A 72,089-nucleotide genomic window follows, 5' to 3' on the forward strand; every position below is an offset into this window, starting at 1 on the left:
GCTTGTTGCTGTGTTTGTATAGCAATGACAACTTAAACAATATGGAAGACCTGCCTCCACGTGGCGTAGCACAATTGCAGTATTCTGTATTGTACCATTACTGCGCTTACAAATTTTTACGTGCAGCGAAAAACATGTCTACGATAAGAATATAGGTGAGTGAGTGAGTGAGTGAGTGAGTGAGTGAGTGAGTGAGTGAGTGAGTGAGTGAGTGAGTGAGTGAGTGAGTGAGTGAGTGAGTGAGTGAGTGAGTGAGTGAGTGAGTGAGTGAGTGAGTGAGTGAGTGAGTGAGTGAGTGAGTGAGTGAGTGAGTGAGTGAGTGAGTGAGTGAGTGAGTGAGTGAAAACTTTGTTGAGCTCTAGTAATTGTTTTTCTGCGACTGGGGCGGATTCTTCATGGTAGTCTTCCTCGTTGTGTCTTCCCCGGAGGTCTTCACCCACTGATTCGTCCGTCCTCTATTGCAATGGTCGGCTGCCCTCAGTCCAGGCCTCCGCTGGCCTCTGCTCTCCTGCTCTCCGTCGTACACGCCGCACTAGACGTAGATGGTCTTCGCAGTGGTCACTGGACAGCAGTTCCTGCCATTGCTCCACACTTGGGGGTGATTTCATTGGGACTGAGTCAGATTATGTACATGCCCATATAATGTGGTATAATGTGGCTTTCTCGTTGCACCATGGACATTTGTCCTGATATAATGTGGGGCACATTTTACTGTGAGGAGGGGAGGGCATTGTACCATGAGGAGGGGAGGGCGACGTTCGTCCGCGGCGTCTTCTGCAGCAGTCAGTGCGCGCTACAAGTGTGTGTGACGGGGATCACTGCTCTTGCAAGGCCTGATGGCGAGCGGCTACAGGTAAGGCTGGATGTGACCCTTCCTTGGGTTTTGTCGCCGCTGAAACTGGTGGCAAGCCTTCCGTATGACGAAAAGCCATAAAACGAAAGTGCAAGAAGAAAAATGGAGTGCGGCCCGAGACAGGCTGCGCGGTGACAATGGCTACTATATGGCTCCAGAGTAACGCGCGTAGTCTGTATAAAACAAATGGCTACATCAGTGAATCGCTGCATGAGCTGTAAATCGCAACCACGCGTCACCACGCGCTTTCTCTTCCGATCTTTCGATTAGCGAGGCAGGCGCGGCACACTTCTCTCCGTTTGGAATATGCCGCACGAGAGAGATTGTCTGTGCCAGCCAATATATCGCGAAATGAAAACACGCATAGAGTACCACTATAATGTTGCATGAGGGAGTATCGTAATTTTCAGTGAGTTTTTTAAAGCTCATGACTAAAATTCACCAACGATTACAACATTCCTTAATGCAAAATTTGAGCGCAGCTGTATGCATTTTCCGTTTCGTAATATATGGTCTGGCGTGCACAACCTCTCTCGTGCTGCACGTTGCGAAAAAAGAGAGGTGTGCCGCCACTGCCTCGCTAATTGTGACGCATGGGGGCGATTCACAGCAGCCGCCGCAGAGACATCCGCTTATGCAGCACTTTGTTTCCTTACAGATGACGCGCGCAACTCTGGTACCATCTCGGAGCCGTCGTCGCCGCAAAGCCCGTCGTGCGCGGCCATACGTTTCTATTCTAACGTTTTCGCCATACCCTCCTCCTTCGCTTTCCGCCTCATGGTCCCATTGCACTCTCATCATCGGCTTTCCTCCTCGCGCTCGCTTCGCTTCTTCTTCTTTTGCTGGGCTTGTTCGCTCGGCTACCCTTACGTCGAGTGACGACACCGACGCACGCCACAGAAACGGGCACCTAAGTCCTGCGCTCTGAAAAACACGTCCTTGCGAAATTTAAGGGGCCTTGAACCAGCGCTCGGGCTTGGTGAAGTAACATAGTCCGCGGGTAGCACACGCTGCCGTGGATATCTCAGCCAAGTTTCGCTGTTGTACGCGGTGCGTGGAGCTCGCAAGCGGATCGTGAAGGCACTTTCTCTCAAACGTTCTCTTTTCAGTGGAAGGCCCTGTCCTCACTCTCTTCTGGACGCTTCATTTCGTCATCGGACGCTTTATATCGTCATTCACTTAGACGGCTGCTATTGGCTGATAGCTGACATCAAGCTGCGGTGGTCTACATGGGGTAGATACCGCGACCACCACGGAGTGCAGCCATGAGTGCACTGGCTAAGCGCGCGGCGGCTCGCTGAGGCCAACCGCATTTGGCTTATGTTATGCATGTCGTAGGCAACAAAGGCGGAAATCGTAGCGTCTGCGTATACATCCCAAGTGAAATTTCAACTGCCTTTTGAACAGTACTTCACTGAATTGTACAGTACTGAAAATTTGAACAGTACTGTTGTCTCAAAATCCGCTTTTATAAACTTGGCCTAGGAAACCACCAGATGCATCAAAAGAAATTTAACACGACGAGGAGATATAATAATTTCCAAGCATTCCCCAATTCCCGAGCCTTATTTTCTGCTATCTAAAAGCCCAAATGCCTGGGTGACTACAGCCTATTCACACAATTTGGCGTCAGCCGACTCGATGGGACGACACGTATAGAGAGGCGGTCACAACACAGGCTCCCAGCCAGACACTTACGGAATGCCTTCGACACGCGCTGAAAATTTACGTTTATGTGCAAAGGGCGCTTTCAGTCGTTCAGAGGACGGAATTTTTGAGGTAAACGTTCCTGGCTTTCGAGCTACTACGCGTTATGTTTTGCCCAGTTTTCTACCGACGCAAATAACACGCTTCACTTTTATCGCGATAACGTTAACGGCACCGTGTCAAAGAAAATCCGGCGTCGGCGTATAAATGGTAGAAAGATTCTACAATTTATAGAATGGCCATGACCTCCGAGATTTCTGCACGCCGGCAAGCGCAAATCTGAAATCCCACAGCGTACGCACCTTAACTGCCTAACCACTGGGAACAAGAGATTGGTAAGAAAGCCTTAGCAGTGTATGGCGTTAAAATATGACTGATGCTATGCGCACTACAAAGTGTGCCCCTGCCGGAACTGGCTGGGTGTAACCTGCACAGGTGCCGCACTTCGATGCCGCCACATCCCGCGTAAGGCTTGTAATTTCAGCCGTACAGTAGTTTGCCAATCGAAGCGTACTCTCTCCGGGAATTCCGAATCTGGAGCCCTATGTATCCCTGCGGGTATTCCTTTTATATTGTTTTTAGTTAGATTGTTCCTTATCGCGTATAAAGTTAGCAATCAGCTACATTTACACTACAAGAACAATTAAATGTCTTAGCGTTGCAAATTACGCTTTTTATACAGAAACACGAGATTACACATTTCGCGTGACGGGCCTATGGTACTCGTCAATGACTGCTTTCGCACTAACTACATAAACATTTTAAGGCTTCTTCCTACAGTTATATGCGCTACAGCATGGCATAGAGCTAGCACAACAACGCAGGAAACAGAGCGTGCAACATTCGCTGTGCCTAGCCAACAAAGTAACAGGAGGAATATGTGGCCAACCAAAAAGAAAAAGACAAGGAAAACGGAAGTACAGCGCGTTTCCAAGGACAACGGCCTGGAGACCAATCGTCGTGCAGGAAAATGGATGCAAAACCGGTTGCGCAGAGGGAATGCGCAAGGGGCGAGGAGGAGACAAGGCGGTCGCGTAGGGACGGCATAGTTCAAAGCATGGCGATACTTTCAAATGATCAAGGTACTTTAGTGCACCCAGCCATTTCCGGCAGGGGTGCACTCGTAGTGCGCATATCGTCTTTTAAAGAATTCCGCCCACTTCCACTCTGTGAACAAGGACGGCCAGCGAAGCTGTGTATGCAGGCCCTTAATGGCGAACTGCTCCTCCATCGCGGGTCGGCCCGGCATTACGCTATCTTCGAGATCGGCCCACGTATAGGGAGTTTTCAACGCCCACCATCTTCGGGTTCGGCCCACGCATGGGAAGTGCTTAACGCCTGCTTCACTTCTGCCAGAGGTCAACCCGGCATAACACTATTTTGGGGGTCGGCCCACAAATGGGGAGTGCTTAACGCCGGCTTCACCTCCGGCGCAAGTCGGCATGGTTGCTTGGCATGCAGCGAAAAGTCGGCATGTGAAACATGTGTTTCACATGATCTGCAATCACGTGACTGTGACACGTGTGGGCAATGGTTATAAGAAGCCGTGTTTCTTTCAAAATAAACGTTGTTGAAAGTCAGCGCTTGTGGTGTCATCTTGTCTCGTCTCTTGTCTACATTTTGCGCTAATAACAGCAGGATGGAAAACCAATGAGCCCAAGCTGCTATTCTAGCGTCAGATGTAGCAGAGGGGCACGCAAATGAAACAGCTTCAAATTTTCCTCCATGACAAACTTCAAGAACAACTTCTGGCAATACGCGAGCAGCTAACGGACAATCTTGCTGCTGAAGGAAAGAAAACAAAGAAGAGGAAAGCGAACTCAATTGTCGAGAATCTGGATATGCCCATGGAGAACGCACCGTTACCCCCCGATGGAGACTAAACGCAACAACCAGGCACAAAAGCTCCGGAACTTCTCAAGAAAAGAAAAGCTGCACTACAATAAAACAACAAACCTCGACAATGTCACCGCAGGTTATCGCATTATTGGAAGCAAGTACGAGGCCCACCATGTCCGGATATAAATCGTACATGGCGAACACAGATATACGAGTAGCAGTGCTTGTCCCACGCAATCTGACAGCAATATATTGTACACTTTATGGTTGTGAGATTAACCACATATTTGTAGAAATACTGCCCACAGAACGGAAGGCACGCAGCGTTTTCGTCCTAAATGCATATAGCCTACCAAAAAAAAAAAACTTGGTGAAAATTTTGATTACTCTTCCGATCGGCACTCAAAGAGGCCCAAAACAACCCGTTACTTGTCCTAGGCGACTTCCACGCGATGCATCCGCCTTAACTCGCTTCAAAGAAAAGAAATGCCATCCGCTCGCTCATTCAAAAACATGCGCTCGCACTCCTCAACGACCCGCATTTTCCTAATAGAGTGGGGAATAGTGTATCAAGGGACTCGCGTCCAGACCTTACTGTGGTCAAGAACTACGACAAGGCCACATGGAGAAATACGGAAGAAGCGCTGCGTAGCGGCCACCACATCCTGAAGGTTGCCGTTTCGCGAATGCATTAGCGCAAACGCATCAATCAGACCCTAATGATGGATTGAACGGCATTTTGGAAAGCGAGAGTGCAACAAAAACAACAAAAGAAGCAAATGGGGATATAACATCGCTACAAGAATGGACGAGAGGGCTCAAAGAATTGATCAGACAACATTCGAAGCGGATGCCACTCACCACAGAAAGTCCAGTGGTTGACTCACTTCACGCGCAAATGTGGGACGCTCGTAGAAGCCTTCTCAAAAGATGACGCAAACAAAAACATAATAGAAAACTAAAATTGCCCATAGCTGCTCTTACACAGCAGGCGCAAGAATATGCGACTGTCCTGGTGCGCCAAAATTAGCCGCAAATGTGCGCCAGCCTAAGTGGTAAGCTCGCTTATCCGAAACGTCGGCAGTAGTGAAGCATTTACTGTAACCAACGAAAAGCAAGCAACAAGCTACGCTCACAATCAGGCGCACGCTTCGCAGCGAGCCAGGGTCGGACGAAGACATTCTGCGAGAGCTAGAGGCAAAATACTTCGGTGACGACACACGGAAAGACATCTGTACTAAACTATAGTGAACAAGATGAACAAGGAACAAGGTGAACAAGGAACCCGTACGCGGTTCCGAAACCTCAGATTATTCACCAGACTTGGTCAGTGACCGTAATTTCCTTCAGTGGGAAATCAAATGAAGACCTTGATTGCCGATTTAAAACTGCAGAAGTCGGGACAGTGCTTCACTCTCTAAATTGAAACGCAGCACCCCGACAAGACGGGCTCACAAATAAAACCCTGAGAAACCCGGATGAATATTTGACAGAAGCTCTAACGAATTTCTTCAATACCCATTAAAGTCGAATTCGAATTGGCGAAGTCGAATTTGTCGAAAACACAACGCAAAGGCAAGTGTTTGACGTAGTAGTTATGTGGAAACCCGACAAATTCGACTTCGCCCTGCCATCTGCTAGCCGCCTGGTTAGCTCAGATGGTAGAGCGGCTGGCCCCGGAAAGGCGGTGGTCCCGGGTTCGAGTCCCAGGCCAGGACAAATTTTTCTTCAACTATGAGGCTTTTCTTTCGAGAAACCCGTATGGGTTTCCTTTGTAGCAATTTCTACGAGTGGGTGGATGTCTGATTTTCCCTTTATTCATTACTTCTCTCCACCTTGCGGGCTTCCGCAGAACTACTACGACTTCCAAGGATGTTTTGCTCCGAACGCAGTCTGCCATTCAAGCTGCTGATACTAAGCTCGTGAAGCCGAGCGTGGATCATATGGCGTTAGGATTCCGGCCAGCATAGGAGCGGCAGGATCGTTGCTAATGCATTGCATTGGCTTGGATATGTTTGTCACGAGACCCAAGAAAGCATCCTGTCTTATAACGTCTTATGTTGGCGTTCCCGTACAGTTAACTCAGTCCTGAAGGAAAGCGCGCCGTAAAGTACTGCAGAGATGCTTGCGTATAACGTATTTAAGGCGAGATACGCTATTCGAAACTGTCTGTTTAGAATAAAGTTTCGGTGAACCCATCTAGTTAGTATACCCACAATCGCAAGAGTTGAGAATAAGACTTGTTCTCTAAGTTGTAGCCCACTGAGGCGTCTTCATATGCAAACGTTTGGTCTGTTTTGACACCACGTACTCGACACAAGAGGTTTCGACCCTCCCGCGATAAACCATGCACAGCTTAGCCGTGTCCGGGGAGCAGGGGATCCTGGCGGTTGAACTTATGCTGAGTGTCTGGACCTTCAAGGACCCTCAGCGGAGGCAACATGCGCCTTCGGCCTCGGCTTCACGTAGACGGTACCTCCGGATTTACCCATTCGGGAGAAATCGGTAGTTTCCTTTTCTTATCCTCCGCTACAGTCTTCGTCTTTCTCTTTCACATTTCATCTTTCCTGTCTCCTCATGTATTCTGCATGACTTCCGATTTTCTAAGCAGCGAGGGTTAACCCTGTCTGAGTAGCCTACATAGGTTATGTCTTAAACTGTTATAGTGGTAACCTAGAGCTGGCATTTGCAGGACCTATTCACAGGTTCTGCAGCGTGCCCTTGTAAGCCTCCACGGTGCGTGGCTTACGTTACGGCTGAAAAATACATCACTTATGACTGGTTCCTTCCCACCACTACCTTAACAATTCCTGAAGAGCGTACGAGTTTTTGCGGTCGTCAAAAAGAAGCTTTCCTCCGTTTCTTTCGTTTCTTCTAAAAAACCAGATAAACGAGTGCCAGCAATCTCACTCGTCTTCATTTATCGTCACTTACTGAAGTTTTTGGTAGAGGTTATAAAGCATCCAGGATGGCAAGTGGTGATCTCCTCTTGGAGCTTCGTAACCAGAAACAATATCAAAAACTGCCCAAAATAGTGTCATTTGGGGATGCCTAAGTATCAGTAACCCCTGGCCGTACTATGAATACCACCCGTGACGTTGTCTCAGATGATGATCTGTTGGAGCTCACTGAAGCCGCACTCCGAGAAGGCTTCAGTGAGCAGAAGGTCTTCAACGTTAAACGAATTAGAATGAGGTGTGACAAGGAATCCCAGAACAAGCACCTGATACTTTCGGCTCGCGTCTTCTGCCCGAGTCCATCAAGGCCAGGTGCATCAAGCTTCCTCTTAGGCCATACATGTCAAATACGTTCCATTGTTTCAAATGCCAGCGTTTCGGCGGCAGTTTACAGAGCTGTCGAGACCGCCAAACTTTTGCGAAATGCAGTGCTGATAAGCACACTTCTGAATCTTGTGAAAATGTTTTCCAATGTTTAAACTGTGATGGGGAGAATGCCACATACTCGAGTTGAGCCCATCCTGGAAAATAGAAACGGAAATTGTAACAATTCAAATAAAGGAAAGCATAGGCTTCAAGGAGGCACCTATACGGATATCCTACCTGCCCAAGAACAAGTTTGCCAATGTGACGCGTCAGGAGGCAGCGTCACAACGGCTTGCGGCGGCTGCTCGACCCACACGCAGTAAACCGCCAGTGACACCATCTGTCTCCCCGGCGGTTGTAGTTAGCGTTGCTCCGCCAAACCAGCAGTACGGGTCATCGACCTCCAGGCAGGTGGCTTCAAAGGTCTCGTCTGACGTGTCAAGGCATTCACTTCAAACGCAGCGCCCGGAAGAGGGCGTGTTCAGCGCCTCCCAAGAGGCGATGGACACAACGAGTAGCAAGATGGCGCCACCAGCACCTAAGGAGTGGCGAGACTTTTGCGATCGCTTGAAAAAGACAAACCTCGCGTCACGGCGCCTGGAAACGGCCCGTGAGCTAATCTTCGTCTCTTAAACAAACACCACGAAACGCATTTGCCATAATGGTGACTGAAGTACTACAGTGGAATGTTAGAGGACTTCATAACCTCGATGATATTAGAGGACTCTTACTCTAACAGAATACAAAGTTGCAGCGTTTACCGGAGGCACATACTAACTTTGCTTTGTACCCTTGTTTAGTTTTGTTATTATATTTTCTGGATGTAAATTGTAACTTCACCATTGTTGCTGATCCTAAGGCATAGTGCTTACTAACAAATGTATGTACCCTCTCCTGCTTGGACCAATCCGGTCTGCAGTATTCTGTAAACAAAATTAATAAAAAATAAAGCTGTACACAATATAGTCTAGCTCCGGTAAAACGCTATTTGCCAGAAAGGACGAGACGATGCTGGTGCGTCGTAAGGCGGTGCAGCAACAGTCAACGACACGTCTGTAGCGCGTGAGCATGTCACCCTTCAGATGGCCCTTGAGGCAGTGTCAGTTCGGACAATTCATTTCATTAAATTGGTAACCATGTGCTCTATTTACATAGCCCCGAATCATAACCTTGAACACATGCAGTTTTATAACCTCATTGATCAGCTTCCCAAGCCTTACATACTCGAGGGTGATTTTAGTGCTCGCAACATGCTGTGGGGAGACTAACGATGCAGCGCGAGTGGTCGATTCATAGAGAACTTCTAAGTAAAAACTGGTGCAAGACTGTTCAATAAAAGCAAACCAACTTATTCAATATGTTTCACAATTCTCATTCTTCTATCGTCCCATCGATTGGCTCGGCAGTTCCTATCCTTACTTAGAGTGGAGCTTTATTAAAAATCGCTGCAGAAGTGACCATTTTCCTGTAATATTAAAGTTCATTGAACAACATTAATATCCTCCACCTGCGGCTCGATGGAAGCTAGCTTCCGCCGACAGGAATCCTCTTAAGGAATCGGCAAACCTACCCCGACAGTTTGTCACCGATTTTAGCATTGACGACGTGGAAGCATATTTTACTGCTTTTATCAAGGAGGCACCAAATACGCTCATTCCACAATCAAGCGGTAGCTTACCCAAAATGCGCATTCCTTGGTGGAATGGTGCGTGTAAGGAGGCACGGAGAAAACAAAATAAAGCGTGCGGAAAACTTTGCCGATCCCCAACTGCGGCAAATTGCATAGGATTTAAAAACTTTATATTTCTGGGAAGGCGAACTTGGCGACAAGCTGAGAGGGTAAGCTAGGAGTGGTTCCACTCGAACATTAATTCCTACGCACAAAAGGAAAAGTATGGAACGGGCTAAGGAGGCTTAAGGTACAATAAATTATTCCAGTGCCCTTGGTTGATAACGAAGAAAACAAGTCGGAAGACGAGGCCGTCGTTGTTGAGGAATACTTCGAGCACGTCTCCAGCTCCACTCACTGTTCGGAGAACTTTCCGAAATATAAAGCAATAGAAGAACTTAAGCCACGGAATCGCAAAGGTAGCCCAAACGACCGTTATAATCATCCTTTTCACACTGGCGTACTTAAAGCTTCCTTATCAGCACATCAGAACTCTGCACCATGAACCCGATGGAATCATAGACCATACGCTTAAGCACCGGCACTCCAATATGCAAATCACGCTGCTGAAACGTTTCAATATTATCCGGACTGCTGGGTATCTACCATCTAAACTGAAAGAAGCTATTATGATCTTCATTGGTTGACTGCTGACCAGCTACCGTCTTGTGGCGCTTACAACCTGCCTTTCCAAGCTTTTTTTAGAAAATTGCTGTCACGTATATTTACTAGAGTCCAACAAAATGCGTTAGCCATTTCAATGGGGATTTAGGGAAGGCGAATCTACACCCGACCAAACATCCGTGATGCACTTGGGCAGACCAAGTAGTTATTGTCTATATTCCTCGATGTGGCAAAGGCGTACGACACAACGTGGCAGTGGAGCATATTACGAGACCTGTCGCACATCCCATTCCCCGCAATATGCACCCTGCAAACAATGTCGGCAGACGTCGAGCCAGGGGTACAGCTCTGCTCAAGCACATCTACAACAACCACATTGAGGCAAGCTTCGTGGATGCCACGGCTATGTCCAACAAGAGGCATTCGCCGTCTCCATCATCGACTGAAATTCTAGCCTCACTCGCTGCGCTACGGTACGCACTTCGAGGCCTGTGGTAGCCGAACAGGTTGGAATCTCGCTGGCTGTGCTTGATGGTCGTAGAGAGGCTATATATAGCGATTCCAAGGCAGTCATTAAGGCCTACCAAACCGGGATTGTCTCCCCTCAGGTCCTCAGTATTCTCCAAAGCGCCAAAAGTATCCCTCTGAATTCTTTCACTTGGTTTCCCGCCATTTGGGGTCGACTCAGGGCTCTTACTCTAACCCTAACGAGGGCGCACGCGAGCCCGCGCGAGGACTCACTCACCGCGCCGCCTCCGCTGTCCCCCTGTCCTGTGAGGAACCCTTGCTCACGTTCCATGAGGTTACCGCACACTATTATCTGTCAAGATGAGTATTCCTCCTTGAGCACTCCGCATTTTGCAGGGCGTGGGCAGTGACCCTTCGACTTTTACAAGTTAAAGAACCTTGCGGTTCTTCATGCAATATACCCTGATAGGTATACCAATGCGCACTGCCCTGCATGGGGACTAAGGCCAACATTGGATCATGTGTTATGGGAGTGTGAAGCGATCGGCTCCTCCTTCAGCGAGGATAGGTGGGCTGCACTCTTTGCCAGCCCCAAACTCAACGACCAAACCCTGGCCGTCCAGAGTGGAGGCGATCGGGCCGTCAAGCTTGGCTTGGCGATTACTACGTGGGACTAGCCGGGTGACGCGGTGTCTCCACTGCGTCTTCTCTGGAAATAGTAAAGTTATTTCACCCATTCACTCACTCACCTGTCGCACATGGGCATTCGAGGAAATATGCTTAACACTATTGAAAGCTGCTTGTCCAACGTGCTTTCCGAACCAGAATCGGTAGTGTATTGTCCCGTTCATTTGCGCAAGAATCTGGTGTTCCTCAACAAGGTGTGCTTACTGCACGCTCTTCATTGTTAATATGACCTCGCTCTTTGCATCGCTATCTCCAGCAATTATCTATTCTCTCAATGTAGATGACGTACAATTAGGCTTCAAATCTTGATACTTCGCACTTTATGAACCACAGCTACAGCAAGGCGTAAACAAAGTGTGTAAACCTGCAGAAGGAAATGGATTTCAACTTAACCCCAAGAAAAGTTTTTGTTTTCTTTTCATAAGAAAGCGAGGACTAGTTTCAGATCACAGTATAGAATGGTCTGGGCAGCGAATGCCTGTAAACAATGACCACTACATTTTAAGCATCGTGCTTGACGCAAAATTGACCTTCATTCCACATAATAAATATATCAATGCAAAATGCGCAATGACAATTAACATAATGAAAATTCATTCTCATACAACATTTTACTAAACGTCTACAGGAGCCTCGTTCGTTCACGTTTGGATTACGCTTCCATAGTATATCACTCTGCCTCGCACAGCGCGCTTAAGACGCTGGATCGCGTCACCATTTGGGTATTCGCCTTGCCACAGGCACCTTTGGAACAAGCCCTCTTCAGAGCCTATATGTTGAATCCAACAAATGGTCTCCTCACGTACAAAAAACTTAGATGTTTCACATATTTCCTCAAAGTACAGTCTAGCCCTCGACATGCTTGCTACACACGGGCTAACGATACGACAAGCGCTGCATTATTCTGTAATTGACCCTCAGTGTGAAAACGTTTTGCAAGTCCGTACAGAAAACGTAAGTGATGAAATGGGTGTCCATGCTACAACGGGTCTCTCCCCAGCTTTCCTACTTCATGGTCGTCAACCCAGTTCAAAGATAGATATTAGCAACTTCAGGTTGCATAAGCACATAGCGATTCAGGACAGTTTTCTTCCTCAAGCTCGCGAGAGAGTCTCGCAGAAACAGCGGCAAACTAAACGGCATGTAGACAAACGTAGAGGTGCTCAGGCAACTCGTATCAAGGTGGGAGACACCGTCAAAGTAAAACTTGCCAAGAAAGGATTTTTCAAGTACAGTAAACCTCGTACAGTGAAGGCCCAGGTAGGACCATCCACTTTTGTACTCAGTGATGGGAAGACGTGGAATGCGTCTAAGTTAACCACAGTAGTAGATAATTCAAAACATAGTACATTGTCCACAACTGATAAAGATTTTTTGTACTCATATTCAAACCTGGATAGTCATTCCGATGACTCGTCTGTCGTGACATCGTCCTTTCATAGGCATCAGTTAAGTAGTGCGTCTGACTGTATCACTTCCGAGTCTACACAATCAGCAATCGTTTCGGATTCCGTGGGGGAATCGGTAGCATCCCAGGACTTGGGACGTCGAGAGGAGCTTCCTGGGCAACCCTCTTCAGTTTTGAGTTACAACCACATTAAATTTTTCAACCAGGGGGAGGGAAATTGTAGTGGGACGACTAGGTCTTTAAAGTCGACCGATACGAGTCGCAACCCCCAAAGTTCTTCTGAGGTACGCACGCGTCCTCATCGTGACAAAAAATGGCCTCCGTGGCTTGATGATTATGTTTCTTGAATGTAGAGCGTATTGCCGTCTTCGAAATGCCACGGCTAGGGGCCTCGCTGTGACATTTAGGAGACAGTACAGATTTTTAGTTCACACAGGTATAAAATGTGTTCCTTGTTGCGGTGCAGTGAGTCTTGTGCCGTGTTCCTTGTCGGACTTTGAGTGACTGCCTGTGTTTTGGTGCCCAAGACTGGTGCGCGTGTATGTGAACTTGGGCGGGGAGGGACTGAATTTGTTGTGGACTTAAGTGCGTGCCTTGTGTGCGACAGGTGCGCGTGTGTGACCGTGGGGGGGAACGATCTGAAATTGGCTTTGCACCTAAGTGCGCGTCTTGTGTGCGAGTTTACCTGTATGCTTACTTTGTTTCCAGGGGGGATGATGTAGTATAGCGTCGCCCCCTGCCAGATCTCTGTGTTATCCTACATTTATGTTTCGTGATAGTTTGGCTAGATGGCGCACCCCCATTCTGTCATGTGACGAGCTGGGACCAATCAGGAGGTGTCATCTGGCGTGTGAAGTCCTTTTTAGTAATAAACAGCCGCGAGCCGGCTCAGTCCTTGTCCGGTTTTCATCAGGAGAAGTTGGCACCGTGTCTCCCTCTCTGCGTCGGCGCACGCCGCAGGCCAGGCCCCCGCTTGCCTGCCGCTGCCGACACAACAAAACGCAATCAAACGCTTTCTCCAAGTCAAGCTGGAGGATCGCTACTGCATTACACATGGCGTCACAACACTCCAACACACACTTCATCTTATGGATGTTAGTGAAAATGGTTCTACCGCGAATGCCACACGTCTGGTGTGGGCGGACTACTTCCTTAATAACTGACTGCACCCGCCGTGCCAGCACCTTCATCAATATTTTGTAGTCGCAGTTAGTAAGCGCTATGGGTCTGTAGGAGGAAAGTTGCTTGAGCTTTTCGGTCTCTTCTGTTTTCGGTATTAGTACTGTATGGGACTGGCGAAAGGATGGTGGAAGTATTTTCAGTTCGTATGCTTCATTGAAAACGGCGGTTAAGATAGGAGCTAGGTGGCATTTAAACGATTTGTAGCAAGCAGCACAAAGACCGTCTGGACCTGGCGACTTGCCAGTATTCAGGTCTTCGATGGCTTTCATCACTTAATGTTCTGTTAATGGTCGTTCTTAGGTTTCTTTAACCTCACTCGACAGCTATTTGATTCTCTGCAAAAATAATTTCTTGAAATCGTGCATGTTGACAGGCCTGAATGCAAAAAGGTTTTTGTAATGCTCAAAGAAAGCATGCCCTATATTATTGTTATCCGTTAATACCACCCCTTCATATTCGATAGCCTCAATCTGCTTACGTCTCGAGTGCTTTTTTTCTAGCCCCAGTGCTCTTTTCGTTGGCGTTTCCCCGCATGATAGCCTTTCTGCTCTAGCGCGCACTAGCGCACTTCGGAAGCGCTCTTCGTCGAACACCTCGAGCTTCTTCTTAACGGCGCGCATATCTTGTTGATATGCGCCAGGTTGGATGCATTCAAGCTTCCCCAATTTTTCCAGCAATGTTGTTCAATCCTTTTCTCTGGCTTTTTCTGCATATCGCAGTACGCTACTTCTTTCGATTGCCTTCAATTTAATGCTTTGCTTCAGCAATTCCCATTCCTCACCAAATTTCATAGAACTGCCTGTTCCAAAAGAATTCAGAGCAGCCACTGCCTTTTCGTTAAAAGATTCATCCCGTAACAGCTCTGCATTCAATTCCCATAGTTCCCAGACGAACTTGTTTCGTTCTTTCTTGCTGCCCACCGTGCATTTTACCAGGCAGTGGTCAGAATATGATATAGCCGTAACTGTATAGCACTGGCATTTTTCAACCCAATCATATGAAAGATAGATACGGTCTAAGCGTGCGTGACTTGTGCCCTGAAAGTGAGTGTACCTTACGTCTCCGTGAGCGCGAAAACACTCAGCGATATCTTCTAATACGAATTCATTCATGTGTAATCTGCGCTAGGATATCACTACTTTTCTCACAAACCACGCGATGCGTAGACCTATCCTCAGCGTTCAATACGCAGTTGAAGTCGCCTACACAGGCTATCATTTTTTGCACATGGAAATTATGCTTCAAACTCACAAAGAAATTTGCCCTCGTTTGCACACTATTAGGCGCATAAATGCAAAACACGCGCCATTGGACATTACGATAGCTGAAGTCACAAAAGACAAGTCGACCAGAAGTGCACGAGAAGTAACCATCTATGACAAGACCAGGGAGCTTCCTCACGAACAGCACACACGACGCTGAAGTCCCTAAGGCGTGGCTCACTACCGTATAGTAGTTATACGTGAACATTTGCACCATGCTCCCGGTCTTCTCCTCGCCGTCAACCTTGGTTCCTTGCACGGCTAAAACGTCGAGGTCGTGGTCCACTAGTAGTCCGTAAACCTGACTGTTTCTTTTCGGCGGCCAGAGCTCGAACGTTTAGCGTGCCGAGGCTAAGCGACGGGTTGGTAACCATTACTGATTTAAACGGGAGGGGTGAAGGCCCGGAGCATGGTGCTCACCTTAACGTCCAGCTGACCGCTAGACGCCTCCGTGGCCATCAGGTGGCCGTCGTCCGAGTTCGTCTTTGGTCGGCTTCGGGGTGAGCCTACGGTCAGCCTCCAGGTTCGGCTTAGGCTTGAGGGTGGAGCGTCTCCCTGGAAGCGTCTTAGCGGGCGGTGGCTCGGAGTCACCGCTGGCCTTTCCGTCGACTTTCTCCTCCTGCTGCAGGGACCTCTTCACCGGTGCCGAGACGCTTTCGACGCGGGCGCTAGCAGGGGTCGCGTTGTGGTTTTCCGCTGCCTCCGTAGTATCAGTAGCCGGCTGGCGGCTCTCATGTTCTTTCTGGGCCGCAATGACGCTGTCTAGTGTTGCTTCTGGCTCGTTTGGAGGAGGGACATTATTCGGTCCTCCTTTAGTCGGCGTCGTCATCCCGCTCGCTTCTGCCACCGCATTGCCGTTTCCAGCTCCCTTCGCCGCTTCCTCGGCCTCGGTCACGTCCATCATGTGGTCTGATGTCAACGGCTCGCTCTCCGCCTACCCCGCGGCTACTGCGTATGAACGCACACAGACCGCGTCATTGTGTCCGAAAAGCCTGCACCGGGAGCAACGGGGAACCGTACATTCTCGACGAACGTGACCAGAGCCCCGGCAGCACAGGCACTGCATGGGGCGACCTGGGGCTACGACCAGCGCAAGCTCACCGGCGACGCGGATCTGGTGGGGCAGGTCGTCGACTTTCAGTCCAGCCTTCAGCTGGAGCAGCACTGCTCGGGTCATCGAGCCCTTGTCGGAAACGCCGTCCACTCGCTAGCGCTTCCGGGTTACTTCCGTCACTTTGCCAAAGCAAGCGAGCGCAGTCTTTACGTCTTCATCATCCACACCATGAAGAAGCCAGTGAAGAAGAAGCTTCACCTGCTGTTCTTTAGGGTCGATGACCAGGCAGCGACGCCCATTGACCTGAAGATCCTTCAGTGCAGCAAGTTTTGGGCCGCCTCGGCTGTCTTCATCGTCACCGCCCATACGTGGTTGATTTGGTACACTCCATGGGCGACGATGCCAAAGAGCATACCAAGAGCTTGAAGCCTGTCCCGAAAATCCTCTACGCGAAACGGGCGAACACAAGTGTCGCCGTGCAAAAAAACTGTGTTTAACATGATGCGTCCTGTAGGTAGCCGAGGCAAAATAATCTGGAAATCCTTATCTTGCGCTGTCGAAAGCCTGTTGCCGCAGCTAACAGCCGCATATGCCGCTCCATTGGAGCCCATGATCCTACGATCTGTTTAACTCGGGAGCCGGAAGCAGAATGACAGGCGGGGATACTGGCACATGCGAGGTGCCAGCTAAAGCAGTATATACACGATCTGAAAAAAAAAGCAAAAGTGTTCACGCAATCTTACCCACAAGTGGGAAAAAATAGAGACAGCTACTGGGGTGGAGCATCGAGTGCGCCGCCGCGTGTGCCTACAAACAAGAAGGAAAAAAGGAACACTCCCCGTCGGGGAATCGAACCCCGGTCTCCCGCGTGACAGGCGGGGATACTGGCCACTATACTAACGAGGAGACATGCGAGGTGCCAGCTAAAGCAGTATATACACGATTTGAAAAAAAAAATTACGCAAAAGCGTTCGCGCAATCTTACCCACAAGTGGGAAAAAATAGATACAGCTACTGGGTGGAGTGTCGAGTGCGCCACCGCGTGCGCCTACAAACAAGAAGAAAAAAAGAAACACTTCCCGTCGGGGAATCGAACCCCGGTCTCACGCGTGACAGGCGGGGATACTGGCCACTATACTAACGAGGAGACACGCGAGGTGGCAGCTAAAGCAGTATATAGAGGAACTGAAAAAAAAAATATACGCAGTAGCGTTCGCGCAATCTTACCCACAAGTGGTAAAAAATAGATACAGCTACTGGGTGGAGTGTCAAGTGCGCCGCCACGTGCGCCTACAAACAAGAAGAAGAAACACTCCCCGTCGGGGAATCGAACCCCGGTCTCCCGCGTGACAGGCGGGGATACTGGCCACTATACTAACGAGGATTTTTTTTTCTTTATTTCCTGTTTTGAGAACTGTACATATAGGATATACAAAGCACGAATTCAATCTCTGAATTCAACATATGCAGTGATGTCAAAAAGAGGAACCGCTGCGCATTCAAATGTGGAGCTTAGTTAAAAATGCTTGATTATCACTAGCTGATCAAGGATAGGTAGCCAGTGTGGTGGCTCTGTTTGGGTTTTTAAGACTTCGCGCACATAAATAATATTGTCAATGAAATAGTCCCTGGCTGGTCTTGGATTCAGCTCCTCATTTCTTGCAGCCATCCTAGTCTTCCACCCGCTGTGCATACAGATGAGCATCACCATATCACATGGCACGCCCTCTATGTCAGTCACCGGCAAGAACTTAATACCAAAAGTGGTCAACGGCAAATCCTTCTTAATTGTTCGCTGGAGAATGTCCCACAGAAATACTGAATCCCAGCAGTCTAGGAATATGTGCTCTATTGTTTCTGGGTTTTGGCAAATGTTGCAGTTAACGCCCCAAGGAAGGAAGAATCCTTTCTCTTGGAGCCTCGGCTTGACAGGGAGCGTACCAGTGTGCAAACAAAAGAAAAATGATTTAGTGGTCGCCTTCACAGGCATCTTTTTCACCCGGTTCAATACGTCCTTCTCGCGTGCTAAGTTATACAGAGCTCGGTACACAGGCACTGGGCACATAATATCTAATAAGTCTTTATACAATCGTTTTCGTTTTGCAGTATGCAAGTAATCTGCGGAAGAATGTGCACTGAGGAGGCGATAAGCATTCACCACCTCTGACCAGAAGCCTTTGATCGCTTCCTTAGGTCCAGCATGTGACGTCACAATGTAATCGGGCAACGCATCACACAATCGCCATTGAATTACGGATCGCAAAAAACCATCTCTTTCGTCTCGTAAAAAGCAAAATCTTGAAACTACCTGCTTTAGGAATAAATAAAAGCCTCCTTTGCGCATGGGATGGAACAAATTTAAACGAGTTGTGCGCTCCCATGACGATCCCCATATATAAACAGCAAAAATTCGGTGCAATTTCTGCACGCATACTCTGGATATACATAAAACTTGCAGTAGGTAGAACAGCTTTGCTACCAGAAACAAATTACACACTGTTGCACGTCCGAACATAGACAGATTGTGACCACCCCACTTCACCGTCTGTGCTTTGACTCGTTCTATTTCACCTACCCAATGCGTTTTTGCATCGCGGTAGTGTTCCAATGGGACTCCTAGATATCGAGAGGGATTCTGGATGAATTTGATATTTTCCACATAAGCAGGCGTACTTTCCCATTCTCCGTGCCAAAAACCGATGCTTTTCTGCCAGCTTATGGCACTACCAGTAAGATTACAAAACATTTTCGCATCTTTGACTGCCTCAACAATGCTGTCTTGGTCGCCACAAAAAATTGCTATGTCATCAGCATATGACAGGATTTTAACTTCGTGCATATGCAGTCGGAATCCATTGATCTTCTCGTTGTGCAACACCTTTAAACAGAATGGCTCTAGAAATATGGCGAAAAGCAAGGGCGAGGCCGGGCATCCCTGACGTACACTCGACCGAACCGGTATACTAGCACTCAGCTTGTTAATTATGAGCCTTGCACTGCAGTCCGCGTATGCCATTCGCACCCCTTCTTGAATAACTTTTCCAATGTTGATGTGTTCGAGCAGAGCAAACAATATGCTGTGGGCAACCTTATCGAAGGCTTTCTCTAGGTCTAACTGTACCATGGCGACGTGTCCGAGGGTTACGTCACAGCACTCGAGAACGCTTCTCGCTGTGTGGATGTTGGTTAATATCGTTCTCCCCTTAACACCACATGTCTGATGTGGGCCAACCACAGAAGTAATAACTGACTGGAGCCTTTTGGCCAGGACCTTCATGTACACCTTATAATCAACGTTCATGAGACTAATTGGTCGATATGCTTCGACCGACTGCAACTTGGCAGGCTCATCAGTCTTTGGTATCAGGACGATATGGCTGGAACTGAAAGATGGAGGCAGGCGTTTAACTTCGGGCGCTTCAGTTATGATGTTGTAGAGTATTTCCGCCATTTGACGCTTGAAAAACTTGTAAAAGCTAGGCCCTAGGCCATCGGGCCCCGGAGCCTTTGTCTTACTAAGCTCATCGATTGCTCGTTCTAACTCTTCAATAATTATAGGTTTCTCGAGTTCCGTCTTCGTCCTGCAGTACTGGCACGAGTGGCAAAAGATGTGTCTTGAACTCCTCAGTTATTTCTACTTTACTGTTAAACAAGTTAGAATACCTTTCTTCGAATGCGCTTCGAATGATTTCTTGATCACGTGAAAGAACGCCGCGATAGCAAATTTCTTTGATTTGTTTCTTTGTCGCATATCTCTTTTCGTCTCCGAGTGCTCGTTTCGTCGGGGCTTCATCTAACCAGATGCGCTCGGCGCGTGATCTTATCAACGCTGCCTCGTATCTTTCAGTCTGAATGGCTTCCAGCTGCTCTTTTGTTTCTTTGATTTCAGTCGTAAAATGCCCAGGGACTGCGCTTTCAACATCTACAAGATACTTCAGCGTACTGTTTAGTTCTATTTCTCGCTGTTTAGCCTGGCGGCTTAAAACACACGCCCTTTGAATTGCCAAACTTTTCACCTTGCTTTTAAATTGATCCCACGCATAGAACCATTTTTTAGGTTCTCTCGCACGCGATTCTTTAATTTTTTCCGTTACTTCGTCCACGAATCTTTCGTCCTGTAGCAACTTGTCATTGAGCTTCCACAGCTGCCAATTAAAATGGTACTCCTTCACTTTTGATCCAATTGTGAACATCACTAAACTGTGGTCGCTAAAGCTGACATGTTTAACCGTGTATTGATTAAAAGTCGGTACCAGTTCCACGGACACATATGCCCTGTCGACCCTTGCGTGACTCCGCCCTTGAAAATGAGTGAACATTACTTGGTGTTCACGTAGTACATCACCCACATCAACAAGGTCATACTCTTGAACGGTGGATCGGAGCATTTCTGCACTCTTGTCGTTCATGAACACATATTTAGATGTGTCCTCGGGCAAATATACACAATTAAAATCACCTAATAAAAGAATTCTCCTATCACAATTTATGAAGGTGGCCATATATTCAAAAAACACTTTTCGCTCACTTGCTTTGTTCGGGGCGTAAATACAGATAATTCTCCAGTCTACTTCATTGCAAGATAGGTCACACATAACTAATCGGCCATTATCGAGCGCTACTACAGTTTCTTCAATAATACCGACAGTGTTACGCAGAAAAATAACAAATCCTCCAGACTTCCCATTAGCATGACTAACACAAACATTGTAATTTGATTTAAACATTTCAACCATTCTATCCGTCTGTTCCTCACCTTCAATTTTTGTCTCCTGAACTGCAAGAATATCAATGTCATGGTCAATTAATAGCCTTTTAAGCTGAGCTTGCCGCTTTCTCGTCGACAGGCCACGCACATTGAGTGTCCCTATTTTTGAGCCATGTTTAGAAAGCTGAGGGACAGACGGACTACTTGGCGCCTGATGCAAGTTTACTGGTAACGGACTTACAGCCCTGGACTGGACGACATCGTTAAATGGCTCCGCCACACTGTTCGAAGCCCTCGCGTCTTCCTTGTCGGCACACATCATGGAAACTGCAACGTACACGTCCACCCTCAGTTCATTCGTTCCTTACTACAAACCAGCGGGCCCCCTATGGGAGGGGCACTGCTGGCGGTGTCCTCTTGTCCGGTGGCGCGTTCGGTTTGGGTTTCAGCGAAAGCCGCCGAGAGGTGGTAGTCTTGGCAGGCGGTCCTTCAGCTGCACTCCGGTCTTCTCCTTTTCCAGCCTTTCCAACGCTTTCATCTCGTGGTCTTTTTGAGACCGCGGTTGAATGGCCGCTATTCACCGCCTCTGCGCCGCCCCCGACGATTCCAGGGCTCTCGTCCATGGTCTTCTCGGCGGTTCCGAGCACAGCTTCGCCTTCTTCGCTGCTTTCTGTCGCCTGCTTCTGTGCCATCTTGTCTTCTTTGCTGGCTTCCTCCGGCTGCTCTTTGTCATGGCTCGTAGCGGCTGGCGCCTCGTCAGAGTTAGGCTGGACCTCGCCCTGCCCAGCTGTGTCCTCTGCGTCAGCTTGATCCATTAGGTGTTCGTTTATCACGTCGCTCTTGCCAAACCCTGTCACATTAACGTAACTTCGCACGCACTGGGTATCTTCGTGGCCGAAGCGACGACAGATCCCGCAACGTGGAACGCGGCGCTCGCGCCGTATATGACCGGTGCCGTGACACCGGAGGCAAAGCGGTGCTCTGCCAGGCACCAACACGAGTGCGTGGTCCTCGCCGACACGTAGCTGATGCGGAAGATCTTCTGTGGTAAGGCCAGGTTTCAAGCATAAAGACACGAGTCTTGTGTGCGACCCTTTGTCACTGCATCCGGCTACACGCCACTTTTCCTTTGACATCTTGGTCACTGTTCCGAAGGGTACCAGCGCCGCTCGCACGTCCTCATCTGGTGTTGTGTGCAGCAGCCAGTAAAGCTTCATGCGTACGTCTTGGTTGCGTGGGCCAATCACCAAACATCGCTCACCCTTCACAGTTAACGCTTCCGTAGTCAGCAACTTCTGCTTTCCTTTTTCATCTTTGAAGGTACTAGCCCATACGTGATTCATTTGATAGGCTCCTAAAGCCAACACTTCCGGCATCAACTGCAGACGGGCTAGCGCGTCTCGAAAATGTTCTACGCGATAGGGCCTCGCCTTGACATCCCCGTGCAAAAAGACGGTATTAGAGACGGTCGTACCTTTCGGCAATTGCGGCAAAATAATCCGGTACTCCTGTGTAGCAGCATCCATAAACCTGATACCGCGGCCCTTTTGGGCCGCAAACACCGCCCTTGCGGGAGCTGACATTCCGCGTCCGCACGCTGTGGTGGCCGGAAGTGGAATCTATACTAACGAGGAGACATGCGAGGCGTCAGCTAAAGCAGTATATAGAGGAACTGAAAAAAAAAAATACGCAAGAGCGTTCGCGCAATCTTACCCACAAATGGAAAAATATAGATACAGCTACTGGGGTGGAGTGTCGAGTGCGCCGCCGCGTGCGCCTACAAACAAGAAAAAAATAAACACTCCCCGTCGGGGAATCGAACCCCGGTCTCCCGCGTGACAGGCGGGGATACTGGCCACTATACTAACGAGGACTTTTTTTTTCTTTATTTCCAGACAATCAACAAATACATCAATACGTACTGCTCCCAACATCTGACAATATTCACTTTCCCACCGCTGCGCTTGAAGCTTGCGGTTGAGATTACAAAACTTTCATTTTGGCAAGGGCATCCATCAATGACAACAGATCATCGTCATACGCTAACTTCTGAAAAACTTCCCGCAGTTTACTGATATTCTCAGCAAAATACGAGTTTACTGTTCTCACATTTATATCACAATTCCTTACAGCCATGCGGTTTCTCCAGATACTGTGAAGGCCGAGAAGAAAGAACATGTCATAAGGTGTACTGTCTTGCACTGTGGATAGCTAACGGATACCATGCGCTGTTAACGGCAATTCTTTTTTAATAGTTCTTTGCATAATATCCCAAAAGAAGACAGCACTCCAACAGTCCAGAAAAACGTGTTCTATAGTTTCTGGTTTCTTGCAAATCAAACAGTTAGTCCGCCATGGTAAATAGTCCCCTCTTTCTTCTAGCCATGTTTTTACAGGCAAGGTATTAGTATGTAGTTTAAAAAAGAATGTTTTCACTCCCCCTGGTACAATCATTCGTTTCACACGTTTTAGGACATCTTTCCCTTGGCCTTCGCGGTACATTAATCGATATAATGGTTCTGGGAACATAATATCTATTAAATCCGAGCTTATCCGCTTACGACTGACTGCAGCCAAATATTCTATGGAAAAGTGGTGGTTTAAAAATCTAAATGCTACGACCACCTCACGTAAAAATTTACTCGTTGCGTAACACCCACCCTCCCTCATCGAGACAACAAAGTTAGGTAAGACATTGCTCAATCGGATTTGAATAACTGTTCGTAAGAAAGGATTTGTCGTGTCTCGTAAGAACAAAAATCTAGAAATCAGTTGCTTTAAGTATAAATTTGGTAATGACAAGCCCCCCTGACCCAACTTGCGAAACAAGTTGTTCCTGCTTGCTCTTTCATATTCAGACTGCCACACAAAAACAGCAAATACTCTATGGAATTTCTTGAGGTTGAATCGGGAACAACTCAGGACTTGCATGAGATACCACAGCTTGCTCACCAAGAAGATTCTGCAGATAGCCGCACGTGCAAATATAGAGAGGTCACGTCCGGCCCACTTATCAGTCTGAGCTTTTAATTCCTGGACTTTGCCATTCCATAAGTCTTTAGTGTCTCGATGTGTACCTAATGGTACACCAAGGTAAATCCCAGGCGTGAGCTTCCACTGCATACCTTCAAAAACACGCGGCGTTGTTTGCCACCGGCCTTGCCACAAGCCGACACACTTATTCAGGTTTATATTGCTGTCCGTCATGTCACAAAACTCACGCATAATTGTCATGGCAGCTCGAACACTCTCCTTATCGTCACAGAAAACAACAACATCATCAGCGTAAGCTAATAAACCTACCTCACATCCTTCTAGGCTGAATCCTCGCACGTCCGGACTATCAATAATTCTTTTACAGAGAGCCTCTAGATATATTGTGAACAAAAGAGGTGACAGGGGACACCCCTGACGAACAGAGGAACGCACTTCAATCCTTTCAGTTAGCTTATGGTTGACAATGAGGTTAGTTGTACAATTACTGTATGCCATTTTAACTCCCTCTGTTATCCGTGATCCAACACCGACATAGCCAAGAATCGTAAACAGGAGATTGTGACATACTCTGTCAAACGCCTTTTCTAGATCAATTTGTAACATAGCGACTTTCCTAAAATCTGCATCACAAGTTTCAAGAATGCTGCGAGCCACATGGATATTAGTAAATATAGACCTCCCTCTTATCCCGCAGGTCTGATGCGGTCCTACTATAGCACCGATAACCCCTTGTAGTCTCCGCGCAAATATCTTCATTAAAACTTTATAATCTACGTTTGTCAGCGTAATTGGCCTGTAGCCTGTTACTTTGTTAAGTTTATTTGCGTCATCGCTTTTTGGTATCAAGACTGTATACGCCCTTTTAAAGGACGGTGGCAAACGACCTTTTTGATACGCCTCCATAAAAACACGCTCTAATAAGATGGCTATCTTCGAGCAAAAGGCTTTGTAAAAAACTGCTGTTAGGCCATCAGGTCCTGGCGATTTTCCAGGGTTAAGGTCTTCAATGGCCGTTTCGATCTCCTTCGCTGTGATATCTTCTGATAATCTATCTGTTTCTTCGGCGTCTAACCTAGGTAGAGTGGTTAGAAAATGGCTTTCATACCCAGCCTTGCTCGGTATTCTACACTTGAATAGCTCCCTGTAATATTCCGTAAACGCATAATTGATTTCTTCGGCATCTCTAGATATTTTCCCTTTGTATTCAATCTCAACTATTTCGTTTCTCTTCGCATACTTTTTCTCAGTTCCCAATGCACGCTTTGTTGGCATTTTATCAGCCAAGATCTTCCCATTCGTGCGCGAATAAGTGCGCCACGGTATTTTTCCGCGTCGATAGCCTCAATTTTACTCTTTGTTTCCCTTATTTCTTCCATAAAGGTGCCTGGCGCTGCAGTTTCGGCATCCACAAATTCCAGAAGCATTTTTTTAAGGTTATTTTCCTCTTGGCGCTCTTTAAAACGCATTTCTACTGCTCGCTCTATGGCATTCCTTTTTACGACTTCTTTAAATCGCTCCCATCGCTCACCCCATCCTTTTTCACAGTCATTATTTGCTTTGGCAATTTCTGTGCGTACACTTTCTAGAAATTGGTCGTCCTTTAAGAGTTTCGCGTTTAATTTCCATGTTTCCCATTTCATTCTAGGTTTTGCGGTGATCTTTTTCCCTATCGTGAAGGCTACTAAACAATGGTCGCTAAATGTTATGTTCAGCACCTTGTAGTCATCGCACATTGTGGCGATTTCTTGCGAAAGATAAGCTCTGTCTAACCTTGCATGGCTATTGCCTTGAAAATGAGTATAATGCCGATTATTGCCTCCTTTCGCGTAATGTGCAATGTCTTCCAACAGAGCTATTCCAATGGCCCCCCTCAGAAAAACAGCGCTCTTATCAGCCCAGTATCCATCACTCGAACGATCGTCCGAGCTCAAAACGCGATTGAAATCTCCTAACACTATCAAACATCTGTCTGTATTCAGATAGTGCGATATTTCTTGAAAGAAACTTAGCCGGTCATTCAATTTCGTTGGTGCATACACACATAATATTCGGTATTTTATGTTGCAATATACAAAATTGCACAGCACGAATCGACCACCCTGACAACTTATAACTGTTTCCTCAACTATACCCAAACCTTTCTTAATAAACATACAGCAACCGGCCGTTGTGCCAACAGCATGACTAATGCATACAGTATAGCGGTCACTAAACTGTGCAACCATACTATCAGTCTGACTCTCACTCTCTATTTTAGTCTCTTGAATCGCCAATATATCTAAATCTTCTTCCAACATTACGCGTCGGAGCTGACGCTGCCGCCGTCTCGCCCTAAAACCTCTAACGTTGAGGGTTCCCACGCGCAATGGAGCTAACGACATAGCCATTTCAAAGAGCAAGAGCAAAACAACAGTAAGGCCCCCAGCAAATAGCAACCCTCACAAACTGAGCGTCCCTGTCGGCACGACAGCTTCAACGGGCACCCGTGACACCAGTCGCGTTGGTCACTGCGTCGCGGTGGGGCGGACTTCCCTTTCTTGGCCCGGGTCGACCGGACCACCATCCACTGCGGCTCCAGGCGCTGAACACTGTCAGCCGGCGTCTCCTCTTCTGGAGCATCGCTTCGGTGCCTCTTGGAAGGCACGGCTGGCTCCTCAGTGACCATTTCATCCGGCGTCTCATATGGCGTCTCTGGCTCCGCGTCAATCTCCACGTTAAACGCGTCACACCCGTGGTCCGTTTCTGCGGGCGCAGGCGGTGTCTTCTCTTCTTCATTCCTTCTTCTTTCTCTCTGCTTTCTTCCTGCTGTGGCGTCCTGTGTCGACGCGGATGGCGTTGCCACCTTTTTTGCGACACTTGCCACCTGTTGAGCCGGCGTTTCCGAGGACGCTGTCGGTTTCTCCGTTACCTCCTCTTCCATCAATTCGAGACCTTCGTCGTCGGGTTGCGTGCTGCCAGTAACTCTTGCATACGTACGTACGCAATCATGTGCTTCATGGCCGAATTCCCGGCACTCAGAACACCTTGGCACTCTGCAGTCTCTTCTAATGTGTCCTTTGCGTCGACACCGCAAGCAAATCGGAGCTCTGCCGGGGACGACAACCAGCACAGAGCCACCAAATATCTTGAACAAATGGGGCAGAGCGTCCGGTGTTAAGTTCTCTCGGAGCGTCATCCGCACAATACGCGTGGTAGACTCAGCTTGTTCGAAGCCCCTCACCTTCCAATCTTCTTGTCTTACTTCTTTCACTTCGCCATAGCGGTCGAAAGCCTTCTTCAATGCTTCCCCGGTAACGTGGAATGGAACCCAGTGCACTTTGAGTGTGATGTCTTGTTGCACTGGGTCAATGACGGCGCAAAAGCGCCCCTTTTACCTCCAGGCCTCCCGCTCTAACCAGCACTTGCTTCACCTCTGGAGTTCGTAGCTTGATGAGCCACACATGCGTCATTTGGAAGGGCCCAATACCGGTCACGTCTTTCAATACACCGAGTTCCTGCAGCGGGTCACGGAAGTCTTCGAGGCGGTATGGTCTCCCGGCAACGTCACAATGTAAGAACAGACACTCCTTCATAGTTTCGCCTGATGGCAAAGTCGGTAGTACATACCGATAGCCCGGTGGGGCGACAGAAGACCTGTTACCACGGCCAGACGTGGCCGCTGTAACCGCTCTTGCAGAGCTCGACATCTTGCGTCCGAACGCGTCCGTGTCCAGAGGCAGAGTGCTATACTAACGAGGACACATGCGAGGCGTCAGCTAAAGCAGTATATAGACGACTTGAAAAAAAAAAAAAATACGCAAAAGCGTTCGCGCAATCTTACCCACAAGTGGGAAAAAATAGATACGAGCTACTGGGGTGCAGTGTCGAGTGCGCCGCCGCGTGCGCCTACAAACAAGAAGGAAAAAAGAAACACTCCCCGTCGGGGAATCGAACCCCGGTCTCCCGCGTGACAGGCGGGGATACTGGCCACTATACTAACGAGGTTTTTTTTTTTTTTTCTTTATTTCCAGCTTGGCTACAAGCCTCAAAAGTGTTTGTGATCATAGATCACACCCGTTTTATATGTGTCAAAGTATCAAGCATTGACACCACATCTTCATCGCAGTCATTCACCTTGTACACGTCACGCACCTTCACAACCATTTCCACAAAATATTCATACACAGTTCGGCCTTTCACATCGCAATGTCTATATGCCAACAGACTACGCCATACTGCGTGTAGTCCAAGTAAAAAGATAACATCCATCTGTTCAAAATTGCGTTCAGGGGGTAAAAAACGAATGCCATGTGGATTGAGGGGTAGGTCTATCTTTAACGTTCTCTGTAATATGTCCCAAAAGAATATGGCATTATTACAATCGATGAAAACATGTTCAATCGTTTCAGCTTTGTTGCACAGAAAGCATCTGCTTCCCCATGGCACATACATCCCTCTTTCCTCTAGCCACGTTTTAACAGGCAAGGTTCCCGTGTGAAGCTTGAAGAAGAATGTTTTAACGTTCGCCGGTATACACATATTTTTAACCCTTTTAAGTACGTCTTGCCCAGGCCCTTGTTGAAAAATTAACCGATATAATGGAACAGGGAACACACTTTCAATGAGATCCTTCATAAGACGCTTTCTTTTTACATTGGAGAGGTACTCAAGGGAAAATCTCGCCCTAAGGAAACGATAGGACGTTACAACTTCACGCAAGAACCTTGAAATTGTGTAGTGAGGGCCAATGGCTGAAGAAACAAAAAAATCAGGCATAGAAACTGTTAACATGGTTTGAAAAAAACAACAAAGAAACGGGTCTCTTTCGTCCCTTATCAATATGAAACGTGATACAACTTGCTGAAGAAACAAGTGGCACACCGACAGACCACCTTTCTTTACTCGACGAAACAAATTTGACCTTGATGTTCGCTCCCACGTAGAACACCAGATAAACGTGGCAAATATTCGGTGAAATTTTTGAATGTGCCTACGTGTACAATACAGTGCCTGCAGAAGATACATAATTTTCGCAACGAGAAAAACGTTACAAATAGTGGCACGTGCAAAAATCGACAACTCACGGCCACCCCATGCTTCGGCCATCGCACGCATTTCATCCGTTTTTTCGAGCCAAAGTGACTCGTTCTCACGATACCCATCCAAAGGTACCCCCAGGTAAGTGCTAGGTGTCGTGAGCCACCGAATATTTTCAAAAACACAGGGCGTGGCATTCCAATGGCCATGCCAGAGACCAATACTCTTTTGCTTATTGATTTCACTGCCGCTTTTCTCGCAAAACCTTTCAGTAATTCTTAATAATGAGCTAACACTCTCCCTATCTGCAGCAAATAGGGCAACGTCATCGGCAAAAGCTAGAACACGAACTTCACAGGACTGTATCTTAAACCCCCTGATTTCTGTACTATTAACTATTTTTCTACAAAGCGGTTCCAAAAATAAAGCAAAAAGTAAAGGACTTAACGGGCAACCCTGTCGAACGGAAGAAAGTACTTGTATGCGTTGTGATAGTTCACCATTAACAATTAAATTGGTACATGAGCTTTGATATGCCATTTTGATGCCTTTACACATGACGGAACCAAGCCCTACATAATTAATTAATAACAAGAGAACAGTATGTGGTACCATATCAAAAGCCTTAGCTAGATCTATTTGCAGCATCGCTACCTTGAGGAGAGCGCTATCGCAATATTCTAAAATGCTTCTAGCTGTATGAATATTTGTAAATATTTTCCTACCTCTGATGCCGCATGTCTGATGCGGCCCAACTAACTTCCGTATAACTCCCTGCAGCCTTGCTGCAAGAACTTTCATGAAAACCTTGTAGTCAACATTAGTCAACGTAATTGGCCTGTATCCCGTTACATTACGTAGTATATTTTTTTCTTTGCCTTTTGGGATAAGTACTGTGTGCGCACGATTGAACGATGGTGGTAAAGTCCCCCGCTCGAGTGCCTCTGAAAATACTTCATGCAATGCTGTTGCCATGTCCGTCTTGAACGCCTTGTAAAATGCCGCGGTAATCCCATCCGGACCAGGAGATTTGCCCGAGCTTAGTTCCTCAATAGCCCTCTCAATCTCTTCCATACTAATATTCATTTCTAATAAATTCGTTTCCTCTTTGCCTAGCGTCGGCATTTCTGCCAGAAAGTCATCCTCGTAGCCCGGTGCCTTTGGCTCACGACACGCAAACAAATCTCTATAGTAACTTTCAAATGCCGTCATGATAACTTTCTGTTCTCTGAATATCCTACCATTATATTCTATTTCCAATATTTCATTTCCTCGAGCGTACACCTTTTCATCTGACAAAGCTCGCTTTGTAGGTACTTCCCCCGCGAGGTATTTTTCGGCTCGTGCTCGTATAATTGCACCTCTGTATTTATCCTCCTCTAAGCTTTCTAGTTTGTTTTAATAACTTGCAGTTCTTGAGTCACCAAACCCGGATTAGCTGTTTCGATTCGCACCAAGTCTTCGAGCTCCTGCCGCAACATCTGTTCATGTTTTTGAGCCTGATACTTCATATGCCCACCTCTTTCTATTGCGTTCAATTTTACCCTTTGTTTAAATAACTCCCATTTTTCTGCGGCACTGCCTAGTGTGTCATTAAAAAATTGATGTATTTCTTTTTTTGTTTCATCTATTAACACGTCATCCTTGAGAAGCTTGGCATTCAATTTCCATCTTTCCCATTCAAGCTTCCTTTTTTGCTTTTGGCCGATCTCGATGGTCACTAAACAATGATCACTGAAAGAAACAGCATCAACATCGTAGTTCTGACACAAAGGCGCAATCTCCGAACACACATACACTCGATCTAGTCGTGCATGGCTGGTGCCTTGAAAGTGTGTGAAATGCTGACGACTTCCATCTCTTGCGAACTGTGCCACATCATTTAAAGAGAATTTGCTCACGCATTCTTTAAGATACGCAGCACTTTCTTCATTTACACTAGCAGTGGTTGAACGGTCTTCCTGATTAAGGACACAATTGTAGTCACCCAACACAATCAAACACCTCTCACAATCAAAATACATACTCAATTCGCGAAAGAACAAACATCTTTCATGCGGCTTTGTAGGTGCATAGACACAAATAAATCTAAATTTCGCTTCCCCGTAAGAAAGATCGCACAAAACAAAGCGTCCTTGCAAGCAACTTGTAACCGTTTCAACGACAATTCCAATTGAATTTTTAACAAACAACATACACCCGGCTGATGTTCCCACCGCATGGCTCACGCATACATTATACCTCAAAGAAAATTTTGCTACTAAGCCTTCGGTCGCCTCCTCTCTGCTAACCTTCGTCTCCTGGACCGCAAGCAAATCTAGGTCTCTTTCTTGCATTATGCGTTTGACTTGATATTGCTTGCGACTAGCCCCTAGACCCCGTACATTGAGCGTACCGACGCGTCTAATCATGGTGATTGTAAGCGCGAACCACCAGTACAACGCTAACCGTGGTTCTACCTTGCAGTGGGAATACCAGGGTATTACTTATCGCGTCCCTGACCCCGAACCGGCGACGATGACGCCGACCGGACTTCGGGGACATATTTTTTACCCTTGGCGCCAGCAACGGGGTGCCACTGACGCTCCAGGCGTTTAACCTTGCGTTCGGTGCTGTCCTCCGTCAACTTCGGAATGCCTGTTCTGGGACGCTTCCCGCGTCCCGCGGTCGCCCCTGTAGCGTCTGCTTGATATTCGGCCGTAGTGATCTCGGTGCTGTCGCTCATGTCTTCCTCTTCACTTGCTTGACTTAAGGGCAGTGACTCTTGCGTGCAGCCTATTTCGGCGCTTTCCTCAGTTGCCTTCGTCAAGTCCCGACTGTCAGGTGTCGTCCCTCCAGTTTTCTCGGCGTCAGTCTCCCGGGCCTTGTCTTCGCATTCCTTGGTGTTGCTGTTCGGGGCAGACTTTTCGGCCTCCTCCGCGTCCATTATGTTCTCTTGTACTTCTTCTGTTGGGAGAACCGTTTTAGTTACTCTGGCGTAGCTCCTTGCACAATCATTACTTTCGTGTCCGAACGCCCGGCACACACCACAACGTGGCGTCTGGCAGTCCCGTCGAATGTGTCCTTGCCTGCGGCACCTCAAACATAGCGGGGACCGGCCCGGGGCCACAAGAAGGACGGTGCCACTTCCCAACTTGAAAAGATGAGGCAGGTCATCAAGCTCAACACCTTCCTTAAGTCTCATTCGCACGACTCTCGTCGTGGATGTTGCATGTTCAAAACCGGCGACGGACCAGTTGTCGTTCGACACGTCAAGGACGTCACCAAAGCTGCTCAACGCTTGCCGAAAGCTCTCACTTTGACAGCAAAGTCGACCCAGTGCACTTTCACGGTGACGTCTTGTTGGACGGGGTCAATGACAGCGCAGAAGCCGCCCTTGACCTGAAGACCGCCCGTTTTCACCAGAGCATCCTTGTCCACCTTGCTGCGCAACTTGACTAGCCAGACGTGATTCATCTGGTAGGCTCCAATACCCGTGATGTTCTTGATGATACCAGCGTCCTCCAATGGCTCGCGAAAATCTTCCAGCCGATATAGTCTTCTTGCCAGGTCCCCGTGCAAAAAAACGCATTGCTGCATGCTCTCGCCTGAAGGCAATGTCGGCAGCAACATCCTATAATCCGAGGGTGCAGAAGAAAACCTGTCACCGCGGCCAACGGCGGCCGCCAAAGAACCTCGCACGGAGCGAGCCATCACGCGTCCTTCCTCCTCGAAAGCCGAACGCGGAGTCTGTATACTAACGAGGAGACATGCGAGGCGTCAGCTAAAGCAGTATATAGAGGAACTGAAAAAAAAAATACGCAAAAGCGTTCGCGCAATCTTACCCACAAGTGGGAAAAAATAGATACGAGCTACTGGGGTGCAGTGTCGAGTGCGCCGCCGCGTGCGCCTACAAACAAGAAGGAAAAAAGAAACACTCCCCGTCGGGGAATCGAACCCCGGTCTCCCGCGTGACAGGCGGGGATACTGGCCACTATACTAACGAGGAGACATGCGAGGCGTCAGCTAAAGCAGTATATAGAGGAACTGAAAAAAAAAAAATACGCAAAAGCGTTCGCGCAATCTTACCCACAAGTGGGAAAAAATAGATACGAGCTACTGGGGTGCAGTGTCGAGTGCGCCGCCGCGTGCGCCTACAAACAAGAAGGAAAAAAGAAACACTCCCCGTCGGGGAATCGAACCCCGGTCTCCCGCGTGACAGGCGGGGATACTGGCCACTATACTAACGAGGAGACATGCGAGGCGTCAGCTAAAGCAGTATATAGAGGAACTGAAAAAAAAAAAATACGCAAAAGCGTTCGCGCAATCTTACCCACAAGTGGGAAAAAATAGATACGAGCTACTGGGGTGCAGTGTCGAGTGCGCCGCCGCGTGCGCCTACAAACAAGAAGGAAAAAAGAAACACTCCCCGTCGGGGAATCGAACCCCGGTCTGCCGCGTGACAGGCGGGGATACTGGCCACTATACTAACGAGGAGACATGCGAGGCGTCAGCTAAAGCAGTATATAGAGGAATTGAAAAAAAAAATACGCAAAAGCGTTCGCGCAATCTTACCCACAAGTGGGAAAAAATAGATACGAGCTACTGGGGTGCAGTGTCGAGTGCGCCGCCGCGTGCGCCTACAAACAAGAAGGAAAAAAGAAACACTCCCCGTCGGGGAATCGAACCCCGGTCTCCCGCGTGACAGGCGGGGATACTGGCCACTATACTAAGGAGGAGACTTTTTTTTTTTCTTTATTTCCAATGTGACAAAACAAAACAGAGAAACCAACACAAAAATGTTAAAAGCGCCAACCAGTAGCTTGTTGACGCGACATTGCTAAAAACGTTTTAATGACACTAGGTCATTAAGTACAGGATACCATGTTGGCTGTTCGTCCTGGGATTGGTACACATCTCGGATATAGGCAATACTTTCAATGAAGTTTTCTCTTACCGATCTTACAATAGGATCTGCATGTCTGACAGCCATTCTTGTTTTCCACATGCTATGCATGCTTAATACCATGAACATGTCATAGGGCACACCCCCGTCATTGTTAACCGCAAGAAAGCTAATTCCATATGGTGTGAGGGGCAAATCTTTTTTCAGCGTTCTCTGGAGGACGTCCCAATGAAAAATTGAATCTAAACAGTCTAGGAATATATGTGTTACTGTTTCTGGCTTGCGGCATAAAATGCAGTCAACTGACCAGGGAAGAAAAAGGCCTTTTTCCTGCAGCCAGGGTTTGACTGGGAGCGTGCCACTATGGAGTTGAAAAAAGAAAGTTTTCACAGACGACCGAACCGGCATTTTTTTAACTCTCTTTAAGACATCCTTACCCGGACCGGCAGAAAAAATGGCTCGATATAAAGGTACTGGAAGCATCACATCACGGAGATCTTTGTACAATTGTTTCTTTGATACTATAATGAGATAATCAAACGAGAAACGTACTCGAAGAATCTTGAAAGCACTTACAACTTCGCGTAGATACCCGCACATGCCACTTCCAGTAACGCCACACGATGACACAATAAACTCAGGGAGAGCATTCTGCAGTCTCACTTGAAGCACTGCTCGCAAAAATGGGTCATGCTGGTCCCGCAAGAAAATAAACCTTGAGACAATCTGCCTCAGAAAAAGATGAGCTAAGCCAAGCCCTCCTGCTTTCAGGGAGTGAAATAAGTTGAGACGACTTGTGCGTTCCCATGTTGAATTCCATACAAACAATGCAAGAATTCTATGCAATTTCTGCGCACTAGTTCGTGACATAGCGAGCACCTGCAACACATACCAAATTCGCGCAACAAGGAACGTATTGCAAATAGTTGACCGGGTAAATATGGATAAATTTTTTCCGCCCCATTTTGTAGTTTTATGGCGCATTTTCTCAGCTTCTTCTCTCCAGTATTCTGAAGGCTCATCATACCAGTTTAGAGGTGCTCCTAGATATTTTGTAGGAGAGACTGTCCACTGTAAATTTCCAAAGACATTGGGCTTCTCATCCCAGCTGCCATGCCAAAAACCGGCGCACTTCTCCCAGTTAACAGCGCTTCCAGACACTTTGCAATACATTCGAGCTTGTTTAACAGTTTCACGAACACTTTCTTTATCCCCACAAAAGACGGCTACATCATCTGCATATGAGAGAATTTTGACTTCACTGGCCATTAAACGAAAACCGCGTATTTTCTCATTGTGTATAATTTTCAAGCAAAAAGGTTCCAAGTAAATTGCGAAGAGAAGTGACGAAGCCGGGCATCCTTGTTTTATGCTTCTACATAAGTTAATATTACCAGAGAGTTGTTTATTCACTAATAAGTTCGTGCTACACCCTTTGTAAGACAGTTTTAAGCCTTCTAATATAATGTTTCCAACATTCACGTGCTCTAGAATAGAAAAGAGCACACTGTGCACAACACGGTCGAAGGCCTTCTCCATGTCCAGTTGCATCATAGCAACTCTTCCTTCCCAGGCATCGCAACACTCCAGAATACTTCGTGCCACATGAATGTTATTGAGTATCGACCGGCCTCTTATGCCACAAGTTTGATGTGGGCCTACTATTGATGTCATCACTGATTGCAACCTCCTTGCCAACACCTTCATGAATATCTTATAATCTACATTGGATAAAGTTATGGGGCGATACGACCGTACTGAGAGCAGCTTTACAGGGTCATCGCATTTCGGGATCAGCACTGTATGGGTTTTTCGGAAAGAAGGCGGCATGTATTTTACTTTATAAGCCTCGGCTAGAACACGGTGTAAAATGGCTGCTAGTTCATGCTTAAATGCCTTGTAGAAAGCTGCGCCTATGCCATCAGGTCCGGGCGCCTTTCCAGGTTTGAGTACATCAATTGCGGTTTCGATCTCATTCAACGTAATCGGTTCCTCGAGGACTGTCTTGACGTCATCATCTAGCCTCGACATTAAAGGCAAGTATTCGCTATCAAAGCCAGCTTCTACCGCTCCTTTGCAGCTTAACAACTCTCTGAAGTGTTCGAAGAAGGCACGCTGTATTGTATTACTATCGCTACAACGCACGTTGCCGTATTCAATTTCTTTTATTTCATTTTGCGATGCGTATCTTTTCTCTTCGCTCAAAGCGCGTCTTGTGGGCGTTTCCCCGAGCCACAAATGCTCTGAGCGCGCACGTATCACTGACCCCCTATATCTCTTGACATCAATGATTTCAAGCTCATTTTTTATATTCCTTATCTCTGTTGACAACTCTTCTGGCTGTGTGCATTTTATCGACAACAATACGTTAAGCTTATTTCGTAATTCATTTTCTTTTCTTTTTTCATTGTAGCGTAACACAGAGGCTCTTTCAATGGCTGTTATTTTAAATTCCTGTTTAAACTCTTCCCACATCGCTATAAACCCCGCGGATTCACTATCAAGCATCTCTCGTATACGTTCTTTTATAAACGCGAGAAAGGTTGCGTCGTCAAGAAGTTTGACGTTGAATTTCCATAAGTACCAATTAAAAGGGCGGTTTTCTTTTCTCTTGCCGAGCGAGAACATTACAAGACTGTGGTCGCTGAAGGATACGTGCCTTACGTCATAGCATCTACACAACGGAACCAGTCTCGCTGATATATAAGCTCGATCTAATCTCGCGTGACTGCCCCGCTGGAAATGCGTAAACACAGTATGCTTTCCACTGCAAAACACCGCACCAACATCTTCTAATTCACGCTCTCGGGTTGCTGCGAGCAAGAAACCTGCACTTTGATCGCGTACTAGCAAGTTGTTATTCCGGTCGTCAGAAAAACAAACACAATTGAAGTCTCCCAGCAAGATAATATAGCGCTCAGATTTCAAATAGACATCAAGTTTTCCAAAAAAGTCACGGCGTTCTCTTTCATTATTTGGGGCGTATATGCAAATTACCCGCCACTCTGAATCCCAGAGCGAAAAGTCACAATCATTCGACCTTCATCACAAACAAATACAGATTGCGGAACAATTCCTAAAGATTTCCGCAGCAACAAAACACACCCACCGGAACTGCCGACAGCATGGGAAACGCACGCACTGTACCGCGCTCTAAATGTTTGAACCATTCGGTCGGTGCGCTCTTCACTTTCAATTTTTGTTTCCTGTAGAGCGACTATGTCTAAATCATTTTCTTGCAATAACCGGCTGACCTGGTACTGCCGCCTTTTCGCGCCCAGGCCTCGGACATTCAGCGTACCAATGCGTAGAGCTATTACAAATTTTGAAGCCATTTCCTTTTTTTTTTTAGAAGAAAAACAAGCATACTAGTTCAAGCGAACCCATACATCCTGCCATTTCTCGGATCGCGCACAATTCTTTCCTAGGCAAAAGCGACCGAACTTTACAAATGTACTCTGCAGCCCGTCCCTCACCTCGCATACAGGCATTGCTGGGCGACGCCCTCGATATTACGGGGGCGCCTTCGGTACCGTCGGACTGGAATCCGGCGGAATGTGAGGCTTTGGCTTGAAAGAAGGGTGGCGGTACGAACTTTCTTTCCTGGGCGGCTCCTGTGCCTTCCCGCTGCCCCCTTCGTCACCTTCGGACACTTGCGTATGTGGGCGTTTCGTAGACGAGCTGCTCGCGACGTCCATGTCCTCTTGGTCGCTACTCGGCGAGGCTTGAGTGGTGTCAGAGACGTATTTGACGGCGCACTTTGGCGTAGCGGTAACCTGTCGTACAGGTGCCACGTCACTGTTGTCGCTTCCAACACTTTTCACAATTTTCTTCTCGGACGTTTCAACAGCTGCCGACGTAGGTTGTCTGTCCTTGATTCCCGCAGCCTCCGCCGCGTCCGCCTCGTCCATGATGTGCTCGGTGGGGTCCTCCCGGTTGCTTTGGCTTGCTACGCTTGCGTAGGTTTTGGCGCACTGGCTATCATCATGTCCGAACCGCCGACAGAGCTTGCACCGTGGGACGCGGCAGTCTCGGCGAATGTGCCCTGTTCGCTGACACCGCAGGCAAAGCGGCGGTCTCCCCGGTGCCACCACAAGGGCCGTAATGCCAGACACTCGTAGCTGGTGTGGCAGGTCGTCCAAAGTCACGCCACCCTTCAGCTGCAGATTAACCGTCCGTGTCGAGGAGCCCTTATCGCCGAGCCCTGGTACACGCCATTGCTCTCTGCAAACGTCCGTCACTTTTCCGTACGGTGCAAGAGCAGCGCGCACGTCTTCATCTTGTATGTGGTAAAGCAGCCAATAGAGCCTTAGGCGGACAGTATGGGTGCTCGGATCTATCACGAGGCAGCGGTGATTCTTCACAGTCACATCAGTTACGGCGAGCAACTTCTTCATTCCTTCCGCAGTCTTGAAGGTCACCGCCCACACGTGGTTCATCTGAAACGCCCCCAAGGCAACTACCTCGGGGAGCAGTTCCAGACGATCCAATGTATCTCAGAAGTCCTCAGCTCGAAACGGCCTGGCTTTAACGCTGCCGTGAAGAAAAACAGTATTTAAAACAGACGAACCTGATGGCAGTTGTGGCAAAATAACGTCATAGTCCGCAGAATCCTGTGCATCTGTCCTGTTACCGCGGCCCTGCTGGGCCGCATTCGCCGCTCCAAGGGAGCTCGACATTACACGACCGTACACTACGGTGGCCGGAAGTGGAATCCACTAACGAGGAGACATGCGAGGCGTCAGCTAAAGCAGTATATAGAGGAACTGAAAAAAAAAATACGCAACAGCGTTCGCGCAATCTTACCCACAAGTGGAAAAAAATAGATACAGCTACTGGGGTGGAGTGTCGAGTGCGCCGCCGCGTGCGCCTACAAACAAGAAGAAAAATAGAAACACTCCCCGTCGAGGAATCGAACCCCGGTCTCCCGCGTGACAGGCGGGGATACTGGCCACTATACTAACGAGGATTTTTTTTTTATTCGCTGATTGGTACATCACGTGCAAAGAACAACAGAACAAAACGCATTTACAGAAAAAATGACACTGAAAAATGTTTAAAAACGTCAAACACGCTTTGTTTGGCGTGGGGATGATTATAATGACATGAGGTCATTCAGAACGGGTAGCCATTCCGGCTGTTCTTCGCCTGCGCAATATACATCCCTGGTGTGAGCTATACTTTCTATAAAGTATTCTCTGGCTGGGCGTGCGTTTACATCCGCATGCCTCACCGCCATACGCGTCTTCCAAATTGCGTGCATACTCAACAACATAAACATATCATACGGCATGCCACTTTCACACTGAACCGGCAGAAAACGAATACCGTAAGGTGTTATAGGGAGGTCTTTCTTTAAAGTTCGCTGAAGGATGTCCCAATGAAATACGGCATCCCAACACTCCAAAAAGATGTGATCAATACTTTCCGGCTTACGGCACAAGAGGCAATTAGTACTCCACGGAACAAATAGGCCCTTTTCCTCTAGCCATGGTTTAACGGGCAACGTACCAGTATGTAGCTGAAAAAAAAAGGTCTTGGCTGATGGCCGTACTACCATTCTTTTGATTCTTTTAAAGACATCTTTTCCGGGCCCGATTGCATACATGGTGCGATAAAAGGGTTCTGGCATCATTACGTCGATAAGATCTTTATACAGCCGTTTTTTCTTAACTTCGCACAAGTACTGCAGAGAAAAACGAACCTTTAATATACCGAACGCCGATACTACTTCGCGCAGATAACCACGTATACCCATTCACCCTGCACAAGAAGTCGATACAATGAATTCAGGTAAATAACAGCATAGTCTAACTTGTAACATGGTGCGCAGGAATGGATGACTCTGATCTCGTAGAAAAGTAAACCTTGACACAATCTGTCTTAAAAACAAATGGGCCAATCCCAGCCCACCAGCTCTCACTGATCGAAAAATATTTGTACGACTCGTGCGTTCCCATTGGGATCCCCAAACAAAAGTGGCAAAGATTCTGTGTATCTTCTGAATGTTTAGCCTATTCATGCTCAGCACCTGAAGCACGTACCAAACTTTCGCTGTTAAAAAGATATTGCAGACTGTTGACCGGGCGAATATCGAGAAGTTTTTCCCTCCCCACTTATTTACTTTCTCTCTCAGCATTTCTGTTTCGTCCTTCCAATATTCATCTGGATATTTATATCCCTCTAGTGTCACCCCGAGATACTTTGTGGGTACGTCCCTCCATTTCACATTTTCGGAAAAATCTGGCATTGCCTCCCAGGTGCCATGCCACAAACCTACACATTTATCCCAGTTTATTGCACTACCGGACCACTTGCAGTACTTGTCGACTACTCTCACAGCTTCGCCAATACTTTCTCTGTTTTCACAGAAAACAGCAATGTCATCAGCATAAGACAATAATTTGACCTCCGCCATCATAAGCTTAAAACCATGTACTTTGTTATTGTGAATTATGCTCAAACAAAAGGGCCCTAAGTAAATAGCAAACAATAAAGAACAAATTGGACACCCCTGGCGAACGCTCCTGGCAATATGAATATTTTCAGTGACTTCTTTGTTAATGACAATATTAGCCTCACAATTTTTGTATGACATTTTCACACCTTCTAAGATAACATTCCCGACATTTACATGTTCCAATACCGTAAAAAGTACGTCATGCACTACACGATCGAAAGCCTTTTCGAGGTCTAATTGTAACATCGCGATTTTCCTGCCCCATGCATCGCAGCATTCTAGGATGCTCCTCGCTGTGTGAATGTTCGTTCCTATTGTTCTGCCCTTTATGCCGCACGTTTGGTGAGGTCCTACGATTAGTTGTATTACAGTCTGCAGTCTTTTGGCTAGCACCTTCATGAAGACCTTATAATCTACATTGGTGAGGCTTATAGGACGATAAGCACTCACCGATAAAACCTTCACTGGACCATCACTTTTGGGTATCAGTACAATATGCGACCTTCTAAAGGATGGTGGTGCATCTTTTATTTCGTACGCCTCAGCGAAGAGCCGCAAAAGAGCCTTCGAGAGGTCATGCTTAAACGCCTTATAAAAAGCAGCACCAAGTCCGTCTGGACCCGGCGTTTTCCCTTCACTTAGATCGTCTATTGCTCTTTCTATTTCGGTTAAGCCAATTGGCGTTTCAAGGCGTACTTTGGTTTCATTATCTAATGTAGGCATTGGTGTCAAAAATTCACCGTGTAAAGAGGCCTCACTTTTACCGCTGCATCCCAGCAATCCTTTGTAATATTCGACAAACGCTTGTTCGATCATCAATTTGTCCCTTGTAATCTCTTCACCGTACGTTATCTGCGTTATTTCCTTACGTGAAGCGTACCGCTTCTCCTCGCTCAAGGATCGTTTCGTCGGTGTTTCGCCGAGCCATAGGTGTTCTGCGCGTGCGCGTATAACTGCACCTCTGTATTTTTCTATATCCATTATTTCAAGCTGATTCCTTATTTTTCTTATTTCTTCATTGAAAGTGCCTGGCTGCGCGCTCTCGACTGTCAACAAGAATTCCAGCTGACACTGTAGTTCCCTTTCTTTTCTTTTTTCATTCTGGTGTAAAATGGAAGATCTCTCGATAGCGCTAATTTTTACTTCTTCCTTAAACCGCTCCCATGCGTCAACAAATCTCCCCGACTCAAACAAGTGCAATTTTTCTATAAGTACTTTCACATTGTCTACAAAGACTTTATCGTTAAGTAATTTGTTATTGAGTTTCCACAACTTCCACGAAAAACCTGACCTACTTTTTTTACGCCTATTGAAAACATCACGACACTGTGGTCAGTAAACGCTACCGGCTTAACCTCATAACTGTTGCAAAGTGGTACAAGCACGTCTGCCACGTACGCTCTGTCTAAACGGGAGTGGCAATCACGTTGGAAATGTGTATAGACAGTGCCACTTCCTTTTTGCAGTACATTTCCAACATCATCTAGTCCACACTCCTGCATAATCGTAGATAAAAACAAAGCACTTTGATCCCGAACTGGCAATCCCTTGCCTCCTATCTTCCTTCAGGCATACACAGTTAAAATCACCGAGAAGAATCACTTTTCTTTCACATTTTAAATATGGTTCAACAGTTGCAAAAAACCTGAGACGATCTTTAACGCTATTTGGTGCATATACACAAATGACGCGCCATTTCTGAAACAAGAACAGAAAATCACAAAATACAATTCGGCCGTCTTCACTAGAATAAACATTTCCTTCCACAAGACCTAAAGAACTACGCAAAAAAATGGCACAGCCTCCAGAAGTGCCAAGGGAGTGACATACGCAAACGTTACACAAATACCTAAAAGGTTCGACCATGCGATCCGTTTGCTCCCGACTTTCAACCTTGGTCTCCTGAACAGCTATCAAGTCAAGGTCATACTCGCGGAAGAGACGACTGACCTGATATTGCCTTCGTCTAGACCGTAGTCCACGAACGTTCAATGTGGCAACCCGTAACGCGGTTCTAGATTGCGAAGTCCGCGTGCCAGTAGGAACGGATCGCATGGTTCCTACCTCACACATAGGCCTGGCGTCGCCGGTGCAAAACCTTGAAGAACTTGCGGGTATACACGCACACGGCGTGCACCCGCCACACACGTCACATGATGCTGAAGCCATTCTAGCCGTGTCCTTTTCCGTCTATGGTTTTAAGGCCCTTGGTTGAAGCACAACCCTCGTTGCTACGAGGGTGGCTTCCGCGGCGGTCGGGTGCCCGCTCCGATGTTGGGTGTGGGCTTAGTGCTGATTCGCCTGCCCGTGGCCACCTTCGTCGCCGGCTCACTCCCTGCCCCCTTGCCTAGTCGGCCGCCGTCAGGAGCGACCTCTTCAATCGGTCGCTTTGGAGTTGCGCCACTTACGTCTGCACTTACGACGTCCATGTCTTCTGGCTGGCTGTTTGACGCGGTGGTATTCTTTCCTTCGTCTCTGTTGTTTTCGTCCACTGGAGCATCGTTGACCGCTTTGGTTGGCTCGATAGAATGCCCGACCTCTTCCGCGCGTTCCACATTCTTTTCTTTCTCCGTCGACAATTTAGAAAGGGGCGTGTACACGGGCTCCCGCATTCTGCTGCTGGCTGCTTCCTCTGCGTCAACTTGGTCCATGATGTGCTCCGAGACACGGTCGGCTGTAACCGTACCTGCCACCTTAGCATATGTCTGAGTGCATTCGTTGTCTTCATGACCATAGCGCCTGCACTGACCGCACCGCGGTATTCGACAGTCACGTCTAATATGCCCCGTTCGGCGACACCGTAGGCACAGTGGCGCTCGGCCTGGCACAACCAGAAGTGTTGTCATGCCACCCACTCGAAGCTGATGTGGTAGGTCCTCGATAGTAACTCCGGTTTTCAGTTCCAGTGCCACGGTACGAGTCGAAGTTCCTTTGTCCGTGATACCATGGACGCGCCATCGCTCCTTCGATACTTGTGTCACCTTCCCGTAGGCCGCAAAAGCGGTGCGTACATCTTCATCCGGTACATAATGCAAAAGCCAATGTGGCTTTAGCCGAACATCTTGCTTATTTGGGTCGATAACGAGGCATCGCCTCTCCTTCATCTTGACGTCACCAACCGCGAGCATCTTCTTCATTCCTTCTGCTGTGCTGAAGGTCACTGCCCATACGTGGTTCATCTGGAAAGCCCCCAAAGCAAGCACCTCGGGCAGCATTCCCAGACGAACCATCGTGTCGCGGACATCTTCCACACGATAAGGTCTTGCCCTGATATCTCCGTGTAGAAAAACAGTATTTGTAATACACGCACCTTTAGGTAACTGTGGCAGAACGACTTCATATCCTTGGTTTTCTTCGGCAAAAAACCTGTTTCCACGACCCATATGGGCCGCTGTATCCGCTCCATCGGAGCTCATGGCGACACAACCTTTCGCTAGCGCGTCCGGAAGTGGAATGACTATACTAACGAGGAGACATGCGAGGCGCCAGCTAAAGCAGTATATAGACGATCTGAAAAAAAAAAAAATACGCAACAGCGTTCGCGCAATCTTACCCACAAGTGGAAAAAAATAGATACAGCTACTGGGTTGGAGTGTCGAGTGCGCCGCCACGTGCGCCTACAAACAAGAAAAAAAAGAAACACTCCCCGTCGGGGAATCGAACCCCGGTCTGCCGCGTGACAGGCGGGGATACTGGCCACTATTTTTTTTTCTTTATTGCCGGTAATCAGCAGTACATCGGAAGGACAACATAAGGAACATATATACACAGACAGATGAACTTCTCATCCGTTAACAAAAATTAATAAGTAAAAGCCGCCTGTTATATGTGAGCTGGCGTTGTTTAAAATTCTTTAAGATTAGCCAGGGGTTCTATCCTGGCCATCCAAGGCGGTGGGCACTCATGTGTAGCAAGCACATCAAGAAAACGTGTTATTTGTTCTCGAAAGAAAACACGGGCTGGTCTTGCATCGGGATCGCAATAGAAGCCAGCCATGCGGGCTCGCCATATACAGTAGAGGCCAGTTAACATTATCTGATCGAAAGGTGTTCCGTCCTCGTCATCTATCGGTAGATACCTTATGCCATGTGGATCAAGAGGAAATTCTTTCTTTATTGTTCGCTGTAGAACATCCCAAAAGAAAACCCCCGCCCAACAGTGTAAAAAAACATCGTCTATTGTTTCTGGCTGTTTGCATATGAAGCAATCTGAGCCCCATGGCATGTAAAAGCCCCTTTCTTCTAAATACGTTGCAACTGATAGTGTTCCTGTGTGTAGCTTGAAAAAGAAAGTTTTCATACCAGGCGGTACCTGCATTTTTTTAACACGTTTGAAAACATTCTGGCCTGGGCCTCGACTGTACATAGTTCGGTACCGAGGTGAGGGAAAAAGGCTGTCCAATAGATCATTGCGCAGCCTTTTTCTTGTGACCGTAAACAAATATTCTTTGGAAAACCGTACAGCAAGGAAACGAACACTCAGCACAATTTCCTTATAGAATCCGAACACTGCCACCGGTACACTTTCAGAGCTTATAATAAACTCGGGTAACAAATGCGCAAGTCTAACTTTGCAAACCGATTGAAGAAATGAATTATCATTGTTCCTGAAGAAAAAGAACCGTCCGACTAATTGCCTCACAAACAGGTGGGCCAGCCCTAGCCCTCCATCTTTCACCCGTCTGAAAAGATTGTTGCGGCTGCATCTCTCCCATCCAGAACCCCACACAAACACGGCAAAAACTCTGTGCAATTTCTGTACATTGGCTCTGTTACAAAAAATGAATTGCATAACGTACCATAGCTTAGCTACGAAAAACAAGTTGCACACTGTAGCCCTGGCAAATACTGAAAGGTGTTTGGCTCTCCACGCCTCAGCCTTCTCTTTAACCCTTTTAAGCTCGCACTGCCAGTATTCGTCGCTCTGTTTATAAGCTTCAAGTGGTACACCCAGGTATTTTACTGGCGTTGTCGACCACGTGACATTCGCAAAGATAGCGGGGGTCTTAGGCCACTCCCCATGCCAAATACCGTGGCACTTGCTCCAGTTTACTCTACTTCCAGTGATCTCGCCAAATTTTTTAACAACATTTATCGTTTGCAAAACGCTCTCCTTGTCATTGCAACACACGGCTACGTCATCAGCATAGGCCAGAAGTTTAACTTCTGGTGCTTGCATTGTAAACCCATGAATACATTTGTTCTCAATCACTGCCAAACACAGAGTCTCTAGATAAATACAGAACAGGAGTGGGCTGGCTGGGCAGCCCTGACGCACGGAACGTTGAATGCTGATGGGGGCCCCCAGTGACTTGTTAATTATAAGCTTAGTACTTCCGTTCCGGTACGCCATGGCCACCCCGTCAGTAATTATGGACCCGACATTTATATGTTTTAGAATGGCAATTAAAATAACATGAGCAACACAGTCAAAAGCTTTCTCCAAATCAAGTTGGAGAATAGAAACTCGCGACCTTAAGGCGTCACAACATTCCAGAATTGATCTCATTATGTGTATGTTTGTGCTAATAGTACGTCCCTTGATGCCGCATGTTTGGTGACTACCTACTATGGTTTCCATTACTGATTGTAACCTGCAAGCGATGATCTTCATGAATACTTTGTAATCATTGTTGGTAAGTGATATTCGTCTGTACGACGTTACATATTTTAGTTTCGTAGGCTCGTCGGTCTTAGGGATGAGCACGGTGTGTGCTTCCCCGAAAGAATATAGCAATGCGTTTACTTCATACACTTCGTTAAAGACGTCAGCGAGAAGAGGCGACAAGTCTGATTTGAACTGTTTATAAAAAGCGGCGCAAAGGCCATCCGGACCCGGCGATATTCCAGTTTTTAAATCATCAATTGCCTTTTCCACTTCACGTGCTGATATCGGTGCCTCTAGTCTGTTCTTCGTGTCGTCGTTGAGTTGCGGCATGCGTCCCAAAAACGTGGCTCTAAAGGCATCTACGTCAACAGGACTCGATGCAAAAAGCTGTTGAAAGTGCTGGAAAAACACTTGCGCTATGTCCTCACAGTCGGTTATTTCGTGATCATCTACTTCAAGTACATCTACGTGGTTACGCCGTGCGTGCCTCTTTTCAAGACCGAGCGCACGTTTAGTTGGAGCCTCATCTGCTGTCAAAGCCTCTGCCCTTGCGCGTATAATCGCTCCCCGATATCACTCTTCATCGCATATCTCCAATTTCGATTTGATGCTACGCAAATCGTCTTTGTATGCGCCCGGTTGGCTGCACTCTAAGGCCGTTAACTTTTCCAACACCACCCTTAGTTATTTCTCTTTAACTCTTTCTTCGTACTTTATTTTGCAGGAGCGATCGATGGCGGCTAGTTTAATTCGTTGTTTAAAATTTTCCCACTTTTCGGTGACTCGCAACACGTTATTTCCCACTTCTTTCAAATATTCCTGTACTTTGCTTAGAAAAAGCTCGTCAGTTAACAATTTCGAATTCATTTTCCACAACTCCCACGTGAAAGTGTGGTGTTTTGCTTTGCGTCCAACATACCTCTTGACCAAACAGTGATCAGTGAATGAAAGAGGCGTGACACCGTAGCTGTTACACAGGGGTATTACGTCTAGTGACACGTACATTCTGTCTAGATGCGCGTGACTATTGCCCTGGAAGTGTGTGTAATGAACCTCGCGTGTTCCAACCAGGCAGTCAGCCACGTCGTCTAGGTCGAAATCGGTTAATAATTCAGCGAGGACATGGCAGCTTTTGTCATTTGTTCTTCGGCCTGTTCTGTCCCGATCTCGGAGTACACAATTAAAATCTCCCAGAATTATCACTTTTTTGTTCATGCAAATGTGCGTCCTTAAGGATGAAAAAAACAGAGTGCGCTCTTCACAAACTATAGGTGCATAAACACACACAACACGCCACGAATCATTACCAACTTTAAAGTCAACGTACACTAACCTGCCTGAAGGGCATGAAAAATAATTTTCGATAGATAAGCCGGGAAGTTTCCTAATAAATAAAATAACACCCGCCGACGCACCTTTAGCATGGCTCACTACCGCGTAGTATAAAGACGTAAACCTTAGCACCATGCCCCGGGTCTCCTCCTCCCCTTCAACCTTTGTCTCTTGCACGGCCAGAACGTCGAGGTCTTGGTCCACCATCATCCGGTACACTTGGCTTTGTTTACGCTTGGCGGCCAGACCTCTTACGTTTAGCGTGCCTAAGCTAAGCGTTGGGTTGGTTGCCATTGCTAATACGAGAAAGTTAGAGAGGCCCGGAGCACTGTGCTCACCACAACGTCTAGCCAGCGGCTAGACGCCTCCGGGACCGTCCGGTGGTCTGGTGTGGTCCGCGGACGGCTGTGGCTTGTCGCCGGCTTTCCTATCCCGATGAATGTTTGGAGAGGGCTTGAAGCTGCTCCTTCTCGTCAAAGTTGTCTTTGCAGGTGGCCCGTCGGCATGGTTCTTTGCAGCTGTTTTCCCATCGGTAGCGTCTAGCGGCCTCTTAAAGGTAGCGTTGCCGCTCGTATCCATAGGGTCGCTGGTTGGGGGCGGATCCCCACCTTCTGTCTCGCATGCGGCTTCATCAACTACAGGGCAGTTTTCCTTGCTTTTCGCCCGCTCTTCTGCAGGACCCGTTGTCGTCCCATCTTTCTTTTCGAGGGTCACAAATACATCTGTATCTTTCGCTGCCTTCGAGGTCGCCTCTGCATTGCTGGCGCTCTCCTTGTCACCAGCCCCCTTGGCAGCGTCCTCGGCTTCAGCAGCATCCATCGTCATCTGCGCGACGACCTCGTTCGCTGGTGGCCCCACAGCTGCAGCGTACGTGCGCACACACTGATCTTCAGAGTGTCCAAAGCTGCGACATCGAGCGCAACGCGGTACCTTGCACTCGCGACGGACGTGTCCGACACCCTTGCATCGTAGGCACTGCATCGGCCGTCCAGGCGCTACGACAAGGGCCAGTTCACCGGCAACTCGGATTTGGTGTGGGAGGTCATCGACTTTCATCCCGCTCTTCAACTTCAACAGAACGGTCCGCGACGTTGAGTCCTTGTCGCCTACGCCTCTGACACGCCATCGTTCTCTCGTCACTTCCACGACCTTGCCAAAGGCCGTTAGCGCTGCCTTTATATCTTCGTCCGCCACCCAATAAACCAGCCAATGAAGGCGGAGGCGTACCTGTTGGTCTTGAGGGTCGACAATAACGCAACGACGCCCCTTCACGTTGAGCTCTTTCAACGCCAGCATCCTTTTCGTTGCCTCGTCACTCGAGAAGGAGACTGCCCATACGTGATTGATCTGGTAGGCTCCAAGGGCCATGACCTCCTCCAGCAGTCCAGTCGGGATGAGTGCATCTCGGAAGTCTTCGACCCTATAGGGCCTCGCTCGCACGTCGCCATCCAAAAACACGGTGTTTTTCACGACAGGTCCCTTGGGCAGTGGTGGCAAAATAAACTGGTAGCTCGCTTCCTCGTCATTGTCCATAAGCCTGTTACCGCGGCCGGTGGCCGCAAAAGCCGCTCCTTCGGAGCCCATGATCCACACGTCCGTACAGCTCGGCTGCCGGAAGTAGAATGATCTCGAACCCCGGTCTCCCGCGTGACAGGCGGGGATACTGGCCACTATACTAACGAGGAGACATGCGAGGCGTCAGCTAAAGCAGTATATAGACGATCTGAAAAAAAAAAATACGCAATAGCGTTCGCGCAATCTTACCCACAAGTGGGAAAAAATAGATACAGCTACTGGGGTGGAGGGTCTAGTGCGCCGCTACGTGCGCCTACAAACAAGAAGAAAGAAAAGAAACACTCCCCGTCGGGGAATCGAACCCCGGTCTCCCGCGTGACAGGCGGGGATACTGGCCACTATAATAACGAGGATTTTTTTTTCTTTATTGCCTGCTTAGACATTAACACACACAAAAAAAAAACAAATTCATATACACAGTGCACCCACATCACATCAGGTGGGATGGTCGCTAAAATTTCTTGAGGCACACCAGCTCATCAAGGATGCTAACCCAGTCTGGGGTTTCGCGTTGTGCACGATACACTTCTCGTAATAGTGACATACTTTCAATGAAGTTCTCTCGCGCAGAGCACACATTCACATCAGCATGACGTACAGCCATTCTTGTTTTCCACAAACTGTGGAGGCCCAGCAACATGAACATGTCGAACGGTGGCCCGTCATCGCTTTAAACTGGAAGGAACCGAATTCCATAGGGGTTTATGCGGAGTTCTTTTTTAAGAGTGCGCTGCAAGATGTCCCAATGAAAGACAGCGTCCTAACACTCAATGAAGGCGTGTTCAATTGTTTCAGGCTTTTTTACACAGCAGGCAATCGGTAGTCCACGGTACGAATATTCCTTTCTGTTCTAGCCATACTTTAACGGGGAGGGTGTTCGTGTGTAGGTGGAAAAAGAAAGTTTTCGCAGCAGGTCTTACAGGCATCCTTTTGACTCGTTTCAGCACATCTTTTCCTGGGCCTCCACAGTGAACACTCCTATACAGTGGGATAGGTAACATGCTGTCAACTAAATCTGCGTACAGTTTCTTTCTTCTCACTGAGCACAAATACTCCAGCGAAAAACGTGCGCAGAGTATTCTAAAAGATGCAACGACATCACGATAGTAACCAGTCGCTCTAGTGATAGCACTAGATGTGGACACAACAAATTCAGGCAGTTCTGTTGCCATTTTCGCCTGAATGACAGTACGGAGAAAAACATTTTTCATCTCGCAGGAAGATGAACCGCGATAGGATCTGTCTAATGAACAAGTGTGAGAGCCCAAGGCCCCCATTTCGAAATGTGCGAAAAAGATTTGTTCGACTGGATCGCTCCCAAGTGGAGTTCAAGATGAAGACAGCAAACACTCGATGCATTTTTTGAACGTTTACACGGGACATGAACATTACTTGCAGTATGTACCAAACTTTGGCAATTAAAAATATATTGCAAGCTGAAGCACGTGCAAACACTAACAATCCCCGGCCCTGCCATCCTTTTATCTTTTCTTTCATTGATTCTATTTGTCCGGTCCACAACTGTGTCGAGTCCCCATAGTGCTCAAGGGGCACTCCTAGATACAGTGAAGGCACTGTAGTCCACTGCATACCGGTGAATATTGTGGGTGTCGCGTCCCAGCTTCCATGCCATATCCCAACACTTTTTTCGAAGTTTATCTGGGCACCAGTGCACCTACAAAAGGATCTTGCAAGGCGGACAGCCTCGACCACGCTTTCCCTGTCTTCACAAAAGACGGCGACGTCATCTGCATAAGCTAGCATTTTAACTTCTGCGGCGTGCAGCCTAAAACCACGAATGTTTTCATCCCGTATGACTGCCATACAAAAGGGTTCGAGGTACAGGGCAAAAAGCAAAGGAGACAAGGGACAGCCTTGCCGTACAGACGAGCGGAGTGGCACCCTCGAACTAAGACACTTATTGACTATAAGCTACGTGTAACAGTCTTCATAAGCCATTTTAACGCCATCTACAATGACGCTCCCAGCATTACAGTACTGCAGTATAGCGAAAAGCACCTCATGTAACACCCGGTCGAACGCCTTCGCAAGGTCTAGCTGCAACATGGCCACCCGACCCCCAATGGCATCACAACATTCGAGCACATTCCTTGCAATGTGGGTGTTCGTAAAAATGGTGCGGCCTTTAATGCCACACGTCTGGTGTGGCCCTACAAGCTGCTGAATCACGCTTTGAAATCGTCGAGCCACTACTTTCATAAATATTTTGTAATCTGTGTTGGTCAGACTTATCAGTCTGTATGAACCTACTGAAAGGAGCTTTTGCCGGTCATCGGTTTTCGGAATTAATACTATGTGTGAAGTCCGGAATGAGGGTGATACTTTTTTAAATTCATACGCCTCTGAGAGTAGTCGGTGCAATATACACGCAAACTCCTGACTGAATGCCTTGTAAAAAGCGGCGCCTAGGCCGTCCGGCCCTGGCGATTTGCCTGATGGCAGTTCTTCTATCGCCCTTTCGATCTCGGACACAGCTATTGGTCTCTCAAAACTTTCTCTAACGTCGTCATCCAACCTTGGCATCTCGCTCATGAATTCACTCTCGAAGACCAGTCCAGAACGCGTCACATTGCCGAACAATTCGCGATAGTGCTCCACAAAAGCTTTCTCAATCGACGAAGCGTCTGACGTCACCTCGTTTTGAAGACGTATCTGTTGGATCTCATTTCTTGACGCGTGACGCTTTTCATCGCTCATTGCCCGTTTGTTTGGTATCTCACCCATCCATAGGCGTTCGCTTCTAGCGCGTATAACTGCTGCTTTGTATCGCTCGGCGTCGATAACTTCAAGCTCGCGTCTTACTTTCTTTACGTTTTCAGCTAATAGATCGTGACCCGCATTTTGTGCGCTTGACAGATATTCTACCTGTCTTTGCAGCTCTCTTTGTTTCTGTAATTTATCGTGCTGAAGGCTGCTTCCTCTTTCTATTGCAATGAACTTAACTTGAATCTTAAATTCCTCCCATGTGGCAGTAAAATATTCATCCTCATTTGTCATCAACTCTGTTATCTTTTCCTTAACTCTGTGCACAAATGGTTCATCATCAAGCAGCTTTTCGTTGAATTTCCACATGTTCCAGTTGAATCGTGTTCTTTTAACTTTTTCCCCAATCGAGAAGCTTACCAAGCTATGGTCCGTGAACGATTGCGGTACGACGTTATAACTATTACAAAGGGTGATCAAGTCGTCAGAAACATACACTCTGTCCAGCCTTGCTCGGCTATTTCGCTGAATGTGCGTGTACTGCGGAATCATACCATCAGTGAGGACTAGGCCAGCATCTTCTAAGTTGTGGTCTTCAATTAGTCTGCTCAAAAGGAGAGCACTTTTATCGCGAACCCTTTCCCTTCTTAGTCGGTCTTCCGGAGAACACACACAGTTAAAATCACCAAGAAATATGACGAAGCGATCGCATCTTAGATATTGCTCGATACATTCAAAAAACAAAAATCGATCATTCACATTGTTTGGCGCATAAACGCATACGAACCGCCACAAATCGGGAGAAAAAGAAAAATCTACAATAAGCAAGCGGCCAGTTTCAGAAACAGTTACACTTTCTTCAATAATACCAGCACTCTTCCGTATTAACAACGCACATCCGCCTGATGTGCCATTCGCACGGCACACGCACACATTGTAATGCGCCGTGAAAGGCGTCACCATGCGATCGGTCTGCTCTTGGGTTTCGACCTTAGTTTCTTGTAAGGCAACTACATCGAGTTCCTTGTCGATACACAGGCGGTTAAGTTGATATTGCCTCCTTCGCGCTCCAAGGCCACGAACATTTAACGTGGCAACTCTCAGTGCTCTCTCTAGTTTCACCGCCATTTATCTCTAAAAGCAAGCCGATCGCACGGTGCCGCTGAAGAACACGCGATCCGGACACACTGTAGAAAAATTTGCATGCATAACTTTTGCACTGAAAACCACTCGATCCACACGCGTACCTTTAGAGCGTACGCGAAGCCCGATTCCAAAAAGGACGCCATCTCTTCACGACGTTAGTCCGGGCGCCCCAGTAGGCGCCGGGTCCTACTTAGGCGGTTTTGCCGCCGGCCGTCTGTCCGGCGGGATGTTTGGCTTCAGGCGCACGGGCACACGACGACCCGCCTGCGCTTTTGGCGGCGGCTCGTCTTTGGCCCCGTTGTCAAGGTTGCCGTCCAGGTTGCCGTCCAGGTTGCCGTACAGGTTGCCGTACAGGTTGCCGTACAGGTTGCCGTACAGGTTGCCGTACAGGTTGCCGGTCGAGTCCCTCGCTCTTTTCATAGCCGCATTGCTTGCACTCGATTCTTCGACGTCCATCAAGGGAGTTGCCGGTCCGTGCTCCGTGGCGGCCTCCTCGGCAGTGGTGGATTTTGCGGCCGATTCTTCTTTGGCTCCTTCGTCGCATGCCCTTTGCATGCACTGCATCTTTCGGGCCCGTAGGCAGCACATTTACCACCTTCGTGGATTTAGCAACCGGCACAGAAGGTGTTGCAACTGTGTCCGCCGGTGGTACTAGCACGCGAGAAGCCTCATCAACGTCAGTCTCGTCCATTAAGAGGTCAGCCACGTCCTCTCGAAGCACAGGTCCTGCGACGGATGCGTAAGTCTTAACACATTCCGTATCCTGGTGGCCGTAGCGACGGCATACTGCACATCTCGGGACGCGGCAGTCACGTCGGACATGTGCGGTGTTTCGGCACTTCAGGCAAAGGGGTGCTCTGCCCGGTACCACAACTAGGGTCTGCTCACCAGCTACACGAATTGATGGGGCAGGTCTTCTACGGTCATACCCGTCTTCAGAACCAGGGACACCGCCCGTGTCGACGATGCTTTGTCTTGAACTCCTTGAACACGCCACTTTTCATGGTAAACGTCCGTGACCTTTCCGAACGGTAACAGGGCTGTCCGTATATCCTCCTCCGACATGTTATGAAGCATCCAATGCAGCTTCAGCCGCACGGCCTGATTGGCTGGATCAACGACAATGCACCGATGTTCATTCACCTTGAGGTTCTTGGCGCTTGAAAGCTTTTTCACGCCTTCGTCGCTCTTGAAAGTAACCGCCCAAACGTGGCTCATCTGATACGCCCCTAGGCGATGACATCAGCAAGTAGGCCTAAGCTAGCCAACGCATCTCGGAAATGTTCCACACGATACGGCCTGGCACGCACATCCGCATGCAGAAAAACTGTATTTAAAACTATCCGACCTGTCGGCAATTGAGGCAGCAAAACTTGGTATTCCGGGTCTTCTGAGGCAAAACTCCTGGTACCACGGCCTTGCTGGGCCGCTGAAGCCGCTCCTACGGAGCTCATGATCGGCACGTCCGCTCGCTAGCGCGGCAGAAAGCCTAACTAACGAGGAGACATGCGAGGCGTCAGCTAAAGCAGTATATGGAGGAACTGAAAAAAAAAATACGCAAAAGCGTTCGCGCAATCTTACCCACAAGTGGGAAGAAATAGATACAGCTACTGGGGTGGAGTGTCGAGTGCGCCGCCGCGTGCGCCTACAAACAAGAAGAAAAAAAAAAAAGAAGCACTCCCCGTCGGGGAATCGAACCCCGGTCTCGCGCGTGACAGGCGGGGATACTGGCCACTATACTAACGAGGAGACATGCGAGGCGTCAGCTAAAGCAGTATATAGAGGAACTGAAAAAAAAATACGCAAAAGCGTTCGCGCAATCTTACCCACAAGTGGGAAGAAATAGATACAGCTACTGGGGTGGAGTGTCGAGTGCGCCGCCGCGTGCGCCTACAAACAAGAAGAAAAAAAAAAAAAGAAGCACTCCCCGTCGGGGAATCGAACCCCGGTCTCGCGCGTGACAGGCGGGGATACTGGCCACTATACTAACGAGGAGACATGCGAGGCGTCAGCTAAAGCAGTATATAGAGGAACTGAAAAAAAAATACGCAAAAGCGTTCGCGCAATCTTACCCACAAGTGGGAAGAAATAGATACAGCTACTGGGGTGGAGTGTCGAGTGCGCCGCCGCGTGCGCCTACAAACAAGAAGAAAAAAAAAAAAGAAGCACTCCCCGTCGGGGAATCGAACCCCGGTCTCGCGCGTGACAGGCGGGGATACTGGCCACTATACTAACGAGGAGACATGCGAGGCGTCAGCTAAAGCAGTATATAGAGGAACTGAAAAAAAAATACGCAAAAGCGTTCGCGCAATCTTACCCACAAGTGGGAAGAAATAGATACAGCTACTGGGGTGGAGTGTCGAGTGCGCCGCCGCGTGCGCCTACAAACAAGAAGAAAAAAAAAAAAGAAGCACTCCCCGTCGGGGAATCGAACCCCGGTCTCGCGCGTGACAGGCGGGGATACTGGCCACTATACTAACGAGGAGACATGCGAGGCGTCAGCTAAAGCAGTATATAGAGGAACTGAAAAAAAAATACGCAAAAGCGTTCGCGCAATCTTACCCACAAGTGGGAAGAAATAGATACAGCTACTGGGGTGGAGTGTCGAGTGCGCCGCCGCGTGCGCCTACAAACAAGAAGAAAAAAAAAAAAAGAAGCACTCCCCGTCGGGGAATCGAACCCCGGTCTCGCGCGTGACAGGCGGGGATACTGGCCACTATACTAACGAGGAGACATGCGAGGCGTCAGCTAAAGCAGTATATAGAGGAACTGAAAAAAAAATACGCAAAAGCGTTCGCGCAATCTTACCCACAAGTGGGAAGAAATAGATACAGCTACTGGGGTGGAGTGTCGAGTGCGCCGCCGCGTGCGCCTACAAACAAGAAGAAAAAAAAAAAAAGAAGCACTCCCCGTCGGGGAATCGAACCCCGGTCTCGCGCGTGACAGGCGGGGATACTGGCCACTATACTAACGAGGAGACATGCGAGGCGTCAGCTAAAGCAGTATATAGAGGAACTGAAAAAAAAATACGCAAAAGCGTTCGCGCAATCTTACCCACAAGTGGGAAGAAATAGATACAGCTACTGGGGTGGAGTGTCGAGTGCGCCGCCGCGTGCGCCTACAAACAAGAAGAAAAAAAAAAAAAGAAGCACTCCCCGTCGGGGAATCGAACCCCGGTCTCGCGCGTGACAGGCGGGGATACTGGCCACTATACTAACGAGGAGACATGCGAGGCGTCAGCTAAAGCAGTATATAGAGGAACTGAAAAAAAAATACGCAAAAGCGTTCGCGCAATCTTACCCACAAGTGGGAAGAAATAGATACAGCTACTGGGGTGGAGTGTCGAGTGCGCCGCCGCGTGCGCCTACAAACACGAAGAAAAAAAAAAAAAGAAGCACTCCCCGTCGGGGAATCGAACCCCGGTCTCGCGCGTGACAGGCGGGGATACTGGCCACTATACTAACGAGGAGACATGCGAGGCGTCAGCTAAAGCAGTATATAGAGGAACTGAAAAAAAAATACGCAAAAGCGTTCGCGCAATCTTACCCACAAGTGGGAAGAAATAGATACAGCTACTGGGGTGGAGTGTCGAGTGCGCCGCCGCGTGCGCCTACAAACAAGAAGAAAAAAAAAAAAAAGAAGCACTCCCCGTCGGGGAATCGAACCCCGGTCTCGCGCGTGACAGGCGGGGATACTGGCCACTATACTAACGAGAAGACATGCGAGGTGTCAGCTAAAGAAGTATATAGAGGAACTGAAAAAAAAAATACGCAAAAGCGTTCGCGCAATCTTACCCACAAGTGGGAAGAAATAGATACAGCTACTGGGGTGGAGTGTCGAGTGCGCCGCCGCGTGCGCCTACAAACACGAAGAAAAAAAAAAAAAGAAGCACTCCCCGTCGGGGAATCGAACCCCGGTCTCGCGCGTGACAGGCGGGGATACTGGCCACTATACTAACGAGGAGACATGCGAGGCGTCAGCTAAAGCAGTATATAGAGGAACTGAAAAAAAAATACGCAAAAGCGTTCGCGCAATCTTACCCACAAGTGGGAAGAAATAGATACAGCTACTGGGGTGGAGTGTCGAGTGCGCCGCCGCGTGCGCCTACAAACAAGAAGAAAAAAAAAAAAAGAAGCACTCCCCGTCGGGGAATCGAACCCCGGTCTCGCGCGTGACAGGCGGGGATACTGGCCACTATACTAACGAGGAGACATGCGAGGCGTCAGCTAAAGCAGTATATAGAGGAACTGAAAAAAAAATACGCAAAAGCGTTCGCGCAATCTTACCCACAAGTGGGAAGAAATAGATACAGCTACTGGGGTGGAGTGTCGAGTGCGCCGCCGCGTGCGCCTACAAACAAGAAGAAAAAAAAAAAAGAAGCACTCCCCGTCGGGGAATCGAACCCCGGTCTCGCGCGTGACAGGCGGGGATACTGGCCACTATACTAACGAGGAGACATGCGAGGCGTCAGCTAAAGCAGTATATAGAGGAACTGAAAAAAAAATACGCAAAAGCGTTCGCGCAATCTTACCCACAAGTGGGAAGAAATAGATACAGCTACTGGGGTGGAGTGTCGAGTGCGCCGCCGCGTGCGCCTACAAACAAGAAGAAAAAAAAAAAAGAAGCACTCCCCGTCGGGGAATCGAACCCCGGTCTCGCGCGTGACAGGCGGGGATACTGGCCACTATACTAACGAGGAGACATGCGAGGCGTCAGCTAAAGCAGTATATAGAGGAACTGAAAAAAAAAATACGCAAAAGCGTTCGCGCAATCTTACCCACAAGTGGGAAGAAATAGATACAGCTACTGGGGTGGAGTGTCGAGTGCGCCGCCGCGTGCGCCTACAAACAAGAAGAAAAAAAAAAAAAGAAGCACTCCCCGTCGGGGAATCGAACCCCGGTCTCGCGCGTGACAGGCGGGGATACTGGCCACTATACTAACGAGGAGACATGCGAGGCGTCAGCTAAAGCAGTATATAGAGGAACTGAAAAAAAAATACGCAAAAGCGTTCGCGCAATCTTACCCACAAGTGGGAAGAAATAGATACAGCTACTGGGGTGGAGTGTCGAGTGCGCCGCCGCGTGCGCCTACAAACACGAAGAAAAAAAAAAAAAAGAAGCACTCCCCGTCGGGGAATCGAACCCCGGTCTCGCGCGTGACAGGCGGGGATACTGGCCACTATACTAACGAGGAGACATGCGAGGCGTCAGCTAAAGCAGTATATAGAGGAACTGAAAAAAAAATACGCAAAAGCGTTCGCGCAATCTTACCCACAAGTGGGAAGAAATAGATACAGCTACTGGGGTGGAGTGTCGAGTGCGCCGCCGCGTGCGCCTACAAACAAGAAGAAAAAAAAAAAAAGAAGCACTCCCCGTCGGGGAATCGAACCCCGGTCTCGCGCGTGACAGGCGGGGATACTGGCCACTATACTAACGAGGAGACATGCGAGGCGTCAGCTAAAGCAGTATATAGAGGAACTGAAAAAAAAATACGCAAAAGCGTTCGCGCAATCTTACCCACAAGTGGGAAGAAATAGATACAGCTACTGGGGTGGAGTGTCGAGTGCGCCGCCGCGTGCGCCTACAAACACGAAGAAAAAAAAAAAAAGAAGCACTCCCCGTCGGGGAATCGAACCCCGGTCTCGCGCGTGACAGGCGGGGATACTGGCCACTATAATAACGAGGAGACATGCGAGGCGTCAGCTAAAGCAGTATATAGAGGAACTGAAAAAAAAATACGCAAAAGCGTTCGCGCAATCTTACCCACAAGTGGGAAGAAATAGATACAGCTACTGGGGTGGAGTGTCGAGTGCGCCGCCGCGTGCGCCTACAAACAAGAAGAAAAAAAAAAAAAAGAAGCACTCCCCGTCGGGGAATCGAACCCCGGTCTCGCGCGTGACAGGCGGGGATACTGGCCACTATACTAACGAGGAGACATGCGAGGCGTCAGCTAAAGCAGTATATAGAGGAACTGAAAAAAAAATACGCAAAAGCGTTCGCGCAATCTTACCCACAAGTGGGAAGAAATAGATACAGCTACTGGGGTGGAGTGTCGAGTGCGCCGCCGCGTGCGCCTACAAACACGAAGAAAAAAAAAAAAAAGAAGCACTCCCCGTCGGGGAATCGAACCCCGGTCTCGCGCGTGACAGGCGGGGATACTGGCCACTATACTAACGAGGAGACATGCGAGGCGTCAGCTAAAGCAGTATATAGAGGAACTGAAAAAAAAATACGCAAAAGCGTTCGCGCAATCTTACCCACAAGTGGGAAGAAATAGATACAGCTACTGGGGTGGAGTGTCGAGTGCGCCGCCGCGTGCGCCTACAAACACGAAGAAAAAAAAAAAAGAAGCACTCCCCGTCGGGGAATCGAACCCCGGTCTCGCGCGTGACAGGCGGGGATACTGGCCACTATACTAACGAGGAGACATGCGAGGCGTCAGCTAAAGCAGTATATAGAGGAACTGAAAAAAAAATACGCAAAAGCGTTCGCGCAATCTTACCCACAAGTGGGAAGAAATAGATACAGCTACAGGGGTGGAGTGTCGAGTGCGCCGCCGCGTGCGCCTACAAACAAGAAGAAAAAAAAAAAAAGAAGCACTCCCCGTCGGGGAATCGAACCCCGGTCTCGCGCGTGACAGGCGGGGATACTGGCCACTATACTAACGAGAAGACATGCGAGGTGTCAGCTAAAGAAGTATATAGAGGAACTGAAAAAAAAATACGCAAAAGCGTTCGCGCAATCTTACCCACAAGTGGGAAGAAATAGATACAGCTACTGGGGTGGAGTGTCGAGTGCGCCGCCGCGTGCGCCTACAAACACGAAGAAAAAAAAAAAAAGAAGCACTCCCCGTCGGGGAATCGAACCCCGGTCTCGCGCGTGACAGGCGGGGATACTGGCCACTATACTAACGAGGAGACATGCGAGGCGTCAGCTAAAGCAGTATATAGAGGAACTGAAAAAAAAATACGCAAAAGCGTTCGCGCAATCTTACCCACAAGTGGGAAGAAATAGATACAGCTACTGGGGTGGAGTGTCGAGTGCGCCGCCGCGTGCGCCTACAAACAAGAAGAAAAAAAAAAAAAAGAAGCACTCCCCGTCGGGGAATCGAACCCCGGTCTCGCGCGTGACAGGCGGGGATACTGGCCACTATACTAACGAGGAGACATGCGAGGCGTCAGCTAAAGCAGTATATAGAGGAACTGAAAAAAAAATACGCAAAAGCGTTCGCGCAATCTTACCCACAAGTGGGAAGAAATAGATACAGCTACTGGGGTGGAGTGTCGAGTGCGCCGCCGCGTGCGCCTACAAACACGAAGAAAAAAAAAAAAAGAAGCACTCCCCGTCGGGGAATCGAACCCCGGTCTCGCGCGTGACAGGCGGGGATACTGGCCACTATACTAACGAGGAGACATGCGAGGCGTCAGCTAAAGCAGTATATAGAGGAACTGAAAAAAAAATACGCAAAAGCGTTCGCGCAATCTTACCCACAAGTGGGAAGAAATAGATACAGCTACTGGGGTGGAGTGTCGAGTGCGCCGCCGCGTGCGCCTACAAACAAGAAGAAAAAAAAAAAAAGAAGCACTCCCCGTCGGGGAATCGAACCCCGGTCTCGCGCGTGACAGGCGGGGATACTGGCCACTATACTAACGAGGAGACATGCGAGGCGTCAGCTAAAGCAGTATATAGAGGAACTGAAAAAAAAATACGCAAAAGCGTTCGCGCAATCTTACCCACAAGTGGGAAGAAATAGATACAGCTACTGGGGTGGAGTGTCGAGTGCGCCGCCGCGTGCGCCTACAAACACGAAGAAAAAAAAAAAAAGAAGCACTCCCCGTCGGGGAATCGAACCCCGGTCTCGCGCGTGACAGGCGGGGATACTGGCCACTATACTAACGAGGAGACATGCGAGGCGTCAGCTAAAGCAGTATATAGAGGAACTGAAAAAAAAATACGCAAAAGCGTTCGCGCAATCTTACCCACAAGTGGGAAGAAATAGATACAGCTACTGGGGTGGAGTGTCGAGTGCGCCGCCGCGTGCGCCTACAAACAAGAAGAAAAAAAAAAAAAGAAGCACTCCCCGTCGGGGAATCGAACCCCGGTCTCGCGCGTGACAGGCGGGGATACTGGCCACTATACTAACGAGGAGACATGCGAGGCGTCAGCTAAAGCAGTATATAGAGGAACTGAAAAAAAAATACGCAAAAGCGTTCGCGCAATCTTACCCACAAGTGGGAAGAAATAGATACAGCTACTGGGGTGGAGTGTCGAGTGCGCCGCCGCGTGCGCCTACAAACACGAAGAAAAAAAAAAAAAGAAGCACTCTCGTCGGGGAATCGAACCCCGGTCTCGCGCGTGACAGGCGGGGATACTGGCCACTATACTAACGAGGAGACATGCGAGGCGTCAGCTAAAGCAGTATATAGAGGAACTGAAAAAAAAATACGCAAAAGCGTTCGCGCAATCTTACCCACAAGTGGGAAGAAATAGATACAGCTACTGGGGTGGAGTGTCGAGTGCGCCGCCGCGTGCGCCTACAAACAAGAAGAAAAAAAAAAAAAAGAAGCACTCCCCGTCGGGGAATCGAACCCCGGTCTCGCGCGTGACAGGCGGGGATACTGGCCACTATACTAACGAGGAGACATGCGAGGCGTCAGCTAAAGCAGTATATAGAGGAACTGAAAAAAAAATACGCAAAAGCGTTCGCGCAATCTTACCCACAAGTGGGAAGAAATAGATACAGCTACTGGGGTGGAGTGTCGAGTGCGCCGCCGCGTGCGCCTACAAACAAGAAGAAAAAAAAAAAAAGAAGCACTCCCCGTCGGGGAATCGAACCCCGGTCTCGCGCGTGACAGGCGGGGATACTGGCCACTATACTAACGAGGAGACATGCGAGGCGTCAGCTAAAGCAGTATATAGAGGAACTGAAAAAAAAATACGCAAAAGCGTTCGCGCAATCTTACCCACAAGTGGGAAGAAATAGATACAGCTACTGGGGTGGAGTGTCGAGTGCGCCGCCGCGTGCGCCTACAAACACGAAGAAAAAAAAAAAAAGAAGCACTCTCGTCGGGGAATCGAACCCCGGTCTCGCGCGTGACAGGCGGGGATACTGGCCACTATACTAACGAGGAGACATGCGAGGCGTCAGCTAAAGCAGTATATAGAGGAACTGAAAAAAAAATACGCAAAAGCGTTCGCGCAATCTTACCCACAAGTGGGAAGAAATAGATACAGCTACTGGGGTGGAGTGTCGAGTGCGCCGCCGCGTGCGCCTACAAACAAGAAGAAAAAAAAAAAAAGAAGCACTCCCCGTCGGGGAATCGAACCCCGGTCTCGCGCGTGACAGGCGGGGATACTGGCCACTATACTAACGAGGAGACATGCGAGGCGTCAGCTAAAGCAGTATATAGAGGAACTGAAAAAAAAATACGCAAAAGCGTTCGCGCAATCTTACCCACAAGTGGGAAGAAATAGATACAGCTACTGGGGTGGAGTGTCGAGTGCGCCGCCGCGTGCGCCCACAAACACGAAGAAAAAAAAAAAAAGAAGCACTCTCGTCGGGGAATCGAACCCCGGTCTCGCGCGTGACAGGCGGGGATACTGGCCACTATACTAACGAGGAGACATGCGAGGCGTCAGCTAAAGCAGTATATAGAGGAACTGAAAAAAAAATACGCAAAAGCGTTCGCGCAATCTTACCCACAAGTGGGAAGAAATAGATACAGCTACTGGGGTGGAGTGTCGAGTGCGCCGCCGCGTGCGCCTACAAACACGAAGAAAAAAAAAAAAAGAAGCACTCTCGTCGGGGAATCGAACCCCGGTCTCGCGCGTGACAGGCGGGGATACTGGCCACTATACTAACGAGGAGACATGCGAGGCGTCAGCTAAAGCAGTATATAGAGGAACTGAAAAAAAAATACGCAAAAGCGTTCGCGCAATCTTACCCACAAGTGGGAAGAAATAGATACAGCTACTGGGGTGGAGTGTCGAGTGCGCCGCCGCGTGCGCCTACAAACAAGAAGAAAAAAAAAAAAGAAGCACTCCCCGTCGGGGAATCGAACCCCGGTCTCGCGCGTGACAGGCGGGGATACTGGCCACTATACTAACGAGGAGACATGCGAGGCGTCAGCTAAAGAAGTATATAGAGGAACTGAAAAAAAAAATACGCAATAGCGTTCGCGCAATCTTACCCACAAGCAGAAAAAAATTGATACAGCTACTGGGGTGGAGTGTTGCGTGCGCCTACAAACAAGAAGAAAAAATAAACACTCCCCGTCGGGGAATCGAACCCCGGTCTCCCGCGTGACATGCGGGGATACTGGCCACCATATTGCCGGTCTCTTCCCCTATTGTTAAAATGGCTCCAACGTGCCCGTTGAAAGTCGCCACTTTAAATGTTCGAGGACTGGCAGGGAAAAGAAAGCAAGGCCAACTTTACCGGCTTATAACGGAGCACGACATTGATGTGCTAGCCGTGCAGGAGACGAAAGTCGATGGTGAAGAAGAGACCGGCGTTATGGTGCGACGTTTCACGTCTAGGTTTTCTGCCGTAGTCAGTCATGCGGTGGGCACATCCGCTGGCTGTGTCCTTTTTGTTAAGAAGTTGCCGGGGCTAGAGCTGCATGCAATTTATTCGTGTGTGTCGGGCCGGTGTGTTGTCGTCGATTTTTCGTTCAACAACAACGAGTGGCGAATTCTGTGCTTGTACGCACCCAATAAGGTGGATGAAAGGGCTCAGTTTTTTCACCACGTTGAAGAGCGTCTATGCAAGGGAAGACAGCTCATAGTAATGGGCGATTTCAACTGTGTCCTCAGTGCGCGGGATAAAACAAGCGTTCTTGGGTTTAGAGACAAGAGCACGGAAGTGTTGTCGCGAATTGTAGAAAACCGGGACCTTGAGGATGTGGCAGAGTGCCTCGAAGGAGCGCGTGCTGTGAAGTACACACGGTTTGACGGCTCTAGTCACGCACGGCTCGACCGCATTTATGCGTCTGCTGACATCGTTCCGCAGTGTAAAAGTTACGAGGTAGTGCCAGTATCTTTTTCTGACCATTGCTTGGTTCAATGCTGCATAGGAATACCAAAGCGAGGTAACGATTTCTCATGGGAAATGTGGAAATTAAATAACAAGCTTCTTGAGGATGAACCTTTCACCCGAGCAGTAAGAGAAGAAATAAGGAAAATAGACCCCAGTAAAAACCTTCACGTATGGCAACAGTGGGAGCTGAGTAAAGAAACCCTAAAAATAAAGGCAATAGAGAGTTAGAGAGGCTATAATAATAAAGGCAATAGAGAGGCTACCTGTATTCGTTACGCGGAGAAACAAAAAGAGACCGAGTTAAAGACCCTTCTTCATAAACTGCTCAGGCAGGAATGCCAGGCACCGGGCAAATGGATAGAAGACAAGAAAAGTGAAACAACAGTTAGAGCAACTTGAAGAGCAACGCTATCGGGGAGCACTGGTGAGGGCAAGGGCTGAAGACACAGCTGCTGGCGAAGCGCCATCGAAACGAGCGCTAGGGTTAGAAAAAGCACGTGCTGAAAGGAACCACATCGACGGAATACAATGACGCGGGACCTTATCAACAGACACAGATGACATCAAAGCAGCTTTTCATGAGCATTACCAGGCGCTATTCTCGCACCACAACGTAGACGCTACCGCATTTGGGAGTGAGTTTCTGCGTGCTATACCCCGACTGGACGACGACAGAAAACAAAGATTGGAACTAGTGATAACAGAATCCGAAGTTGAACAGGCCATACACAACTTAAACCACGGAAAATCGCCTGGACCAGACGGCTTTAGCGCCGGTTTTTATAAAGAATTTAAACACGAAATTAGCCCTGTATTGAATGTAATCTTTAAAGAAGCTTACAAATGGAACACATTGCCTCCGTCTTATGGGTCGTCACACACAGTACTCATTCCTAAAACTGATGATGCAGCGAAATTAAGATATGTCACGGCGTATCGTCCCATAGCACTCACCAATATCGAGTATAAAATCTTTATGAAGATATTGGCGCGAAGATTGCAGTCAGTGATACAGGACATCGTCGGGCCTCACCAGACATGTGGGATTAAAGGCCGGACTATTGTTACTAATATTCACACAGCGCGCAGTGTACTTGAGTGCTGTGATGATTTTAATAGTCGGATTGCCATTTTACAGATTGACCTCGAGAAGGCTTTTGATTGCGTCGCTCATGAAATCTTGTTTGCCGTTTTAGACTATGCCGATCTCGGATCTGTAATCTGCGAGGGGGTTGCCCTGGCGTACCGTAACTGCACGACCAGATTGATAGTGAATAAGAGTTTGGGGGCTCCCATTAGGCTGCAACGTTCTGTGCGCCAGGGCTGCCCCCTCAGCCCTCTGTTGTTTTGTATCTACATTGAAATCCTGTGTATGAGATTGATTGAAAACAGTAGAATTACAGGATTTAAGCTCCAAGCAGTTGAAGTGAAGCTGTTGGCTTATGCAGATGAAGTCGCTGTTATTGCGGAGGATCAGGGGAGCATAATTGAGGCTGTCAAATGTGTCCGTAAATTTAGCCATGTGACTGGTAGTGGAGTTAACTGGTCGAAGTGCCTCGGGCTCTGGCACGGATCGTGGCAAACGAAGCCAGATCATTTTGCCAACGTGCATTGGGTGTCGACCCCAGGCAAGTACTTGGGCGTCTCATTAGATGCCTATCGCGATAGCGAGCAGCACTGGAAAGGGCAGGTCAAAGACACACGGGAGAGAGCTGAGAAGTGGAAAGGCACTAATCTCTCTATTTTTGCCAGAGCCACCGTTTGTAACCTTTTCTTTATCAGCAAGCTTTGGTACGTAATGCAAGTATTGCACTGTTCATGGTCAAATGTTCAGAAGCTACACAGGATTTTCGCCGTCTTTGTCTGGGCGTCGGAATGGGAGCGCTGCAGCCGGACCAACTTGTTCCGGCGGGTAAAATACGGGGGGCTGGGATTGGGCCATCTCTTTGTACGGCAGTTGGTAAACCGGTTCTTGTTCTTTAGGGATGCAACTGACCCTTTCTTGCGCACGGTATGTCAAATGAGGCTGAGTAGACGGCTGCCAGAGTATGTGGTTTCAACCGAAGAGTTTTCTGGAGGGATTCGAGGGTTTTACAAAGACGTTGTATCGAGTGTCCGATTTCTTTCAGTGCGCTTCTCGAATGATTACCTGTCCGGTGTGAACAAAAAGAAACTGTACTGTGCTTTGTGCGACGTTCTTTTTCCAGTGCCATTGTACAGGTCCTTGTACGGTGGAGGCCCAAGCCGCGATGTTTTAAAGAGAGTAAAGAAAATGCAGGTCCCGCCAGGAACCAAAACCTTCTTTTTCAAATTACACACGGGAACGTTACCGGTTAAGAAGTTTTTGGAGAGAAAAGGGGTATATTTACCGTGGGGAACTCACTGTTTAATTTGCAAGCAGCCAGAGACAATAGATCATGTTTTCTTAAACTGTTGGGAAGGCGTGTTTTTCTGGGATGTTTTGCAGAGAACACTAAAGAAAGAATTTCCATTGGACCCGTATGGCATCCGCTACTTAAGCACAGATAATGAGGATGGGGTGCCTTTTGATTTAATTATGCTCTTGGGCCTCCATTGTATTTGGCGCGCGAGAATGGCAGGATACCATGTCGATAAAGATGCGCAGCCTGCACGTATGTATTTCAGGGAAAACATGCACTGGTTTGTCGCTATCCATAAAGCGGCAGCGAAGCCACCGGAGTGGCTCCCAAGAGTAGAACCGTTGGTAGCATTGCCCGAATTTTGATTAGACTGAGCCAGCGCAATGCTTTGTAATATGTGCACATAGAGAAAATGTATATTCTACTTTTGTATTCGTTTTGGTGAGCGTTGCTTCTTGTGAAACTATGTACCACAGCCAGGCAATAAAGAAAAAAAAACTATACTAACGAGGAGACATGCGAGCTGCCAGCTAAAGCAGTATATAGACAATTTGAAAAAAAAAAAATACGCAAATGCGTTCGCGCAATCTTACCCACAAGTGGGAAAAAATAGATACAGCTACTGGGGTGGAGTGTCGAGTGCGCCGCCGCGTGCGCCTACAAACAAGAAGGAAAAAAGAAACACTCCCCTTCGGGGAATCGAACCCCGGTCTCCCGCGTGACAGGCGGGGATACTGGCCACTATACTAACGAGGAGTGTTTATTTTTGTATTTATTGTCGGGCATTGGTCCGGATAAAAAATACACATTGACAAATAGTCAAAGCGCACACTCACAATATGTTAAAAACGACCGCAGAACTTGTGCGGCTGCGCTTGTGCGGAAATTGCCTTATCGCCAATAATAATTCCACACGTGGAAACCACTCTGGAATGCACTCCAGCAACTTTTGTTCCTCTACAAAGTTCCGTATGCTTTCTTTAAAATACTGATGAGCCGCTCTTGCATCGAGATCGGTGTGCCTTACCGCCATTCTACATTTCCAAATGCTATGCAGGGCCATAAGCATGACCATATCAACTGGGGTACCATCATCACTTTCTATTGGCAAATAGCGAATCCCATACGCATCTAGGGGGAAATCTTTTTTGATTGTGCGCTGGAGCACATCCCAGAGGAAAACAGCATCCCAACAATGCAGAAAAACCTGTTCAATTGTCTCCTCCTGCCTGCAAATTGTACAATGAGTGCCTCAAGGAAAAAAGAAACCTCTTTCACCTAGCCACGGTTTGACAGTCAGCGTTCCGGTGTGCAATTTAAAAAAGAACGTCTTAGCCCCTGACGGTACTAGCATCGCCTTAACGCGCTTTAGAACATTGTGCCCATGGCTAGCTCTGTAGGGAGACCGATATAAAGGCACGGGAAGAACAACATTACACAGGTCCTTGTACAGTTTTTTTCTGGTTGACTTCACTCAGATATTGAAGTGAAAAACGCGCTGACAAAAACCTGCACGAGACCACAACTTCACGTAGAAAACCATAAACACCCCCTGGCAAACTGCCCGCTGAGACAACCATATGGGGCAAGTGTTTGCCCAGGCGAAGTTCGCAGACAGTGTTTAAAACGGGTTTTTTGCGTCCCTGAAGAAAAAAAAGCGATTGACTACCTGTCTCAAAAACAAATGTGACAATCCAAGTCCTCCATTTCGAACTCGAAGAAACAAATTGGTGCGACTTGATCTCTCCCAAGACGACGTTCACACAAACACTGCGAACACCCGGTGAATTTTTTGGATGTTTACCCTTGGGCAATGCAAGACTTGGAGGATGTACCAAAGTTTGCTCACTAAAAATATGTTGCAAATTGTGGCTCTGGAAAACATAGACCAATTCCAGCCATTCCATTTGTTTACTCTGTCCCGCAGCTTATCCACTTCACTCCTCCAGTACGACTCACTGTCTTTGTAGCACTGAAGGGGAACACCCAAGTATTTCACCGGAGTCGTAACGAAATTCATGTTGGCAAAAGTGGCTGGGGCGCCCCGCCAATCCCCGTGCCAGAATCCCAGGCACTTACCCCAGTTTACCGCGCTGCCGCTAACACCACAAAAACCTAACGCATTTGACAGCCTCCGTTATACTGTCCGAATCAGTGCAAAACACAGCAATATCGTCTGCATAAGCCAACAGGCGGACTTCAACCTCGTGCAGTTTAAACCCGCGGACACAGCAGCGTTGCCAGATTGGAAAGTCGGCACGACACCAGAAACTCGCTAAAATTTCCCCAGATTTCACCAGAAAATAAAATTGCCTTAAAATGCACAAAAATGACCAAGAATTAACATTCGTCAAGCACTCATCTTATTATTTATATAAAATCATGATGAGAAGCCTTTAATCATACCTTGGAGCATCGTAGATGCCTCAACGAAACCTGCGTAGCATATCGTCTGTGATAGTGAACTTCATGCAACACCCCTCTCTAGAGGTCAACGTTGTGCGAATTCGTACAATGGAATCCAAAGTTTTCAGCGACATTTTGTTCCTGTACTTCGTCTTAACACACGTGACCTGACTGAAGACACGCTCCACCACTGCATTCGACACTGGGCAAGAAAGACATGCCAGTGCATACAATGCAAGTTCCTGGTAGGGCTTTTCCCCCATGGCATTTTTAACTTGAAAATTCTAGTCCAAATGCTGCAGAATCCTCAGGAAGTTTCCCGTCGAAGACGGCCTGTGCAACAGGTTTTTGTGACAGCGAAACGAGCGGAGCGTCAGCACGTGTGTTGGCTAGCCCCTTGACGCATTGCCGGTGGCCCGGCGTTGCTCTTCCCGTGCTTCCCACGGTAAATTCATTCCTCCACTAGAACAGCCGGTGCCGTCTATTGAAACGACTTATAAGTATACGTGCGTTGAAACCTAGCGCTAGCATCACACGGTAGCACAAACCTTAGCTACAGTAAGCTTTATATAGTTCCCTGTACCCTAGCAGTAGCACAGCAACACAGGGATTTCATGAGGAATAAACCAATACAAATATAGACCTTAGCATCGTGGCGGCCGCAGGCGCTACCTAGTGTTAAATGTTTGGATGAGCAGCGCGGGTGGACGGTAATTTCGGTAGAGTGGTTTTCCCCAGATATCCCCAGATTTTGTCTGGTGTAGTAGTTTGTTGGCCTGGCCACCAGGAGCTCTACATTTTCACCAGATTTCCGAAATCTGGTGGCCCATTTCACCAGATGGCAACGCTGGGACACAGTCATTCTCCATGACACTCAAACAAAAAGACTCAATATACAAGCAAAACAACAGCGGCGAGAGAGGGCAGCCTGACGCACCGAACGCTTAACTTGGATTCGCGCTCCCACCACCTTGTTGACAATAAGCCGCGTCGAGCAGTCCCGGTATGCCATGGCACCCCCTCTCTAATTATTCTACCCAAATTCACATAATCTAGAATGCACAGAAGAATGTCATGAGGCACCCGGTCAAACGCTTTGTCGAGATCAATTTGGAACATTGCCACTCGTGCACCCATGGCATCGCAACATTCGAGGATACTGCGTGCTACGTGTATATTTGAGAAGATAGTTCGGCCTTTAATGCCACACGTTTGATGCGGCCCCACAAGCTTCGCAATGCCAGTCTGCAACCTCTTTGCTAAGATTTTCATCATTATCTTATAGTCTCCGTTAGGGAGAATAATTGGGCGGTAAGAAGTTACTCTTCGCAATGCAACGGGATCTTCCGACTTGGGTATAAGAACAGTGTGGGAAGATAAGAAGGACTGGCTAATACTTTGAGCTGGAATGCTTCGTTGTATACATCCGCTAAGGCTGGTGAGATCGCCCCTTTGAAACATTTGTAAAAGGCCGAGGTTAGACCATCAGGGCCAGGGGACTTCCCCGGATGCATACTTTCAATAGCACTTTTCATTTCCTCTTCCGAAATTGGTTCCTCCAATATTTCTTTCGTACTTTCATCTAGCCTTGGTATCAGCGACAAAAAGTCCTTTTTAAGATGATCAATGTCGACTGCGCAGTAAGTGAATAAACCACTGTAGCGCTCGAAAAAAGCACGCTCGATATCTGCTGCTGCGTCGCTAACTTTTCCGCAATATTCGATTTCCGCTATCTGATTGCAGCGCGCATGCCACTTTTCTGAGCCTAACGCTCTTTTCGACGGTACTTCTCCCATTATCAGCCTTTCAGCCCTTGCCCGCACCAAAGCACCGCGGTATCTTTCGATATCGAACTGTTCTATTTTATGTTTCCGTGCGCGAATATCATCCATGAACATGCCGGGCATCCTACATTCCTCACTGATCAATTTTTCTAAATTCCTGCGCATCTGTTTTTCTTCTGCTCCTTTTTCTCTGCATATAGCGCTCGCACGCTCTAAATCCTTGATTTTACCCGCCTGCTTGAAGTTCTCCCATTTTTCACCAGATGTCGTATTATCAACAGCATTCATTTCTTCAACTTGCTTCGTTACATCCGCTGTAAACATTTCGTCGCTTAGTAATTTCGAATTAAATTTCCATAGTTGCCACTCGAAGCCCTTTTTTCTTTTCTTTCGTGCTTGCTACTAAAAAACTGACCAAACAGTGATCACTGAATGAAAGTGCGCTCACATGGTACTCCTGACAAAGCGGTATCAAATCAAGGCTCACATACGCTCTGTCAAGACGGCCGTGGCTGGCTGCCTGAAAGTGGGTGTACTGCGTAGTCCTCCCACCACCGAGACATTCAGCCACGTCTTCCAAACCATCGTCCCTTATCATATCGCTTAGGGCAATGGTGCTTGCATCCTTATACAGTCGAGCGCTAGTTTTATCACTGGTTGAAAGAACACAGTTAAAATCACCGGCAATAATGAGGAGCCTATTACACTGGGTATACTGTTTTAGCTGATCGAAAAATCTGCGTCTTTCCTCAGCGACAGTCGGCACGTACAAACAAATAACACGCCATTCCAATGACGATAATAAAAAATCGCAGACAATAAGCCGACCTGACGAGCATGACGTCACAGCTTCTATTTTTGCTCCAAGACTATGTCGGATGAACAAAGCGCACCCGGAAGAAGTTCCCACAGTATGGCTCACTATAGCACAGTATCGCGCTAAGAATGGACGCACCATGCCTCCGGTTTCGTCGTCGCCCTCGACTTTCGTCTCCTGCACTGCTAGAATGTCCAGGTCGTGTTCGCTAACTAGTCGGTACAGTTGACTTTGCTTCCTCCTTGAGGCAAGCCCACGTACGTTTAAAGTGGCCACACGAGAAGACCTATCCATAGACATCCTTGCGAGGTGGTGAAAACCCGGGGGCGTGACGCTCACCTCACTACTGCGCTTTCTTCCTGGGTACCTTGTCACGGTGCAGTCCTCAGGGCGGCAAAGGCGGCGTTTCCGCCGTCTTGCGCTCCGGCGAAGTGTTCGGCCGAAGCCGAAGACGCCGCACGGGAGTCGATATTGCGGGCGGCTCGTCCATTGCGGCGGCGCTGGGCCCCTTCTCCTTTTCGCCCGCTTCGTGGGGCCGCTTTCCGGTCGCACTGGCACTGTCGCTATCGATGTCTGTCATCGGCACTTCCTCGGTGGGAGTCTCTACAGCTCCGCCGGAAGATGTGTTGCCGGTACTACTTGAAGCAGACTTTTTGCTCCGGTCTTCCACGACTTCATGCAGAAGCCCGGCTTCGGGCTTACCTGGTGCTTCAAGGAGGGCGTCCTGCGGAGTGTTCGGCGTACCATCTTGGGTAGTCGGGATTCGGCCCACTCCTGCTGTTTCCTCGGAGTCTGCCTCATCCATGAGGTGGTCCAATGCGTCGTTTGCCTGGACTGGTCCGGTCACGCTGGCGTACGTCTTTGGGCAATCCGCATCCTCATGGCCGAAGCGGCGACAACGACTGCAGCGAGGCACTTTGCAGTCCCGACGTATGTGCCCGGTGCTCTTGCAGCGCAGACAGAGCGGAGCGCAGCCTGGAACAACGACGACAGTCAGCTCTCCATCTTTCTTGAGCTGGTGTGGAATGTCGTCGACTTTGACTTCGCCATGCAATTGCAATCCAACTGAGCGAGTCGTCGAGGCCTTTTCAGTGACGCCTTGCACACGCCACTTCTCCCGCGTCACCTCCAACACTTT

At 48.2% G+C, this 72,089-nt stretch overlaps 7 non-coding genes and 2 pseudogenes across 7 annotated transcripts; all 9 read right to left on the reverse strand.

Annotated features, from left to right (window-relative positions):
* Window positions 1-16,910: 16,910 nt before the first annotated feature.
* Window positions 16,911-16,982, reverse strand: TRNAD-GUC (transfer RNA aspartic acid (anticodon GUC)). The gene has a single exon. It is a non-coding gene; the product is annotated as a tRNA-Asp (tRNA).
* Window positions 16,983-17,388: 406 nt separating this feature from the next.
* Window positions 17,389-17,460, reverse strand: TRNAD-GUC (transfer RNA aspartic acid (anticodon GUC)). The gene has a single exon. It is a non-coding gene; the product is annotated as a tRNA-Asp (tRNA).
* A 5,125-nt stretch (window positions 17,461-22,585) lies between these two features.
* TRNAD-GUC (transfer RNA aspartic acid (anticodon GUC)) lies at window positions 22,586-22,657 on the reverse strand. Its single transcript has one exon. It is a non-coding gene; the product is annotated as a tRNA-Asp (tRNA).
* Window positions 22,658-27,693: 5,036 nt separating this feature from the next.
* On the reverse strand, window positions 27,694-27,765 carry TRNAD-GUC (transfer RNA aspartic acid (anticodon GUC)). The gene has a single exon. It is a non-coding gene; the product is annotated as a tRNA-Asp (tRNA).
* Window positions 27,766-32,713: 4,948 nt separating this feature from the next.
* TRNAD-GUC (transfer RNA aspartic acid (anticodon GUC)) lies at window positions 32,714-32,785 on the reverse strand. The gene has a single exon. It is a non-coding gene; the product is annotated as a tRNA-Asp (tRNA).
* A 172-nt stretch (window positions 32,786-32,957) lies between these two features.
* On the reverse strand, window positions 32,958-33,029 carry TRNAD-GUC (transfer RNA aspartic acid (anticodon GUC)). Its single transcript has one exon. It is a non-coding gene; the product is annotated as a tRNA-Asp (tRNA).
* A 5,426-nt stretch (window positions 33,030-38,455) lies between these two features.
* LOC126531909 (uncharacterized) lies at window positions 38,456-39,821 on the reverse strand (annotated as a pseudogene).
* TRNAD-GUC (transfer RNA aspartic acid (anticodon GUC)) lies at window positions 38,580-38,651 on the reverse strand. The gene has a single exon. It is a non-coding gene; the product is annotated as a tRNA-Asp (tRNA).
* A 12,891-nt stretch (window positions 39,822-52,712) lies between the features above and the next one.
* Window positions 52,713-53,980, reverse strand: LOC126531908 (uncharacterized; annotated as a pseudogene).
* Window positions 53,981-72,089: the final 18,109 nt, after the last annotated feature.

The sequence above is a fragment of the Dermacentor andersoni genome, chromosome 4 (assembly GCF_023375885.2).
Source record: "Dermacentor andersoni chromosome 4, qqDerAnde1_hic_scaffold, whole genome shotgun sequence".
Lineage (NCBI taxonomy): Eukaryota > Metazoa > Arthropoda > Arachnida > Ixodida > Ixodidae > Dermacentor > Dermacentor andersoni.